General features: G+C 48.0%; 2 protein-coding genes across 3 annotated transcripts; one reads left to right on the forward strand and one right to left on the reverse strand.

Moving 5' to 3' along the window:
- Positions 1 to 325: 325 nt before the first annotated feature.
- CHADL (chondroadherin like) lies at positions 326 to 8303 on the forward strand. Its single transcript, XM_064285108.1, has 7 exons — positions 326 to 333; positions 2180 to 2357; positions 2916 to 4610; positions 5132 to 5298; positions 6943 to 7166; positions 7265 to 7280; positions 8075 to 8303. Exons 1-7 carry the CDS (start codon positions 326 to 328, stop codon positions 8301 to 8303), a joined length of 2517 nt encoding a protein of 838 aa, XP_064141178.1.
- A 5264-nt stretch (positions 8304 to 13567) lies between these two features.
- L3MBTL2 (L3MBTL histone methyl-lysine binding protein 2) lies at positions 13568 to 37276 on the reverse strand. 2 transcript variants are annotated; one of them, XM_064283461.1, is made up of 18 exons: positions 37147 to 37268; positions 35166 to 35248; positions 34022 to 34259; positions 32598 to 32731; positions 29782 to 29905; positions 28946 to 29025; positions 27338 to 27455; positions 26599 to 26733; positions 26227 to 26315; positions 20084 to 20315; positions 19597 to 19673; positions 19321 to 19425; positions 18482 to 18629; positions 18028 to 18110; positions 17463 to 17697; positions 16931 to 16996; positions 16194 to 16310; positions 13568 to 15813 (listed from the first exon to the last, which is right to left on the reverse strand). In XM_064283461.1, exons 2-18 carry the CDS (start codon positions 35166 to 35168, stop codon positions 15704 to 15706), a joined length of 2094 nt encoding a protein of 697 aa, XP_064139531.1. In that variant the 5' UTR covers positions 35169 to 35248; positions 37147 to 37268; the 3' UTR covers positions 13568 to 15703. The 2 variants fall into 2 exon arrangements, with proteins under 2 accessions (XP_064139531.1, XP_010597610.2); XM_010599308.3 differs by lacking the exon at positions 35166 to 35248 and having other exon boundaries at positions 37147 to 37276.
- Positions 37277 to 69564: the final 32288 nt, after the last annotated feature.

A 69564-nucleotide genomic window follows, 5' to 3' on the forward strand; every position in this document is an offset into this window, starting at 1 on the left:
CACAGGCGGGCTGGGTTCCTCGGGGACCCTCCCTGCCACCCAGCCAGGCATTTGTCAGCCTGGGCTAGGACCTCAGGCCTGGGCCTCCTTCCTGAGCAGGCGCCTGGACAGGAGGCCTGCAACTCCAGCCGCTGCTACCACCCCAACCCCGCCCCTCCTTCACCTCAGTCCTGGGAAGCCCTGGCTGCGACAATGCCTTCCATTCAGCCCTGTCCCTACTGCCAGCCCTGTGAGCCAGGAAGGAGGGCTCCGGCAGCTCCCAGGTGGGACCACTGCCAACCTTTCCCTTATGCTGCGCCTCAGGCTGGGCTGGCAGGCCAGCGGCATGGAGGGGTGAGTCCTGGGGCCCTGGGGGTGGAAGGGGTGCTGACGGCAGCTGAGTGGCCAAGGCGAGCCCCTGCCCCTCGCTGGGCCTCTGAGAGGCTGGTGAATGGGGCTCTGGGGCTTATCTGGGCCTGAGCTTCTCCTAGGTCTCCTGGGGTGGGTTTCTGAGGAGGACGCTGTATTGGAAGGTGGCCGCTCCTCTCGGCTCCCATGGACCAGTCCTCGGGCGGCTTGTCTGAGAACTCAGCAGCCGTCTGAGCCCTGGACGCTGTTGCTTCAGGGATCTATCTCCACAGTCCCCCTCCCTGGCTGGAGAAGGCTACCAGCCCAAGGCAGGGGACCCTGGGACAAAAAGGACACTCAAAAACAGAGTGACAATCAGGTGAGCTAAGATGGGGGAGGCTCAAGGGGTGAGAGCCCAGCCCAAGATCAGGAAAGGCTACTCAGAGACCATTCTGGGAACAGAAGGAAAAGCTGGAATGAGGCGTCGCAGGGAGCTCACCAGGAGGGAGTTCTGACAAAGCTGTGTGCATGGTGGCGGAACTGGGGGGTGACACTGAAGAATTAGAACTCAGGAAATAAGGAGTCAGGACTTTCCACCAAAGGCAGTAGGGAGATGCTGGAGGGTTTTTAGTTGCGGGTGCCATGGTCCCTTCTGTGTTTTGGAAAGGTCCCTTTGGTTTGGCTGATGGGTGGTAAGTGGAGCAGGAGAGCCACGGTGGCAGTGGTCACCCTGTAAGAAGTGATGGGCAGTGGCTGCAGTTGTGAGACAGAAGAGTCCAATGGGGGATGGATGGATGGGTGGATGGGTGTGTGGGTGGGTGGATGGATATGGGGGTGGATGGATGGATGTGTGGGTGGATGGATGGATAATTGGATGAAAGGGTGGATGGGTGGATAGACGGATGAATAGATGGGTGCATGGATGGATAGCTGGATGGGAGGGTGATGGCTGGATGTATGAGTGGATGGCTGGATGGACGGACGGACGGACGGACGGATGGATGGATGGATGGGCGGGCTGGTGGGTGGGCGGGCGGGTGGGTGGGTGGATGGATGGGTGGAGGGACGGATGAACAGATGAAGAGATGGATGATTGGATGGACACATGGATGGGTAGATGGGTGAATGGATGGGTGGTTGGATAGGTGGATGGATTAGCTCAAAGCACAGCCCGAACCCCTTCCCCTCAGTTCCCCATGTCCCAGTCCAGGCCAGCTGGATGGTACTAAGATGAAGGGAGAACACAGAGAAATAAATACAGAGGAGAGGAGAGGCCAGAGACACCCTGGTCACCCTGTCAGTGTAGCTCTGACTAGTCATTAAGGCTCTTCAAGGAGCTCAGGCCCCACAACATCTGTGTCCCGCGAGGCTGGTCTTTCAACTCCAGGCCTGGGACCTTCTTTCCACTGCCAGGCCCTGCCAGGCTGTCTCCTCAAGGTAGGTACCGTTATGCTCCCTGCCCCTAAGGAGCTGCGGCCCCATCTGTCTGGGGATGGCTGTTTCTCCCCAACCAACCTCACGCTAGGGGCCAGGACTGCCCCTGGACTGGGAGCCTCACCAGCCATGGCACATACCCTGAGCCCAGCCGCATTCCCACATTCAGCAATCCTCACTAAGCCACTTGACAAAGGGCTCCCCGGTGGCCTAGCTGAGCCTTGGTTTGCTCAAGTGTAAAACAGGGCTAATTAATAGAACTCCACTGCTTAGGGTCTGGTGACAAGCCTTCCCTGGCCAAAGGAGAAAGGCATCTGAGGGACTCTGGGGACAGGAGCAGCATTGTGGCTGTGGCTCCGTGAGTGGACAGTGTGGGGCCCCATCCCTGTGGACAACCAACCCTCCCTCCTTCTCCCAGACCCCAGAGCTCCACCTGCTTCTCCTTGGTGCTGTTGCTTCCACTGCTGCTGCTACAGGGCCCAACTTGGTGCACCGCTGCCCAGCGCTGCCCTCGGATCTGCGTCTGCGACAACTCCAGGCAACGTGTTGCCTGCCGGCACCAGAATGTCACTGAGGTGCCGGACACCATCCCCGAGGTGAGCAGGGCAGGGAGCGTGGGCTGGGGACAGCAGTGAGGGGGCAGTGGCAGGAGCCTGGGCTAGACCCTGGTGGCTGGGAGACCTTGTCTGGTCACTTCACCTGTCTGAGCCTCAGTCTTCACAGCTGTAAAATGGGTAATAATAATAATAACAGGGAGCTAATCTATTTAAAATCCTTACTGTGTGACTGGAAAAAGTAAATACTGAATTAATTACAGTCCCTGTGGTAGGGAACAGGGGATATATCAGGGTAAGAAATGGTCTCTGCCCTGTGGAGTCTTGGCCTGGTGGGGACAGAGAAGGTACCCAGGCATTGACAATCCATGTGCAAAGTATCATAGAGGGAAGGCCTAGGTGGCTGGGGAGGAAGGCTTCCTGGAGGAGGTGTTAGGGAAGCTGAGATCAGCAGGATGAATATAAATGAGCAAAAGGTGAAGGGTAGGGGAGTGTTCCAGGTGAGGGAACAGGTGTGCAAAGGCCTGGGGCTAATGAAGGACCCAGGTGTGGTCCCTGTGCCACTTAGCACCCCCTTGCCCTCCCCTCCCCGCCCCACAGCTGACCCAGCGCCTGGACCTCCAAGGCAACATGCTGAAGGTGATCCCCCCAGCTGCCTTCCAGGCCCTGCCCCACCTAACGCATCTGGACCTGCGGCGATGTCAGGTGGAACTGGTAGCTGAGGGTGCCTTCCGTGGCCTGGGCCGCCTGCTCCTCCTCAACCTGGCCTCCAACCGCCTGAGCACGCTGCCCCAGGAGGCGCTGGACGGTCTGGGCTCACTGCAGCGGCTGGAGCTGGAGGGGAACCTGCTGGAGGAGCTGCGGCCAGGGACGTTTGGGGCTCTAGGTGCGCTGGCCACACTGAACCTGGCCCACAATGCCCTGGTCTACCTGCCAGCCATGGTCTTCCAGGGGCTGCTGCAAGTCCACTGGCTGCAGCTGTCCCACAATGCACTCAGTGTGCTGGCCCCTGAGGCCCTGGCTGGGCTGCCCGCCCTGCGCCGCCTCAGCCTGCACCACAATGAGCTGCAGGCCCTGCCTGGGCCGGCACTGTCTCAGGCTCAGGGCCTGGCGCGACTGGAGCTGGGCCACAACCCGCTCACCTACGTGGGCGAGGAGGATGGCCTGGTGCTACCCAGCCTGCGGGAGCTGCTGCTGGACCACGGGGCGCTGCAGGCCCTGGGCCCAAGGGCCTTTGCCCACTGCCCACGACTGCGCACCCTGGACCTCCGCGGGAACCAGTTAGAGACGCTGCCCCCACTGCAGGGCCCAGGCCAGCTGCGCCGGCTGCGGCTGCAGGGGAACCCACTGTGGTGTGGCTGCCAGGCCCGGCCGCTGCTTGAGTGGCTGGCGCGGGCACCTGTGCGGGCAGATGGTGCATGCAGGGGACCCCGGCGGCTGCGCGGGGAGGCTCTGGACGCCCTTCGACCCTCGGTCCTGCGCTGCCTGGGAAATGGCTTGGAGGAGGAGGAGGAGGAGCTGGCGGCCGCCCGGCCCCGCGCTCCCACACGTGCCCCCCAGGAGCATGAGGGGGTGGCTCAGCCCTGCCCACGCGCCTGCACCTGCGCTTCCACATCCCGGCACAGCAGCTGTGAGGACCGCGGCCTGCGTGCTGTGCCCAGCGGCTTCCCCAACAACACCCAGCTCCTGGACCTTCGGAGGAACCACTTCCCCTCGGTCCCCCGAGCGGCCTTCCCTGGCCTGGGCCACCTGGTGTCCCTGTACCTGCAGCACTGCCACATTGCTGAACTGGAGGCAGGCGCCCTGGCGGGGCTGGGCCACCTGGTCTACCTCTACCTTTCTGACAACCAGCTCTCGGGCCTCAGCGCAGCTGCTCTCGAAGGAGCCCGCCACCTTGGGTACCTGTACCTGGAGCGCAACCGCTTTCTGCAGGTGCCAGGGGCTGCCCTGCATGCCCTGCCCAGCCTTTTCTCCCTGCACCTGCAGGACAATGCTGTGGAGCGCCTGGCTACTGGGGACCTGGCGGGGGTGCGGGCCCTGCGCTGGCTCTACCTGAGTGGGAACCGCATCACCCAAGTGTCCCCGGGGGCGCTGGGCCCAGCACAGGAGCTGGAGAAGCTGCACCTGGACAGGAACCAGCTGCGAGAGGTGCCCACCAGGGCCTTGGAGGGGCTGCCTGCTCTGGTGGAGCTGCAGCTCTCAGGGAACCCGCTCAGGGCCCTGCACGACGGGGCCTTCCAGCCTGTGGCCCGGTCCCTGCAGCTCCTCTTCCTGAACGGCAGCAGCCTAGAGCAGGTGGGCTGGGGGTGTGGGGTGCACCAGCCACATGCAGGGGCCACCACTTGACAGACACATGCAGCCCCCTTGGTTCCAGGCCTTGTGTTGGGCATGGGGACCCTGAGATAAGCCAGACCTGCCCCTGCCTGCAGAGAGCTCAAGTGTGAGCGACAGACTCTGCTGAACCCAGTGCTGCATGGCGAGAGGTCTGCCCGGGGTAGGGGGAGAGGTCTGTAGGGCACAGAAGGGGAGGAACTCAGTCCACGGGGTTGCTGCTGTTTGTTCGCATTGAGGGCAGGGCTGGAGTCCCCAGTGAGCTTTGCATTATGCTGGGAGGGAGGTGTTTCGGCAAAGCAGAAAGAGCCTGAACTGGGTGTCCAGGGGACTCTGGCATTGGACCAACCTGGGTTCCCACCCCAGTGCTGCCGCAGCCTCCCTGGTTACCTTGGGCTCTCCAGCTGCCTCTCCGCTGGGGAAGCACGGGGTGGGGCTGGCCTGGTGGAAGCTCCCACCCAGGCTATGAAACGTGCCTCCTGCAGGTTTCTCCAGGGGCCTTCGCGGGCCTGGGGCCCGGACTCCAGAGCCTGCACCTGCAGGAGAACCAGCTGCAGGCCCTGCCTGCCCTGCCGGCACTCACGGGGCTGGGGCTCATTGACCTCAGTGGCAACCCCTTCCGCTGCGACTGCCAGCTGCTCCCGTTACACAGGTGGGTGCCCCTGAGCTGGACCCCCAGCGCAGAGACCTTCACCGCCCCCTCCCCCGACCTCGCTGCTCTGTCACACCTCCACCAGCACCCTGGGGCACATGTCTGCTGCCCAGCCTAGCAGCTTGGGGACGGGGATCCTACCAAAGCCAGGGTCAGCTGCCCTTCTCTGAGCCTCGATTCCCTCATCTGTGAAGTGGGAATGAAATCTGCCCTGCCAAGTTGGGGGAGACCAGTGTTCACCTGGTATGGCAGGCACCCTACGTAACTTTCATCCACTGAGCGACAAAGAGCCCCAGTCAGGCCGCCCCGGCTCAGACCCTGGCTCTGTGATTTCATGGCGCTGACTTTGGGCAGGTCCCCTGCCGTCTCTGCGCCCGTTTCCTCACCTAGGAAAAGGGGGTGATTATAGGATCTCCCTCCTGATGGTGCCTGTAAGGAGTAAGTGCCGTTAGTTGCCACAGAGCTGACTCTGACTCGTGGAGACCCCGCGTGTAACAGAAGGAAACACCGCCTGGCCCTGCTCCATCTGCACCACTGTTGCTGTTTGAATCCATTGTGGTGGCCACTGTGTATTAGGAGTGCCTTCCACCCTAGGGGGCTCATCTGCCAGCATTAGGCTGGACAATATTCTTGTGACCCCTAAGGTTTTTGCTGGCTAATTTTAAGACGTAGGTTGCCAGTCGTTTCAGACGTAGGTTGCCAGTCCGTTTCAGACGTAGGTTGCCAGTCGTTTCAGACGTAGGTTGCCAGTCCGTTTCAGACGTAGGTTGCCAGTCGTTTCAGACGTAGGTTGCCAGTCCGTTTCAGACGTAGGTTGCCAGTCCGTTTCAGACGTAAGTTGCCAGTCGTTTCAGACGTAGGTTGCCAGTCCGTTTCAGACGTAGGTTGCCAGTCCGTTTCAGACGTAGGTTGCCAGTCGTTTCAGACGTAGGTTGCCAGTCCGTTTCAGACGTAGGTTGCCAGTCGTTTCGGACGTAGGTTGCCAGTCGTTTCGGACGTAGGTTGCCAGTCCGTTTCAGACGTAGGTTGCCAGTCGTTTCAGACGTAGGTTGCCAGTCCGTTTCAGACGTAGGTTGCCAGTCCGTTTCAGACGTAGGTTGCCAGTCGTTTCAGACGTAGGTTGCCAGTCGTTTCAGATGTAGGTTGCCAGTCCGTTTCAGACGTAGGTTGCCAGTCGTTTCGGACGTAGGTTGCCAGTCGTTTCGGACGTAGGTTGCCAGTCGTTTCGGACGTAGGTTGCCAGTCGTTTCGGACGTAGGTTGCCAGTCGTTTCAGACGTAGGTTGCCAGTTCTTCCTAATCTTAGTCTGGAAGTTCCACTGAAACTGACCCACCATGGGTGACCTGCTGGTATCTGAAATGCTGGTGCCATAGCTTCCAGCTTCGGATAATCCTAGCAACAGAGAAGCCACCACAGTGTGACAAACTGACAGGTGGTGGAAATTAGAATAAGCTAGCGAATATAACCGATTTGAGCAGTACTGGGTCCATTGTAAGCGCCCTGGAGCTGGTTATCACTATTACCATCCCCTTCTACAGAGATGAGGTCACATGGTTAGTGAGCTCTCACCTATTGGCCACGATGCCCCCAGGAAAGCTCTCAGCCATTTGGCACAGTGGGTCCCCAGCTCTCTTTCCTCCTCAGGTGGCTTGCTAGGCTGAACCTTCGAGTAGGAGCCACCTGTGCGGCGCCCCCCACTGCCCGTGGCCAGAGGGTGAAGGTTGCGGTGGCTGCCTTTGAAGCCTGCCCAGGCTGGGCTGCCAGGAAGGCCAAGCGGACGCCAGCATTCCTGCCCAGCGCCAGGAGACCCCCCACCAAGAGGAGACACCGGACAGCACATGAGGTTGGCAGTGGGGCTGGGGGGCTTGGTGGGTAGCAGGGGTCTGAACTCTGAATTCACGTGGTTCCAGACCTGGGCAGTGAGCCTGTTACATCCTCTCAGTGATGCCTGTCCCCCTCTCCTCAGCTCCTCCACCTCGGGGGTGGGCCCAGGTACTTTTGGGAGGAAATGCTATTTCATCCCAAGAAGCCCAGGTGGTGCAGTGGTTAAGCACTCAGCTGCTAACTGAGAAATTGGCAATTTGAACCCACCAGCTGCTGTGTGGGAGGAAGATGTGGCAGTCTGCTTCTGTAAAGATTACAGCCTTGGAAACCCTATGGGGCAGTTCTACTCTGTCCTATAGGGTCCCTATGAATTGACTCGATGTCAGTGGGTCTTTTTTTAATTTCCTTCTGTGAGGCAGTGGGCTTTAGAATAAGCCACGGCATAGTCGGGTTCTGACCATAAAATCAATCCCACCACTAAAGTGTGTTTGCTGGGTCACTGTTGAGTCAGCGGTGTCCTGTCCTGACCACAGAGACGTGCTGATCTGATGCCAAGGTTCAGGAGAGCTGAAGTGCAGGTGTTAGCTCCACCCACCCACGAGGTCTCAGCTGCAGGTTGGACTCCATCTGGGCTATCCCATCACCCCGACATACCCCTTCACAGCACGGGCCCTCAGTTGTAGCAACAAAACGAGTCTTGCCCACTGACCCGTCTCCCAACACATCAGACATAGGTGGGCAGGGTACAGGCTCCCCTCCACGTGGAAACCACTGCTGTGTGGGAAAGTCCTGTGGGAGGCTTGTCTGAAGTGGGGAGGCTGGTCCTTAGAGGGAAAACGAGACTAAAGAAGACTAGGAAGGTGGGGCAGGGCTCTGCCACCCACTCCGGACCTGCAGTTTGAAGATCTGGGATGTCTCAGGGGCCATTAGCTGAGGTTGCTTGTGGAAGCAGGCTGCCAACCCAAGCTGAGGGTGAGCAAGTTCTGCCCCAGACCCCAGACCTGGAACCAGCATTAAGGACAACAGCAACGCTCATCTGCGCTGACACTCGTGGCACCCACTTCCTGCCGGCCATTGTGCTAAGCAGCAGCATCCGTGCTCTCTGTACTTGCCCAGGGGAGCTCCTGCGGACACAGAGCTGGGTCAAGAGTGGAAGCTCTAATGAGTCTGCCTTCAGGTGAAGGATTTAAAAGGAAAGACCCCTCCCCACCTCACACACAGTATGATGGCTGCAGCAGAATTGGGTCAGCTCAAACCAAGTGATGCAGGCGCCCTTTCTGACATGGAGATATTCCAATGCCACGAGTTCCGAGTCTCCGTTTTAATGAACGTATGCAGTTTCCTCCCAGGAATACAAAGGAATTGAACTATATGGAGCCGGCTCTTGAGGGTCAGACAGGGCCTTGGGCCAGGTTGGGGCTCTGGGCCAGAGGCACTCACCCTGCTGAAGGCAGGATGCTAGGCCACAGCTACCTCACTCTGCCTTGAGACCCCAACATCTAGCTAGTGTCTGGCATATGGAAGATGCTAATAATGTTGAATGAATGAATGAATGCTTGCAGTAACATGGCAGACCAACCAAGGTTTAATCCCACTGTTGTCATTTAATAGTTCTAAGTTTAAACAAATTACTAAACTCACCTGTAAAATGAAGCCAGTATCTACTGTATTATGTTACTATAAAGATGAAATCAGCTATTTAAAGATATTTTTAATCTGTTGCTGTTGTAAGGTGCAGTCGAGTTGGTTCCAACTCACAGCGACCCTATGTAGAACAGGACAACACTGCCCTGTCCTGGGCCGTCCTCACAATCGTTGCTATGTTTGAGCCCATTGTTGCAGCCACTGTGTCAATCCATTTCCTTAAGGGTTTTTCTCTTTTTCACTGACCCTTTTTTTTTTCTACTTTACCAAGCATGATGTCCTTCTCCAGGGACTGGTCCCTCCTGATAACATGTCCAAAGTACATGAGATGAAGTCTCGCCATCCTGGCTTCCGAGGAGCACTCTGGCTGTATTTCTCCTGAGACAGACTTGTTCATTCTTCTGGCCGTCCATGGTATACTCAATATTCTTTGCCAACACCATAATTCAGAGCCATCAGTTCTTCTTCTGTCTTCCTTATTTGATGTCCAGCTTTCCCAAGTATATGAAGCAATTGAAAATACCATGGCTTGGGTCAGGCCAAGATGACTGAGATGTCCTCAAAGTGATATCTTTGCTTTTTAACACTTTAAAGAGGTCTTTGGCAGATTTGCCCAATGCAATATGTCGTTTGATTTTCCGAGTGCTACTTTCATGGGTATTGATTGTGGATCCAACCAAAATGAAATCCTTGACAATGTCCATCTTTTCTCCATTTATCATGATGTTGCTTATTGGTCCAGTTGTGAGGATTTTTGTTTATGCTGTAATCCATACTGAAGGCTGTAGTTTTTGATCTTCATCAGTAAGTGCTTCAAGCCCTCTTTGGTTTCAGCAAGCAAGGTTGTGTCATCTACATATTAACCCAAAACACCCAGTGCATATTGCAGGTTGTTAATGAGTCTTCCTCCAATCCTAATGCCATGATGCTGTGTTCTTCACATAGCCCAGCTTCTCGGATTATTTGCTTAGCATACAGGTTGAATACATGCGGTGAAAAGGATTAACCCTGATACATGCCTTGCCTGATATTTAACTGCGCAGTATCCCTTTGCTTTGTTCAAAGGACCGCCTCTTGTTCTATGTACAGGTTCCTCGTTAGCACAATTAAGTGTTCTCAATGTTACCCATAATTTGTTATGACCCACACAGCTGAATGCCTTTGCATAGTCACTAAAACACAGGTAAACATCTGATATTCTCTGCTTTCAGCCAGGATCCATCTGACCTCAGCAATGATATCCCTCGTTCCACTTCCTCTTCTAGATTTGGCTTGAATTTCTGGCAGTTCCCTGTTGATATTACTGCTGCAACTGTTTCTGAATTATCTTTAACAAAATTTTACTTGTGTGTGATAATAATAATAATGTTTGATAATTTCTGTATTCTGTTGGATCACCTTTGGAATGGGCACAAATATGGATTTCTTCCAGTTAGTTGGCCAGGTAGCTGTCTTCCAGATTTCTTGGCATAGACGAGTGAGTGCTCCTAGCATTGCATCCATTTGCTGAAACATCTCCATTAGTAGTCTGTCAATTCCTGGAGCCTTGTTTTTTGCCAGTGCCTTCAGTGCAGTTTGGAGGTCTTCTTCAGTACCATCAGTTCTTGATCATGCCACCTCCTGAAATGGTTGAACGTCAGCTGATTCTTTTTGGTACAGTGACTCTGTGTATTCCTTCCATCTTCTTTTTTTTTTTTTTAATTTTTTTTCTTCCATCTTCTTTTGATGCTTCCTGCCTTGTTCAATATTTTGCCCATAGAATCCTTCACTATTGCAACTCGAGGCCTGAATTTTTTCTTCAGTTCTTTCAGTTTGAGAAATGGCAAGTGTGTTCGTCCTTTTTGATTTTCTATCTCTAGGTCTTTGCACATTTCATTGTAATACTTCGTTTTCTCCAGATGCCCTTTGAAATCTTCTGTTCAACTCTTTTACTTCATCATTTCTTCTTTTTGCTTTAGCAAAAAGTTCCAGAGCAACTTTAAGTCTCTTCTGATATCCATCTTGGTCTTTTCTTTCTTTCCTGTCTTTTTAATAACCTCTTGCTTTCTTAATGTATGATGTTCTTGATGTCATTCCACAACTCACCTGGTCATTGGTCATTAGTGTTCAATGTGTCAAACCTATTCTTGAGTTGGTCTCTAAATTCAGGTAGGATATACACAAGGTCGTGCTTTGGCTCTCATGGACTTGTTTTACTTTTCTTCAGCTTCAGCTTGAACTCGCATATGAGCAATTGATGATCTGTTCTGCAGTCAGCCCTGGTCTTGTTCTGATACTCAACTTCTTCATTGTCTTTTTCCACAGATGTAGTTGATTTGATTCCTGTGTTTTCCATCTGGTGAGGTCCATGTGTATAGTCAATGTTTATGTTGTTGAGAATAGGTATTTGCAATGAATAAGTCCTACAAAACTTTGGTGTCATTTCTATTACCCAAGGCCATATTTTCCAACTTTTGATCATTCTTCTTGGTTTCCAGCTTTCACATTCTAATCACCAGTAATTATCAATGCATTTTGATTGCATGTTTGATCAATTTCAGACTGCAAAAGTTAATTAGAATAATAGTTGTATTAACTGGCCTTCCTTGTAGGTGTATTATCCTTATTGCTGACAGCTTTGTACTTCAGGATGGATTTTTTTTTTTTTAAATAATTTTTACTGTTCTTTAAGTGAAAGTTTACAAGTCAGTCTCTCACACAAAAACCCATATACACCTTACTATGCACTCCCAATTACTCTCCCCCTAATGAGACAGCCCGCTCTCTCTCTCCACTCTCTCGTGTCCTTTTTGCCAGCTTCTAACCCCCTCCACCCTCTCATCTTCCCTGCAGGCAGGAGATGCCAACATAGTCTCAAGTGTCCACCTGATCCAAGAAGCTCACTCTTCACCAGTATCCCTCTCCAACCCATTGTCCAGTCCAATCCCTGTCTGAAGAGTTGGCTTCGGGAATGGTTCCTGTCCTGGGGCAACAGAAGGTGTGGAGGCCATGACCACCAGGGTCCTTCCAGTCTCAGTCACACCATTAAGTCTGGTCTTTTCATGAGCATTTGTGGCCTGCATCCTACTGTTCTCCTGTTCCCTCAGGGGTTCTCTGTTGTGTTCCTTGTCAGAGCAGTCATCGGTTTTAGCCAGGGACCATCTAGTTCTTCTGGTCTCAGGATGATGTAGTCGCTGGTTCACGTGGCCTTTCTGTCTCTTGGGCTCGTTATCGCCTTGTGTCCTTGGTGTTCTTCATTCTCTTTTGATCCAGGTGGGTTGAGACCAATTGATGCATCTTAGATGGCTGCTTGCTAGCGTTTTAGACCCCAGATGCCACTCTTCAAAGTGGGATGCAGAATGTTTTCCTAATAGATTATGCCAGTTGACTTAGATGTCCCCTGAAACCATGGTCCCCAGACCCCTGCCCCTGCTACACTGGCCTTCAAAACATTGTTTATTCAGGAAACTGCTTTTGGTTTAGTCCAATTGTGCTGACCTCCCCTGTATTGTGTGTTGCCTTTCCCTTCACCTAAAGTAGTCCTTATCTACTAATTAGTGAATACCCCTCTCCCACCCCCTCCCTCCGCCCCCCGTAACCACAAAAGAATCTTCTCAGTTTAAACTATTTCTCAAGTTCTTGTAATAGTGGTCTTATACAATATTTGTCCTTTTGCAACAAATTTCACTCAGCATGATGCCTTCCAGGTTCCTCCATGTTATGAAATGTTTCACAGATTCAGGATGGATCTTGAAGTGTTCTTTTTGACAATGACTCTGATGGCATTCCTTCAATTTGTCATTCCTGGCATGTAGATCATATGATTGTCCAATTCAAAATGGCCAATACCAGTTCATCTCAACTCACTAAGGCCTAGAATATTGATCTGTATGTGTTCATTTTGACTTCTAATTTTCCTAGATTCAAACTTTGTACATTCCATGTTCCAATTATTAATGGACGTTTTCAGCTGTTTCTTCTCCTTTTGAGTCGTGCCATATCCCAAAATCTTGACTCCATCCACACCATTAAGGTCAACTTTCTTTAAGCAGGCAGCCCTCCCCCAGTCATATTTTGAGTGCCTTTTTTCCAACCTGAGGGGCTCATCTTCTGGCACAGTATCAATGTTCTGCTGCTATTCAGGTTTTCACTGGTCAATTTTTTCAGAAGTAGATCATCAGGTCCTTCTTCCTAGTCTGGAAGCTCAGCTGAAATCTGTCCACCCTGCCGTTATTTGAAATACTGGCGGCATAGCTTCCAGCGTCACAGCAACACACAAGTTCCCCCAGTATGAGAAACCGACCAACAAGTTTTTAATCTAGTGCCTGACATAGGAAGCTCTTGTTTTACAAACTTTTTTTTTTTGCTGTGCCCCTACAGCAGAGGGTCTAAATAAGAGATGAGGTGCAAGGGGCTCTTTGGAGTACATAGAGTTGACCCAATCAGTCACAGGGAGCCACTGCAGGTCCTTGTGCAGGGGATGCTGGAAACGAGTTTTCAGGATGTTTCCCAACTGGTGGCCCCATTGCTGTAAAACTGAGACTTTTGTTTTCACCCAAGCACAAGGTTCGTTCTGTGCCTTAGGTGAAAATGTCCACGAGGTCGGTACTTGGAACATCCGTGATACACCGACCTTTGGGCCCAAGCAAGATGGCAGTTACACTCCCTTATTTCAGTCACTGAGGCCCACTTCGTGCCAGGCCTGTGCTGGGCCCTAGGGACACAGAGAAGACACAGGCTCTACCTTTGGGGAACTCCTAGACTTGGGGTAGGGGAAGGGCAGAAATGTACATAAGGACAATATGGTATGTGGCAATGGAGCTGAAGAGACGACACCAATTAACGTTTATTCTTATTGTTCTACGCGCACTTCATAACTAATACCAAGTTGATACATCAAAACTCTATGCTGCAAGGTCAGAAAGCTGAGAGTAGACTTGAACAAGTAAGGATCTGTCTTGTACAACGAGAAGTTAGGAGGTCTGGGCAGGCCAGTCCAGGACTGGAGTGGCAGCCAAACACATCCTCCTGCTCTGCCATCCTTACCATGTGGCTCTTGTGCTCATGGCACCTCTGGGCATTGCTTCTTAATTCAGGAAAAAGGAACCAAGGGCCAAGAGGGCACATGAACCATTTACCCAGAAGCCCTTCAGTCAGAACTAGATCCCTTAATTGCAGGGAAACCTGGGAAGATGACTTTTTAGCTGGGCACATCACTAATCAAAAGCAGGGCTCTGAGCAGGTGGCAGAGCCAAAGTTCAAACCCAGGCTGTCTCCCTTCCAATATCCTGTCTCCAAAGAAGCTAATGCCAAGACAGTCACTGGCCGAGTCTTGTGGCTGGTGTGTGTGAGATGGGGGGTGGAGGGAGACAGCCCTGTCCACTGTGTTAACACCTGGTCACTGCTTGAGCTCTCTGGGCTACACCTGCAGGCCTCTTTCTGGGTCTATTTTCTGCACCATGTGGGGCTGCCTAGTCCTTTTGGCAAAGGAAACAGAATCCTGTTCTCTCTGAACCTGCCCAGGCTTGAGGGGCAGCAGGAAGGCCTGGAAGGCAGATGAAGCGGCTAACACAGCTCTCTGCTCTGAAGGATACAGGGACTCACTGCAGAGTAGGGCCACGTCTACCCAAGAACACATGAAAGGAGAGGGGTGAAGACTGACGCAGGCCTCACCTTAGGCTCCAGGAAGAGGACTTACTGAAGATGAGACTGACTGCAGAGAGGAGTTTCAGAAGACTGGGAAATATAATAGCACCTAGAACTTTGGGTGACACTAGGTGAACTTCCTGAATGTGGTTTCAGAGAGGAGCAGGGAGAACCAGAATCTAATAAGGAATTAGGAAAGACAGCGAGGGGAGAGGAGCCAGGAAGTGTGCCCTGTCAGTTCCCACCCTGTTCTCCCCCTCAGGAGGCACTGGTGAGGGAGGACAAGTGCTGCCTTGAGGCCTACCTCCATCAGTGGTGCTGACCACTCCCCTACTTCCAGACTCTCTTGCAGGGCTGCACCTGACCCCTGGTTAACAGGGAGAGGGAAGTAGAAATGACAAGTCCTTCCCCCGCTAGGTCACAAAGCAGGTTAGGCTCAGTGCTAATGGCCAAGTCTCCCTCGTGGCTGGACTCCACCCCCACCTGCACACAGGCCCCAGCTCACCTTCCAATCCTGCTGTCCTGGGGGCACCCTGCTAGCCTAAGCCTCCCACACCACTGTCACCACATCTGCCATACAGCACAGGGGCTGGTGTGGCGTTTCCCTCCAGAGACCCCTCCTAGCCCCACAACTGGAGGAAACGGGAGTCAGTGCTCAGGCCACCCCAGAAAGCAAGTCAAGACAGCCTCAGAGACCACTGCAACCCACTGCTTCTCTGCTGCCTGCTGGTGCTGGGTCTCTGCGTGGGGTGCCCAGGCCTCCCAGGGTGCCCGGAGGAGCAGAGCACCAACCAGGAGGCGAGAGAAACAATTCTGCTTGGCTAGCTCTGCAGGCGTTAGGCCAGGCTGCACCTATCACACCCCTCACTGTCAATCGGGCAACCTCCTCCCCTGAGAGCAGAGAGCTGCCCAGGCCTTTAGTTACACGCACAGCTCACTAGTTGTCCTGTCTTCTGGGGTGGCTGGTGTGGCTCCCAGGCCCTGGCAGTTCAGGCAATGGCGGGGGTGAGGGGAACTGACACAGGTGACAGCAGACAGCCCAGGCAGCTAGTGTTCAAGCTTCAGGAACTCTAGAGGCAGCTGCTCATAGACACGTTCGGGGCCTCAGGTGACCTAGTCACGTGGGCTTTGCCAAAGAGGAGGCCAGAGGGTGAGTCAAGGAACCCTGGCTGGTCCTTCAGGGCCTGACCCCCAGCATTAGGCAGAATGTCTCCAAAAAGGCTCAGCATCCAAACTCCAGTGGGGGAGAGGGTGGTGGCACTGGAGAAGCCCTGCATGGCTTCTAGTTGGCAGCCAGGTTGGCAGAGGGAGGTTAGTCGTCTGTCTCCTGCTTGATGTCCTCAATGGGGACAGGCAGCTCGGGACTTGCAGCCTTGTCGGGTGTGGCTGTGTCCAGGTGCTCCTCCTTCACCTGCGCAGTGACTGCTCCAAAAGAAGGGGGGCGGGGAGGAGAGAGTGAGTGCTGGGTAGTTCTGGGAGGCGGGGGGTCCTTGGGAATGGGACAGGGAGAGCCTTCACTCTCTGGCTCACTGTCCGTTGACAGGCAGCAGCAGAGAAGCTGCAGGGCCAGCCAGTCTGCCACCCACCCTGCCAAACACTGGTGTGGGGGCACAGGGAGTCAGAGACAGAGAAGGGCCAAGGAGCCTGAGTAGAGGCTCTGCTTAGAACTGGGTGGGGGGAGGGTGATGTGAGAAGGGCTGCTTGGTGCCCAGAAAATTCCCTTCAAACTGACTACTTTTCTTGCTCAGGTGGGGAAGGACAGGGGCCACCTCTGAGCACTGGAGCCGCCCCTCCTCGCTTACTCGCATCAGAAACGGGCTCGGACAAGATCTTCCCTGCGGCCTGCAAGTCGTCCTCCAGCAGGGGCTTCTTGGAGCCCTGTCTGAGGGGCCGGGTCTTGGCTGGCGGTATTCTTTTCCCTTTGAATAAAAATGGAATCAAACCCAGCATGAGGGTTGTACCCGAGGCCCAGAGGGCTGGCTGAGTGTCCTCCAGTGCCCAGGCAGAGCAGGGAGAGCGCCACTCTGACATTACCCCTTACTGGCTGTGTGCTCTTGGGAAGGAGGCTCAAGGGGCTCTCCCCAGCAGCGGATTATCAGCACCACCTCCCCAGCTACCTGCTGTTTCTTTACCTGTAAAGCCCCATCTGACTGCGGCAGGGCCTCCCTCTGCTGGGGCCCCACACTCACGTAATGGAACCCTGCCCAGGGACCTCCTTCTCCTCTGCATGGTGCCACGTCATGAGCATACCTGAGGCACCATTTTGCCTTTCCTGTGCTCTACCCCTCCCCAGGCTGCTGCCTGTCTCTTTCCCTAAGCATCCTGGTCAGTACCAGAGATGGAAGACCCCCTATGTTATGACCTGGGTCTCCAAAGACACAGGTGGGGACAAAGGGCAAGGGAGAGGAGAAGGGGAAGGACAAGGAGTGAGCTAAGGCAGTGGGACCCATCTCGGGCAGTCCTGGAGGGCTGGCCGCACCCCCATGCCCAGCTGTTCCCCAGGCCCACACCAGCCTGGATGCTTTGAAGCACCACTTACTTTTCTTCCCAAACTGTCTCTTTCTCTTCTTCGTGGCCTCTTTGGCCTTCAGAGGTGTGGTCAGCTCTGTTGTTGAAAGACGGGAAGAAAGAAACGAGAAGGGAGTTCTGAGAGGCCACAGGGGACAGGCAATATCCTGAGACCCTGCCCACCCCTCATGATGCCCTTACACACAAGACACCCCAAGAATGGAAGCCAGAGCTGGGCAACAAGACTGGGCTGGGGCAGGGAGAGGCTGCAGGACAGCAGTCCCTTCTTCGCACCCTTGTTACCAGGGCTGCTCAGAAGGCCTGGGTGGTTTACCTGGGTGCACAAGGCCATGAGCATATGACAGAGTGGGCAAGACCAAGAAAAGCGCTCTGCAGGCCAGAGGGAGAGCGAGACAGAGGAGTCAGGAGCAGGGGTGGGGAGCAGTCCATGAGACTTCACCATCTCATGCCAAACGACTCAGCTGGGGTGGGGTGGAGGGGAGGGGGTTGGTGGGAGGAAAGAAGGAAAGTGAAGAGCCCCTTGGGGCTGCGCAAGACCAGACCTGTGGCCACGGGGGGCTGGAGCTGGTAGCCGGTGAGCTCACACCAGCCAACGGGGTAGATGTCTGGGGACTCACAGTCCACCCACTGGTCATACTCGCTGTCCCAGCCATCAAAGTGGATGCTGAGCAGTCGATGGACTGCCCGCTTCACGGTGGCCACACAGATGAGCCGGGGCTCCATCAGGTCCACGGCCTCCAGCTTCATGCCCACCTTGAAGCCGTGGTTGGGGCAGTCCTGGGAGGGGGGAGGAGGCAGTTACGGAGCCAGCCAGCTCCTGGCCCCGCAGGTAGGCCTGGGCCATGGGGCCCTGGCACGATCGGTGGAGGCTGCACTGATAAGTGCTGCCAGGCAAGTTCCTTAGGACACTGTAGTTCTTCCCCAGGCACGAGCCTGTCTCCGTGGAAACCAGGAGGTGCAGGGCGCCCATGCCATACTTTGGGACCCCTCCCCTGGAAGGGGCTGATCTCAGCAGTAGAGACTCAAGAAAAGAGAAGGGGCTGGAACTATGCCCCTAACAGCAGCCCGTGCCGTTCCCGGCCACCCCGCTCCGCCCTGGCCCCTCACCATGTTAAAGAGTCTTGATGGGGCTGCTCTTGACTTGGTCTTTTCCAAGTAGGATTCCCAGTTGAAAGTCTGTGCCTCGTACCCTGGGAGAGCAGACAGTTCAGATGCTGAGCAAGAGGAGGGGAGTGGAAGGGACGGGGGGGAAGGACTTGCTGCCAAAGGGCCACCAAAGCCTGGTCAGGACTCGATCTGGAGTCCACCCAGCAGCCTCTTCCCTCATCCCCAGGCCTGTACCTACACCAGGACTGCAGTCCCTGGTGGGAGAGGTTGTTCGCTGCTCACCAAGCCATGTACTGACCAGAGGGCTGAGTCGGCCCTGGCAGCGTAAGGCCCGTAGTGGCTCTGTGTCACCTCTGAGAAAGCCTGGGAGTCCAAGGCCCGGGGGTCTGCTTGGCCAGGAGTCTGGGCCTGTGGTCTCACCCTGCCCCTTCCCACCGCTGGGCCCCTATCTTACCTTTAGGGGGTGTAAGCTCAATGTCATTTTTCTGGCAGAAGGTGGCTGGGAAGATGGCATGGGAGGAGGCGTGGTAGCAGAACCAGTCTGAGCCATCTGTGGAGGGCCCCCCATCCACACAGATCATCAGGTAGCCATCCAGGAGAACCTGCCGGGGGCGTGGGCAGTGAACAGCGGATCATGAACTGCACCCCCAGCCCAGGGCTGTGGTGGGGACACAATGGTGGGGACACAGATGGCTCCACCTGGACTGAGGGTGAGAGGCTTCCTGAGAACACCCTGAGCTGCTCCCTCAGAGCATTCAGCCACTTTGTGACCATGTGTTGGTGAGATGACGTCAAGCGCCATGCCCGTGCCCTATGTCCCCAGTGGTGAGTATACAGCCTAGTGTGGAGAGAATTTGCTGGACGAACAAATGAGCAGTGTCCTCCAGGAGGGCTGAGAGTGGTCACTTGCTCTCAGACTGCAGCAATCGCGGGGGTCTGAGCAGTCAGCCTGGCTGGGGCCCTCGGCTAGGCCAGCACTCAGAGACGGCATGCCGGCGGGAAGGCCCCAGTGAGGGGACAGAGTGGGGAATGTGACACAGGATCAGGCTTGAGCCAGGTGTTCAATAAGCACATGTTCAACATCCTCTGACCTGGCCTGAAGCACTCTGAGCAAGGAGGGGACAGACACCCTCCTCACCAACGGCAGGTGCTCCAGTTGCAGCCAGTGTTGGGGAAGGTGGACAGCCACTGCCACCTGGGCCCCAGCAGTCTGCCTACAGTGGACAGCAGAGCTCTGCCACCTACTCATCCCCTCAGGAAGCCCTGCTAAGGTGGAGGGCCAGCCGGGCTCACCTTGCAGATGGTTGCCACACAGATGTTGCCCAGATTCAGGGGGTCAATGGCCTCCAGCTTCATCCCCTCCTCAAACCAGCCACCTTCCGTATAGACAGCTCGTACCTTAGGAGAAAGGGGTGGGTGGGGAATCACTGGGCAGGCCAGAGGAGGGCAGAGGCTGCAGGCCTGGGATACTGCCGGTCTGGGAAGGAACAGTCCCAGAGGAGAGCCAATGTCCTCAGGCCTGGCACAGGCCTATGGCCAAGGGGAAAGTACCCAGGAGCTGTGCCTCACCTTCTTGAAGAGGTAAGGAACCGCATCACAGTAGATCTTCCGGAAGGTGGGATGGTGGGCCATGTCGCTGCGTCTCTCTTTTGGGGTGATGGGAGTGGAGGAGAGAAGGGAGCTGAAGGCAGCTAACAGGGCCAACTCCACATCTGCCCCAGGAACGAGGGGCTGCTTGGCAGTGCTCTAACCTGTACTGAAGCCCCTCCCCCGCCTGTGGCCAGCCAGTCCAGCCCAGAAAGCATCAAGAGCAGGGACTATTCAGCCCTCGGGCCTGGCTGCCCTGGAGACCCAGACTCTCCCCAAGTGATATGGGATAGGGACGGGTCCTGTGGTTTATACTGTTACAAGCCGGGTGACCTGGGCCAAGTCACTTAATCTCCCCGGGCCTCAGTATCCACACCTACCTCACGGCACTGCTGGGAGGTGCAGAGAAGGTGCCCCTACCCAGTCCCTAAGGCAAAGCCTTGGGTCACCAGCCTAAGGCTCTGCTAACCTGACATCTTGATGCCATGGCCCACGCGCCGTGACCAGCCCACTGGGTGGATCAGGGGGCTCCACATGTGGCACCAGAAGTCATCGTCACTGTCACCATCCTCATAGAGGAGCCGCAGGCGGCCCCCGATGACCGTGTCCACCACGGCCAGGCGAGTACGTGACACCTGGGACTTGTCCACCACCTCCAGCCGCATGCCCTGCCGGAAGGGGTACTTCATGTTCTCCGCCATCTGAAAAGACACCAGAATGCACGCTGCTGGTCAGGGGAACCCTCCTGCCTTTTGCAAGTCTCTGGATGACAGGAATGGGCTTGTGGGATCATCCCAAAGACTAAGGCAGGAACTGGCAGTGAGCCCTCTCATCCCCCCCAGTTCAACCTGGCCTCGTTCCTTGGGATGACATAGAGGGCAAAATGGCAGAACTGATAACATGGGTGTGACTTCCCATCACCAAAATGCCATTAAGTTGATTTGACAGCAATTACAAAACCCATTTCAGACTAAGGAAACTGAGGTGACTCCAAGAGGGTCATGTGACTTGCCCAGAGTCACAGACTCATGAGAACCAGAGCTGGGCCTCCAGCTGGTTCCTGGTGTCCAGCCTGGTGCTGTTTCATGGGGCTCTGCCCTCTGCCCTCAAGGGCACCTTACACCCCCTGGGCCTCCCAGCCGCCTCTGCTGATGGTACAAACAAAACTCATGTCCTTGGCCCCACACGCCTCCACCTGTCTGATTCCAGCTCAGACCCAATGGGCCTCAGCTCTGGACAGCCGTCACAGTACCTCAGTAGCAATTTGGGCAGGACGTGGGGGAGGGGCCGGAAGAGTCTCTTTGTTTGCTGACTTCAGGGACTGGGCCTGGCAAGCTCTGGGGCGGCTTTTCCAGCCCCAGCGTGCTGCTGACTGGGAGAGCCAGTCCCCCGCCTGGGAACTGTGGTGAACAGGTTACTGTTTAAGCCTGGGCACGCCAGGAGGGGGAGCTCTCAGAGATCAAAGTAGCCGTCCTAAACCAGACAGGAGGACCCCTGGTGGCACAGTGCTTAAAAGCTCTGCTGCTGACATAAAGGCTGGTGGCTCCAACATACAGCCGTTCCACAGGAGAAATGACCTGGTGATCTGCTCCCGTAAAGGTTTTAGCCTAGGAAACTCTGTGGGGCAGTTCCACTCTGTCACACGGGGTCGCTGTGAGTTGGAATCTACTCACCAGCACATAACAACAACAAAACCAGACAGATTCTTTAGCTGCCGCTCAAGGGCTGGAATGCATCCTGACACCAGGGCCCTGTCCCCGTGTAATGGCACCTCACTTAAGAGACACGGCACGGGGTGAGGCCTGGCCAGGGCCCCTCTGGGCCATCTCATCCACCTGGCCCTTCCTGGCTGCATTCCCTTCCTCTGTGTCCCTCAGCCCGCAATTGTGCATATTTGTTTATGGTTACACACCAGGACTAGAGCACTGTACAGGCAGAAACTGGCTTTGATTCACATCTGCATCCTCAGCCCCAAGCACAGAACTAGGCACAGTCGGTGCTCGGTCAGTGGCTTTTTCCTGAACAAAGAGCGAATATGTGCACGCAGCCCTGACCTTGGCTGATGACTTACTCATTCATGCCAAACATCCTACTCGGCACTTACTATATTGCAGGCACCGAAGTGCACGTTTGGGTCAGAGCTACCTCCACAACCCCACCCCCTTCCTCCCTCTGTACCCCAGACCTTCAGAGGGGGCTGGCAAGTCAGACTTCATGTACTTCCATGGGCAAGGCCTGTCCTACTGACGCTGTGGTTATCACATCAAAACGTCAAGTCCCTGCTCCTCCCAGTGACCTTTCAGCAACCCCGTCTGGAACAATTCCTGTCCTCCTGATCTCACAGTGCCCTCCCGTTCTCTGCTGCATGTCATCTTCTTCTCCCGACAGGCCGGACAATCTTCTGCTTCTGTATCCCCTCCAGCATGCTCCGCACTTGCTGGCTGACTGGTTCTCCCAACCAGAGAGAAGCTCCTTTCCATTTTGGCAGAATAGAAGCCTCCTGGGTACCTGGTGGCCTGCACCATCCACAATCACCTGCCTCGTCTAAGACAAGGGCCAGTTCAGAAAGAGTTCACCATCATCTGCAATCACCAAACTTATCACGTGTACAAGGCGCTAAGAAAAAGCTTCCAATTTTGTTGGCGAGAGGATATGAAAAAAGAATTAACAACATCTGTAGAGATAAACAGCAAAGAAGAACACCTATAAGTTCAAATAAGTTTGGGGCAAGAAGCCAGGAGTGCTTCCGTGAGGTGTTCCAGACCATTCCTCGTTGAGGGGCAGTTCTGCACTAAGGCCGCCCATGGTGTGTGCAGCCTGTTCACCTGGCGTCTGGTGCCTTGAGTGACAGGGCCCCAGTTTCCATTCCATTCTTATTCCCCATTGGTGGCTTCCATACCACCACGCCTGCCCACCAAGGTTCCACTCAAATGCCCTTTTCTCCAGGAAGCCTTCATTGATAACTGCTGGGCCTTTGAAGCCATAATGGCAGGTTCATGTGATTCCTGCCCAGGGCAAAGAGGATCACACGCCTCTGCATCCCTGACTCACATGCGGCCCAGGTACCTAGGAGCGCCCCACACCGAGCCTGGGACACAGAGGTGGGCAAAAACACGTTTCCACTGTCTGCCCTTTTGGTTCCTTTCAGTTGTTACTATGTGCATGCATGGCTTTTTAAGTTAAAAAATGAGTATTTCAAATTAAAATAAAAGACCACACAGATGATTTCAGACGCACCATGGTTCAGAACCAAGGCTGTTTTGTAACTATTCAAGCGTAGGCTTTCCTTCCTCTGCTACACAGAGATTCCTGGATGGCAGGGTCTGTATTCTTTGTATCTCCCAAAGTGCCACACAGTAAGCACTATACAAACAGAGAGAGGCAGGAATAGGAGGAAATGAATGTGTGGGTAACTGTCTCCATAAACAACTGCCTCCTTTGTCCTGGGACCAGAAGAACTGGACGGTGCCCAGCTACCACTACTGAACCTTTTGACCAAAGATTCTACAGAATCCTGATCGAAAGGGCCAAAATGCAGAACAGAATTACAAAATCTCATGGAATCTAGACCTCTGGAGCCATGAAGGCTAGAAGAACCCCTGAAATTACTGCTCTGAGATAATCTTTAAACCATAAACCAAAAATATCCCCTGGAGTCTTCTTAAAATCAAACAATAATTTAGCTTAACTAGTAAAGAATATCTGCCTTGTACATTTATTAAGCATGGTCCTTTAAGATCTACATGGGATCAAACTGACAAGAGCAACTCGAAAGATTAGCTGAGAAACTTAGGGGGACCAAAGATAGAAGGAAAATACTAGCCCAAAGGACTAAAGGACCATATGAACCAGAGACTCCTCCAGCCTGAGACCAGAAGAACTAGATGGTGCCCAGCTATCACCAATGACCACCCTGATAGGGAACACAACATAGAGTCCCAGACTGAGCAGCTGAAAAATGTAGACCAGAACTCAAATTCACAAAAAAAGACCAGACTTTAATGGTCTGACAGCGACAGGAGGAATCCCTGAACTATGGTCCCTGGATGCTCTGTTAACCTAGAACTGAAACCACTCCCAAAGCCCATTCTTCAAAGATTAGACAGGCCTATAAAACAAAAAATTATACACGTGACAAACATGCTTCTTAGTTCAATCAAATATAAGAGACCAGATGGGCAGCTCCTGTCCAAAAGCAGAATAAGAAGGCAGGAAGGGGCAGGAGCTGGTCAAATGGACAGAGGGAACCCAGGCTGGAAAGGGGGAGTATGCGATCACATTGGGATTGCAACCAATGTCACAAAACAATATATGTATAAATTTTTGAATGAGAAATGAACTTGGGCTGTAAACTTTTACCTAAAGCACAATTAAAAAAAAAAACACCAACTTAGGGGGCAGTGAGTACATGTTAATGGGGGAGGAACTACTCAGAAAAGGACGAGAATGGTTGCACAATTCAAAGAATGTAATCAATGTCACTGAATTCTACACAGAGAAACTGCTGAATTAGGGTGTGTTCTGCTGGGTATAGTCTCAACAACAAAAAGTAAATAATATATATTAAAAGAAATACGTACTATACAATAAGTACTTAATAAAATTCACTGAATGAACACTGCTAAGTAATGCCATGAGCAAAGGCAAGGATCTGGGAGAGTGTAAAGCAGACAGCAACACAGTCGATGTGGCTGGAAGGGGAGGAGTTTGACATGAGGCTGGAACAGCGGATGGTGGCCACACGGTGGCAGAGTTTGATTCATCTGCAGACATGTGAAGGCACTGAGGACTGTCCCGCAAGGGAGTCTTAGAAAAACAAAACGAAACAACGAACTCCAATTAGTAGGGTGAAGAATGGATTAAAACAGCAGAGGGAAGTGAATCTAGACAGAGCTTATGTCCTGCACAAAAAATTACTCAAAATGGATCACAGACCTAAATGTAAGATACATAACTATACAACTTCTAGTAGATAACTCGGGAAAATCTAGGTGACCTTGGGTTTGGTGATGACTTTTAAATACAACACCAAAAGCACATTCCATAGAAGAAAAAAAATTGACGAGCTGGACTTCCTTAAAATTAAGAGCTTGCGAAAGATACTGTTGAGAATGAAAAGACAACCACAGACCGAGAGAGAAAACACATGCAAAATAGTATCAGATAAAGGACTTGTATCCAAGCTATACAAAGAACTTTTAAAACTCAAAAAGAAAACAAACAAGTAAACTACAAAATGGTCAAAAGATCTGAACAGAAACTTCACCAAAGATACGAGTACAGCAAGTAAGCACATGAAAAGTGCTCAGCATCGTATGTCCTTAGAGAATTGCAAATCAAAACCATAATGATACCACTATACGCCGCTTATCAGAGTGGCTAAAATCCAAAACACAACACCAAAAGCAGGCAAGGCTGTGGAGCAGCAGGAACTCTCCTTTGACGGGGCGGGGGGGGGGAGGGTGGGGGGGGTGGGGGGTAGGGGGGTCGGGGGGTGGGGTGGGAAATGCAAAATGATACAGCCACTGGGGAAGACAGCCTGGCAGGTCCTCCCTCACAAATCCAAACGGAAGCCAACTATATGGTCCTAAAGTTGTGCTCCCAGGTATTTACCTAAAGAGATGGAAACATACATCCGCGTAAAAACCTGCGCACCAATGTTTACAATGGCTTTATTCATAAGTGCCCAAAACTGGGAGCAACCAAGATGTCCTTCAATAGACGAAAGGATAAACAAACTGTGGTACATCTAATTAAAAAAAACCAAAAACAACCATGACCCATTGCACTGAGTTGATTCCAACTCATAGTGACCCTGTAGGACAGAGTAGAATCATCCATAGGGTTTCCAAGGAGCAGCTGGTGGATTCAAACTGCTGACCTTTTGGCTAACAGCCAAGTTCTTAACCACTGTGCCGCCAGGGCTCTAAGGCTCCATGGTACATTCATATAATTAATGGAATCTTATTCAGTGATAAAAAGAAATGAGCAATCAAGCCGCAAAAAGCCACGGAGGACCTTAAATGCATGCTGCTAAGTGGAAGGAGACAGTCTGAGAAAGTTATGTATCACAGGATTCTAACATATGCCATTCTAGACAAAACAAAACTGCAGACAGCGAAAAGGTGGCTGACTGCCAGGGGAGGGATGACTAGGTGGAGCACAGGGCGTTTTTAGGGCAGGATGCTGTAATGATGGACACATGACACTAAGCGTTTGTCAGAACCCCTAGGACTGCACAACACAGAGTGAACCCTAATGTGAACTATGAACCTTAATAATCGTAAACCAGTGTTGGTTCATCACCCGTAACCAATGCACCACAGGAATGCAGGATGTTAACAGAAGTGATGAGCAGGGGGTAGGGGCGCATATGGGAGCCCTGTACTTTCTGCACAATTTTTCTGTAAAACTAACCAAAAGCCAAGCCTGTTGCTGTTAATTCCAACTCATGGCAACCCCAGATGCAACAGAGTAGAACTGCTCCATAGGGTTTTCTTGGCCATAATCTTTAAAACTGTCTGAAAAATAAAGTCTATTTAAAAAAAAAAAAAAAAATCAGAGGGGTAGGAAGGAGACCAGTTAGGAGACCCACAGGGCTCACTGCCAGACCTTGATATGGAAATCCACCGGGAGGGTCCTGGAGCCCACCAACCGTTTCATGAGGTAGCCCTTCCAGTCGGTGAACTTGGCATGGATGGCTACAGAGACAGAAGCACAATCCTGGTTACAGACTGACCCACTCCCACTGATGGGGCCAGAGCCAACCCATCAGGAAAGAGGACTGAACAACCTATTTCTGCCTCTTGAGGCCAGCAGACCTCCTCATCAAGCTGGACTCCACAACCTGGATCTGCCACGGGGTCTCTTGGCAGGGAAGGGAAGGAAGCAAGCAGGTTCTCTTCTGGTCTAACATAAGACAGAGGGCCCCTTCTACACAGGGCTATACAGAGACCAGGACAGGGACCGGCCTCATCAACTCACTCCGCGGGGGCACCAGGATCTTGCTGTTGATGGCACACCAGCCAATGGGGTGGACATCCACAGTTCCCAGGTTGCACCAGAAGTCATGGCTGGCGTCATTTTCAAAGCCTTCATACCGGAGAAGCACCCGATACCCTAAAAGGAAGGAAAGGGCACCAGTGTGGGCAGGTGGGATGGGGAACAGCATACTCTTAGGTGTTCCCTCTCCTCTAGCCTACACTGGGCTTTCTACCACCCATTCCAAGAACCCCTTCCAGGCAACTGGGTCCCTGTTCTCCACAACAGTCACAGCCAAAACAAAGCCATGACACTTATTCGAAAAGCATTACGGCATAGTGGGGAAACCCTGGTGGTGTAGAGGTTAAGAGCTATGGCTGCCAACCGAAAGGTCAGCAGTTCGAATCCATCAGGCACGCCTTGGAAACTCTATGGGGGAGTTCTACTCTGTCCTATAGGGTCGCTATGAGTCAGAATTGACTCATCAGCAATGGGATGGTGTAGTGGTGAGAAACAACTGTTAAGAGACCGAAGAGTCCTGGAATAAACTTTAAAAGGGGGAGTTCCTAAGCTTGCCAAGCTTTTTTCCCTGCCAAGGGTAGGAGAATCCCAAGGAAGGGGGCAGAAACTCCTGTGGGTGTTTTGCTTTAAGCCAACTTCTGCCTACCCCACTGCCCACCCCTGACTAGAGGTGTTACTCTGGAGACAAGCCCCCAACCCTGCCCAGCTCAGAGGTGCTCACCCGCTGTCTGGATGACAGAGGCGATCCAGTACACCCGGCTGGGTAGCACGGCGTCACTGTTGAGCACCTCCACCTTCATCCCCTTCATCACGTCCTCCCACTGGTCATAGAGGGGGACCTGTGGGGGACGAGAGATTCACCGTGGGGGAAGCTGCCTGGGCCGGCTGTGAAAACAGATGACTGCCCAAACTAGTGAATCATGGCTTCCTCTGCCTGTGCGCCCTACCTTTTCATATCACCCCAGGGTGCCGGTTAGGGGCTGGGGTCAGAGAGCCCTGAGTTCTGATCTTTACAGGACCAGCGGCTATCTGTGTGAACCTGGACAAATGACAAACTCGGTGAGCCTCAATCGCTTCACTGCCCATGTAATTATAATAGCAACACCACCTCACGCTTCCTAGTGCTTACCATGTGCTGGGCACTGCCCTCGGCACAAACCTCATCTCCTCGGTCCTCAGGCCTGTGCGGTAAGCATTACTGCCCCCTCGCTTTACAGCTGTCACCAAGCCACCCTTCACGGAACTGTCTACCCACACACTATTCCTGGCACACTCTTTCTCTACCTCTATTCAAATGCCACCCTATGGCAGTGGGCTCTTTAGGGGTTGCCTCCCCAATATTTAAACCCCACGTTGTTGCCAATGGCACCTGGATTCTCCTTTGTGGAATTCACCTTTTTGTCATGCTCAGCCCTGGCTTAAGTCAGTCGGGTATCCCATCCCATCCCCCTGGTGACAGAGGTTGGTTCGCCACAGAACCTAAAACCAGTCTCACCATGGCAAGCACATGGAACTGGGTTCTTTGCAGAACACATTGAATCTTCTGTGTTAAATGCAGTATAACTCCCCTGAATGAGAATGCCTGGACCCCTAGGAATTCAGGGCAAAAAGGTTTTTCCACTAGGCAAGTTGTGTACCTTCATTAGCAAGTCAAAGAAGAGCCAGGTAAGAGCTGTTATGTACCAGCCCTCCCTGAGTTCAGTACCAGTTCAGAGAGGAGTGGCTAGGGGGCTGGCTTCCTGGGTTCAGACCTCCTCCTAGCCTTCCTGGGGTTTAAGAAACTGATTTGAAAGACTAAGCCAGAGCACTGCTATCGCAGGGTCCAGCTGCTAGATATTAAATCCTTCCACTCAGAGTTCAGCCCTCCCTGGCCTCACCCTTCTGTGTTTCTCAGTGCTAGGGGCTCAGGGAGACCTTTGCAGAAGTGGGCTCCAGGAGGTATCCGCATCTTTCTGTCAGGGACCAAGGGGCCCAGGCCAGTATAGAAGTCCCAGGCTTTCAGGGAAAATACTCAAAATGGGGAGAAGGAGGAAAAAGGGGACTCCTGCGTTGGAAGGACCCTTAGAGATCAACTAGCACGAAAGTTCCATGATGCAAATTAAGCAAAGGAGGGGTCTCAGAGCAGCAGCAGAAAGCCCTTGGTAAGTGTTTGCTGGAGGACTTTTGGAAAAGGTGGGCCAGAAAGGTGAAATGGAGCTGGTGGCTTCTCCACCCAGACCCCCTGCTGCTCAGCTTGGAGCTTCCTCCTAAAGAGGGCAGGTGAGGACCAGAACCAGCAGCTCCCACCAGGTTCCCTGGGGACTCCCACCCCTCACCTCCAGGGACTCACGTGTTTAAAGCAGCTGACAGGAGCGGCCTTGTAACTGTGATCCTTCAGGAACTTCCCCCAGTCGAAACCCAAGACCAGCGCTGCAGAGCAGGGAGAGGAGAGCGGAGGCTGTGGCGGCCTCACCCCCCGCAGCTTGCTCCTCCCAAGTCCACTCGAGGCTGCGCTCCCCACAGCCCCTCACAGCTCCCGTACCTGCCCCACCAGCAGCCATCAGGACCAGTGAGCACTGAATCTAAACACTGCCAGAAGCCGAGGAGAAGGAAAACATCCAGAGTGAAGTTTCCCACCCTTTAACCCCCAAGGAAAGAGGGAAACTCAAAGCCCCTTGAGCTTAAATTCCTCGGGCCTTCCCTGACCTCCCACTGGCCACACCCAGTCTGACCTAGTAGGAGGGGCTCAATTCAGAACCATTACCAGCCTGAGGACTGAATGCTTCAGGCTTACACTTAATTGGCTTAGAAATTGCTACACACACTCAGATATCCCTTTTCTTTTTCCACCCCGCCTCTCCCCAGCCCCTCTTCAAGCCACATCTGGGCCTCTGCTGCCCCAGGGAAATAGAAGTCACAGGACTAGAAAAGAAACAAAAGAAGCAATTCCAGGCTTTTGAATCATCCAGGGAAGGGGCCCCGGCAATTTGAGGGTTATTGAAGGGGTCTTCTGGGGTAATTTCCTCAATCCCCACCAGGCGAGGAAGCTGCGATCCACACTAGGCTGGGTAGGATACTTTCTAGACCCTATGCTGGCCATGTTTCCATTCCTTGCTTTTGAGGAAAGCTACCCCAGTCCTGCCCCCCTGCCCCCAGCTTCCTGAGCACCGTCCTCTGCTGTCTTACCGTCTTGTCCGGTTGGCGTCCCATCTGCTAGCTGTCCCGTCCCTTGGGAGTGGAGGAAGGCTCCGATCTTGGCTGACCAAGCAGCCTTGTGCAGGACTTTGGCTTTCTTGGTGGGTGGTTTTCCCTGGAGGGAAGAGGAGAGGACAGCCTAGTGGCTGAGAATGTGGCTCTGGGTTTGGACTGCCTAAGTTTAAATCCTGGGCTTGCTCAAGTTACTTAACCTCTATGGGGCTTCAGTTTCTTCATTTGTAAACTTAAAAAAAAAAAAAAATCGATTCTGACTCATAGTGACCCTACAGGACAGAGCAGAACTGCCCCATTTGGTTTCCAAGGAGTGGCTGGTGGATTCGAACTGGTGATCTTCTGGTTAGCAGCCGAGCTCTTAAACACTGCACCAGGGCTTCACACATTTGTAAACTAGGATGATGAAACTAACAATACTTGGCTCAGAGGGTGGTTACTATAACGTAAGCATGCAGTGAGTGATCTAGCCAGTGAGTGATCTAGAGAAGGATGGGGTCAGTGGAGCAGCAGAGCAGAGAGACCGTCTTTTAAGCCTTCTCTGACTCCCAGAAGCTCTCCTGAGTGGCTTCAACTCTCACTTACCACCCTCGACCAGTGCACCTACAGATCCAAGCAGAGAACGAGCTTCAGAGGGATCCATGAACTCCGTGCACTGGCAGGCAACGTTTTGTACGTACAAGAACATTCTTGAGCGGGGGTTCACAGCTAGTGTCACAAGTTCAAAGGGGTCCACTCCCCAAGTGGAGCGCTACTCATTGGGCCTGTACCTTATAATTTAAGCGCTGATCAGAAAGGCCAGGAAATTTATTACAGCGATTGTTGCTGGGTGCCATCAAGTCAATTCGGACTCACAGCAACCCGATGCGACAGAGCAGAACTGCAATCTTTACAGGAGCAGATTCCCAGCTCTTCAAGCTACTTGGTGGGTATGAACTGCCAACCTTTCGGGTAGCAGCTGAGTGCTTAACTGTTACACCACCGGATTTGTTGTTGTGTGCCATTGAGTCCATTCCGACTCACGGCGGCCCTTAGGACGGCAGAACTGCCCCACAGGGTTTCCAAGGCTTTAGAGGAGCAAATCGCCAGGTTTTTTCTCCTGCGAGTCGCTGTTGGGTTTGAACTGCTGACCTTTTGATTAGCGGCCAAGTGCTTAATCATTGTGCCACGAGGACTCCTACCACTAGAATACAAAAAAAAAAAAAAAAGAAAAAACCCCAAAACCAAACCCATTCCTGATGAGTCGATGCTGATTCATAGCAACCCTATAGGCTAGTACAGCAGAAATACAAGTTTAAGTCCCAGACAAACCTGGGTCAAAACCTGGCTTGACAACTTTTAGTTGTGTACCCATGAGCCAGTGACCAGAATTCTTGAGCCTTTACAACGGAAGGCCTTTAAAAAATAATCTATTTTGGAGATGATTTGACAAACTGAATGCGAGTGTCAGGCCCTTAGCAAGAATCCCAAAACGTAGTTACCATCATTATCATTAGCTGAGGACACTGTACACTATTATGCTTTTTTCTTGGTCTCGACAAAAATCTGTACAATGAGGACAAGAGTAATTGTCTCACAAAAGCTATCTCACAAGCGAGATAAAGCACGTGAGGGGCTAAGCAGCAGACCTGGCACCCAGCAACCTCCTATGGATGTCACACCAGTGGTTCTCAAGTTCCCCTGTACATTAGGCTCCCTGGGGAGCCCTGTAGGTTCCTTATCCCCAGGCTGCACTCCACCACAACTAAATCAGAACCTTTGCTAGTAGGACCCAAGCATCAATATTTTTTAAACTTTCCAGGTGATTTCTGGACATGCTGTCAGGAGGGATCAGTCCCTGGAGAAGGACATCATGCTTGGCAAAGTACAGGGTCAGTGGAAAAGAAGAAGACCCTCAACAAGATGGACCGACACAGTGGCTGCAACAATGGGCTCAAGTATAACAATAATTGTAAGGATGGCGCAGGACCGGGCAGTGTTTTGTTCTGTGGTACATAGGGTGGCTGAGTTGGAACTGACTCGATAGCACCTAACAACAACAACAACAGGTGATTCCACTGGGCAGCCAAATTTGAGACCCAGTGTTATAGATGTTCGCCATGGTGACCACTAAACAACACAGGGCTGGGTATTGGAGATGTGGGCTCCAGCCTGTCCTGTGGTTCTCTGCCCACAGAGCCACTCTAGGTAAGTCATTCTACCTCTGTGGACCTCAGTGCACTTATCAACAAACGCACGGGTTAGAAACTGGCAAGTGTTACGTTATATATATACTTCACAACAACAACGAGACAGATAAAAAATAAATGTGTGGGTTACACACTGCTTCTCTAAGAATTCTCCCATCTCTGAGAGTTCTGTCAATGTCAATAATTAAAGATTGGCAAGCATTTCTAGGTGGCTGCCTATGATGTGGTGCCTGACATAAGGCATCAACTTCCTAAACACACCAAGGCCGCAGAACCTCCTGCCTGCTTCCTGCTTCCTGTCAGAGTATTGATAGAAGTGTTGGGCAAAGTCAAGGACATCAGACTTCCCCAAGGTACTTCATTAAACCAGACTGGGAAGGTGGGGGATGGAGGGTAGCTCCAGGAATCTACATTTAAACAAGCCCCATAAATGGATTCCTCTGCCTTCCGAAGTCTGGACCTACTAGGAAGCTTCCAGCCTCAGATGGCCAGAAGCAAGGTCCTTACCAAGTCCCTCTTAGCCTCCTGCCTTCAGTAAGTTGGCCGTTCCTATTTCAGGCGCAACCACCCCTCCCCAGAAGTGTCTCCCAAGTGACTGCCTCTCACCTGTAATCGAGCCAAGATACTGGCTTTCTTGGAGTTGGAGGAGTAGCTCCTGGAGCAGGAGACACTGCAGAACCTCTTGGTCTTGGAGAAGAAGGCTTCTCTTGTGCCCACAATACCACACATCTCACAGACAGCTGGAAGAGAACTCAGCACGTGACTCACTCCATAGGGTCACCTCTAATCACACAAAATGATGGGCCTTTCAAACCTGGGGCATCGCATTAACCAGGTGAGCCCAAGTCCCCACTGAGGCGCATGGAACTGGAGGCGGTTCTGGTGTGCACATGTGAATCTGTTCTGCCCAAGAGAAGCTGCCTGGCACCCCTTGGCTATGTGCATCAATAGTAGGGCAGAAGAAAGCCAGGAGGACCACTGGGGAAACAGGAGAAGGGTGGAAGGTTTGCGAGAGAGGAACATGTGAAGAAAAAGAAATATAGGGAGAGAAAGGTGCATAGTCACTTACTCTCTGTGGGTCTATTTTCTCATCGAGAAAGTAAGGAGACTGAACCTGATCAGTGTCTCAACCCTGACTTCAAGTTAGAATGACCTAGGGAGCTCGTGAAAATGCCCAAGCCAGAGATTCCAGTCAACTGGTCTGTGGTGGGAACTGGCACTTGTATTTTGTCAAAAGCTCAGATTCTGATGTGCAACCAGGTTGGAGAATCCCTGGACTAGATGGTCTCTAATGGTTCCTTTTGGCTCTAAAGTTCTAAGATTCTAAAAAAAGGGCTGAAATAAGACGGAAGGGAGAAAGACAAAAGAAAGGGAAGAGAGGAAGAGACGGCAGAAAGTATAGAAACAAATGACATTCAACTGGCAGAGTACCCTTCTGAAGAGTTGGAGTACCAAGGAATGGGAGTGTCATCGGAGACCATCTCACCTGCCCCTTTTCACAGGCAGACCCACACGGGAGGCTCTGGCACAGGCATTCGGCAGCTGCCCAAGCCTCACAACTGGCTTCCGGATGATCCATGGGGATTCTTCTTTGCGCCCGCCACTCCTCTTACCCAGAAGTCACTTTATTCTGTAGTCCCCTCCCCCTTCACTTCCGACCCACAAGCTATTTCTGGTTCCTTCCCAGAGCGTAATCAGAACACTTTCAGGTTTGTGTACTCAATATCCAGACTTAGAAATCCACCAGCTATTCACACAAATCAATGTCAAAGCAGCAGCATGTTGACGGCTGGCACCTAATATGTGCTGAGTAAATACCAGTTGTATGAAAGGATGAAAGAAACCACAGCTTGAAATCAGACTGCAGCAGAGGACAGGGCCCTTGTGGCTACTCAGGGTGCTTCTCTCTGACAGCAATTTAGACATCTGAGCCCTTGACATCAGATCAAAGAGCTCACATGCCTTGCAGCCCCCTCTTCCTCCAGGACCTCCTGACTCCTCCCCATCTCCAGGGCACACTCTGAACGCACCTGGTTCAGAACCACTGCCTTCCAAAGAGCGGGGAGTCCCAGAGCTGAGCAAATGCAGGGGGGAAGTGGGCAGCTCCCCAGCTTCCCGATCCTCGTTTTCTGCTTCACTTGACTCCTCCAGATAGGAGCTGCTCTCACTGCCCACACTGCTGTTGTAAGCCCGGAAACTGTCATAGCCGCCAAAAAGCTCCAAGTCATCTTCCTCTTCTTCCTCCATTGGTTCTGAAGATGGGGTCTCCTAGTGGAAGAATGACACAAACCAGGCAGGAGGAATCCAAGTTGGCTCAGTGCATGCGGAGGGAGGCCGTGGATTTGTTATCAGCCCCCTACCTAGTTCTTTGTCAAATCAACACTTTTAGGCACCTTTTCGCACACACCAGGATCATTACTCTTGTTTGTACAATATTTCTCCACCACAACTCAACAGAAGAGCTTTATAAAAACAACAAAAAAAAGACAAACCTATTGCCGTCAAGTCGATTCCGACTCATAGTGACCCTATAGGACAGAGTAGAACTGCCCCATAGGATTTCCAATGCTGTAATCTTTACAGGAGCAGATTCCTACATCTTTCTCCTACAGAGTGGCTGGTGGGTTTAAACTGCCAACCTTTCAGAGAGCAGCCAAGTGCTTAACCACTGCACCAGGGCTCCTATGAAGTGCATTATACCCAAAAACCAAACCAAACCCATTGCCGTCGAGTCGATTCCGACTCACAGCGACCCTTTAGGACAGAGTAGAACTGCCCCATAGAGTTTCCAAGGAGCACCTGGTGGATTCGAACTGCCAACCCTTTGGTTAGCAGCCGTAGCACTTAACCACTACGCCACCAGGGATTCCATGAAGTGCATTACAGGATAGAAAATACAAGTTAGGAATTCACTGAGTTCATTCTGTGGATTTACAAATGATGATATTTTAACAGAGTTCAAATAGAAAACAACACTATGAAAATACCCTCTGGCAGATGCCTCCTGAAGACTCTGGGATGGAAGGCATACAGTAGGAACTCGTTCTTCCCCTTCAGCATAGGTACACCAAAAGAATCTCAGCTCAAATACAGTTTAAGTGAGGGGACCCAGACTGTACACGAGGAGGCAGGAGGCAAATGACACACAGAGAGCTATGGCGCAGTGGTACTTACCATAGTTTTGGATCTAGCTCTGATCCTAACTAGCTGTGGGTCCTTGGGCAAGTCACTTAACCTCCGAGCCTCAGTTTTCTCAACTATAAAATAAGAAAAATATTTGGCTCAGGAGTATCTGAGAGGTAATGAGATACTGTAGACGGATCTACCTAGCAGCTAGTAGAAAAGGTACAGCAAGGTGAAGAGTCCGTGCATTGGGCCAGTGCTCAAGTGCTCAGCTGCTAACCAAAAGTTCAGCGGTTCGAACCCACCAGAGGCTCTGGGGAAAAAAAGACCTGGTGATCTGCTCCCGTAGGAAGCCCCATGGGGCAGTTCTCTGTAATACTTGGGGCCACTATGAGTCAGAATTGACTTGAAAGCACACAACAACAATAACACCACCACTGCTTACTAGCCATATGACCAGCAGCAAGTCAGTCTCTCAGTTTTGGGGTCTGCAAAATGAGGATAATAAAACCTATTTCATAAGATTTGCAGAACAAGGAGTTAATAATACAGGTAAAGCACTCAGAACAGTGACCTGCACTTAGCAAACACTCAATAAATGTTGGCAACTATCATTACCTTTTATGTTAAAAAACATTTTGACAAGGTTAATTTTATAGAGTTTCCTTGGTTTTGAAAAGACGCTTTTTAACTCCAGCAAGTCTGGAAAATAAAATACAAATTGAACAGTTCAAAGTATGGGCTCTCAATCAGATTTGCCTGGGTGTTCCGGCTCTACCAATTATTAAATGTGATTTTGTGCAAGATATTTGACCTTGCTACCCTCAGTTTTGGAGGATTGGTAGCACAGTGCTTAAGAGCTGCAGCTGCTCACCAAAACACTGGCAGTTCTAATCCACCAGTGGCTCCTTGGAAAACCCATAGGGCAGTTCTACTCTTGTCTGTAGGGTCACAACGAGTTGGAATTTACTTGACAGCAATGGGTACAGGTACCCTCAGTTTCTTCATCAGTGCAAGCGAGATAAAACGCCTTCTTTAGAGGGCTGTGGTGAGGATGAGATAAATTATGTAGAAGCTAGGTCTGCTTCCAGCAGTAACAGAACTAAACTGTGAGCTATTACTATTCTCCACTTCAGTACCTCTACATTGTCGCGTTTTTGAGCTATTCTACTTTCTGTTTACAACTACACGTGTAAATGTGGTAGAAAACTGCATTCAAATGTAGAGTGCCCAGAAGCCAAATGATTAAAGGTGGGTGGGTTACAGGTGGAAACCCTGGTGGTGTAGTGGTTAAGTGTTACTGCTAAACAAAGGTCGGCAGTTCAAACCCACCAGGGGCTACTTGGAAACTTTATGGGGCAGTTCTACTCTGTCCTGTAGGCTCTCTATGAGTTGGAATCGACTCGACGGCAGTGGCTTTGGTTTGGGTTACAGGTTGTAGGAGAGTGGAAAAAGCATAACAGGTAGAGTCTGGGAGCCTGACTGCATGCCTAACAGATTTCCTTCACAGTTCAGCTGTGTGACCTTCCTGGGGAGTCGCACCGCCTCCGTAAGCCTCAGGTGCTGTAACCTTAAGAACGAAACAGTAACACTGGATTGTTGCGAGTATACCCGGGAGATAATGCACGTGACCGTCCTAGGCACTGAGTAAGCGTTCTTTAACCTTTAGCCTCCCTTCACTTCACACCACGATGTGACAAGTTTCACAATCCCTAAAGAATACGACCACGACCACGAGACGGGGAGAACAAAGAAGATTCAGAAGAGCTCCGATCCGGGGTCTAACGCCCCATCTCCTAGGCCAGGGAGGCTACTCCTTTCTCAACCACTCGCCCGACGTCCAGCCCAGCCGCGGGGAAGCAAAAGGCAAGGGCAATCGCTCGCGGCCCTGGCTCAGCCCAGCTGCCTAAGTGCATCCATCCTTCCAACCTCCACCCTCAAGGCGTCGCTAAAAAGCCTAAAGAAGGGTTCGCCAGGCGAAGGAGCGCTCGGGGTTTCCATGCCCATTTGCGCTAAGCCCTCTCCCTCTCACCTCGATGCCCCGGGGTTTCTCCATGAGCCCTAACACCATTTCTTCAACCGTCACCAGGTGTAAGAAGCCATATTGGCCTCGCCGCTCGCCCCAAGCGCACTCATTGGCCGCCTCCCTGAGCAACGGGCCAATCACGCTGCAGGAAGGCGGAAAAGCCGGTTCCGCGCTCGCTCGGCGCCTCCACCCACTGCGGGCGGGGAAGCCGCGGGCGGTTGTGGGACTTATAGTTCCCCAGAGGGTTACGCCTGTAAAGGCGTTGCCATAGTGACGTGAACGTCGCCCGGCCCCGGCTTCGAGGTCACTGGCGCTGACTGTTTAAACTCCACGCCAGTCTCTTTCCCCAAGCCTGGCCCTATTCTTCATTAAACAGTTCTTAAGCACCTACACAGGCACTGTGTCAGGCGCGGAGGATAACCCCGTGGGACTTCGCAGTCTATCCAGAGAGAAATGTGAGGTGCTCTTGGGCTGAATGCCTGGCAGCCCTCCTCATTTCCCATTCAGGCAGAAGCTGGAATAATTTCATGCCCAATGCATAAATGCTCCGCGTGTTCAAATTTCTCCAACATTCGTCTTCCACCAACATTTCCTGAATAAAGCCCGAGGCTCGCAGCCTCATCCCTTTTGGATTTCCCACAAACCCCCTACACAAGGGGAGTTCTAGGCGCTGTTGTGGCGCTTTAAGAGCATCATCTCGATCCCATAGGCATCCAATCACCGTTTCAAAGATGAGGCATCGAAGGCTCTCCGGGTTTAGATACTTTCCACGGTTAGGCAGAATTAAAGATTTACTATGAAGTGTTTCCCTATCTCGTGCTGTAAGGAGCCCTGATGGCAAAGGGGTTAAGAGTCGGCTGCTAACCGGAAAGGTGGTCAGTTGGAGGTTCGAACCCACCAGCCACTTTGCTGGGAGAAAGATGTGGAAGGTCGCTTCTTGAAAGATTACTGCCCTGGAAACCTGATTGGACGGTTCTACTCTGCCCTATGGGGTCACTAGGAGTCGGAATCGACTCAACCACAACAGGTTTGGGTTTGGGATGCTACGTTGTGTCCTGATTGAGACTCTAAATGTAGTAAGTGGAGGCTGGATATATGTAAAACAACAATTTATTCTACACACTGTGTAAAAGGTAAAGTGGTCTTTTTTTTAAATAAAGTTTTGTTTTTCATTAAAAAAATTAAATGTTCTAGGGTAAAAAATCACAAAGTTTAGTAGAACAAAAAGGTTTTATTCGGCACATATTCAAAGAGGTAAAAGTGGGAAATGGACAAGCGTGGTTCCAGCGCCAATGACTGCCCGTCTAAGGAATATTACAGAATAAGCAAAAGTGGGGAAACAGACAAACATGCTTCCAGAGCGTGTCTGAGTCCAAGGAGTGTTATAATCAGTATATATTAACATTACAAATGGGCCAAACCACTGAAAGCTTCATCTTTTCACAGATTCGCTAAAAACTGCCAAATTGCCATGATTCTACGTTTTGAATAGTCTTTCTTAATAATCGTTGGTACAGGTTTCAGTAACGACAGGAGGGCCCTCACTGATCCAACAAATCTTATTATTTGCTAAATGCTAATAGAAAAAAGATAAGAGTGGAAGGTATGTGGGTCTTTTGCGCACTGTTTATTTGTTTATTTGAAAAGTTCCCTAAAAGATGTTTCCTAAGATTGTCCTAGCTAATATCTTTATACCACAGGGCCCAGTTGATGTGTCCTTGTGAGTCCAGCTCCAGCTGGGTCACATTTTAGGACAGGGAATAATGGCTCCAATATTATCTCCTAAATCATTTCCTTTGATCAGAGATTGGCGATAATACATTGATGATCAATACCTGGACTCAATATTCTTAGATGGAGGCTCTTTAAATTAATGGTGCTGGATTTCCACTGAATACCGTCACCAGGATCTGAAGAGCAATGTTCTCATCAATCTCATTGCCAAAATGAGCAGATTCAATGTACACCAACATTTTAGCCCGAGGCCTTCTTTTGCCTTTTAGATGTGTAAGACAATAGAAGGTAAATTTTATTATGCCTAATACTACCAAGACACAGAGTAAGAATATTATTATTCTTGCAATAGTGATCTAACCCATGTACTTACTCCTGATGGTAACCAACTGAGGCGGGAAACCGCAGGATGGCAAGTGAGGTGGGCAGCTCCGCCCAGTTGGCATTGTCCCTCACTGATGGCCCCAGTGCATCAACTATCTGATGACCTCAGCATCATTACAGGGACTGTCCACTAATCCTGATGGGCCATGCAGGGACTGTCCACTAATCCTGATGGGCCATGCCCCTAGACACACCCTGAACACACCTGAAGAAGAGCCCACCCCTACCCTGTCTCCTTTCCGTATATAGACCCCTGCGCTTGCCAACTGAGGAGCCATCTTGGCAATGCAGGTCCCAGTGTGCTCCTTTGCTTGGCCAGCCAAATCAAGTTTTCTTCTTTTGCTTTCACCTGACTCGTGTCTCTGAGTCTCACCCAGCGAGACCTGGAGGTCCAGTAACACAACCAAATAAATGTGGTGTTTATAAGGGCATTACAACATGTAACAAAGTAGCATGTTGTCCAGTCTACATATATCCTGTTCTACTTCTGTGTTATTTATTCAAATGGAACAAGAGGTATTTGCTACAGCACAGGCTACACTTTCTTGGGCTAATAAAAAATCTAAGAGCTAATCTGTTACCTCATGTCACCGTGACTTAATGAGGTCAGAGACTGCCATTGTGCTTCCATTCCACTTGGCAACTTCGTCTGCTGTTGGTCCCATGATAATTGATAAACTTCTTAAAGTTTCCTCCAATTCAACTATAGTGTAAGTAGGAACTAAAGCTATCAACCCTACCCTGAGTGTTGGACAAGTGGGTTTTCTCCTGACTCTCGTTTTACAATGTGTAACGATTTAACATCACTTTTCCAATATTTACTAGCATCATTACTATGAATATCTAAAGGTAATCCTAAAATTCCCAAAGTGCATTGCCCACGCATTCGCCAGGAATCTAAACAAGACATTGACCATATAAATTCACCGTCAGTTGGAAAGGATCATCGAAACTAGCGTAGTTGGATCCACCACACAAAAACATATATCCATAAGGAGCACACAAAATTTGTCTAGAGAAAACAGAAGATACAGAAAAATTTACATGTGACAACCAAGTTTCCATTAGAGAATACATGATTATCAAGACAATAAAGGGTGGACCTCTCCTGCTGGAGGTCTCCAGTTAATCTATTTAAAACATTCTAAGCAGTTTTTCCTGAGAGCAAGCTGCCCCTCCTATTAACAAGCATGGGTTACTTTCTCAGAGGCAGAAGACAAAATGGAGTCTGGGCCATGAGGTCCATCTTCTCTGAGAACTTGGTTTATTTAAGATACATAAATTTCTGCATAGTAAGGGGGTGACAGTTTGATTACAAACATTAGGTGTTTCATACAGCATTGTCTTGAAGACTAATTACTGATTTACCATCAAAGTCCCAGGTTCAAAAGGACACCCAAAGGCAGTAGCCTGTGTGGGTTATCTCAACCTACATGAAAGCCAGAAATCTGGATTCCAGGAGAATTACAACTCTTTTGCCAGATATCAAGGATGGCTTTCATATCTATATTCCCCAGATTTAGGAATATATTTTTGTGGATATCCAGTTTTGTATATTCACAAAAATATCTTGTGGATATATTTTTGTGACGTCTTTTCCTGGTTTAGGTATCAGGGTTATGCTAGCTTCACAGAGTTCAGTAGTGTTCCTTCTTCTTCTATGTTTTTGAAGAGATTGAGTAGGATTCATGCCATCTCTTCTCTGAATGTTTGGTAGAATTCTCCAGTGTAGCCATCTGGTCCTGGGATTTTTTTTTTTTTTTGGCAGTTTTTTGATAGCATCTTCAATCTCTTCTTTTGTAATGGGTCTGTCTAAATTTTCTACCTCTGTGTTAGTTTCAGTAGGTGGCGTGTTTCTAGGAATTTGTCCACTTAATGTGGGTTTTCAAATTTATTGGAGTATAATTTTTCATAGAAATCTGTAATGATCTTCTTTATCTCTCTCTGTTGGTCGGTTGTAATGTCACCAGTTTCATTTCTTAATTTGGTTATTTGCCTCCTTTGATTTTTTACTTTTTTTAATCCAGCCAGTGGTTTGTCTGTTTTTTTGATACTTTTAAAGAACCAACTTCTAGTTTTGTTGATTCTATTGTTTTTCTTGATTTCTGCCCTGATCTTTATTATTTCCTTTTTGGTTTCTTTTGCTCTTCCTTTTCTATTTGTTTAAGTTGTCATTTTAAGTTAATTATTTTGGATCTTTCTTCTTTTTTAATGTAGGCATTTATTGCTATGAATTTCCCTGTGAGTACTCCCTTTGCTGTGTCCCAAAGGTTTGATATGTTATGCTTTCATTTTTGTTTGATTCTAGGAAATCCTTGATTTTTTTTTTCCCCTTCAATCCCTTCTCCCCACCTGTAAACCCAACATGCTGTCAACAAGTAATGTTGGTTGTTCTACCTCCAAAACAGATCCTATATCCCTTCACTCCTACCACCTGAATCTAATACCTGACCACTACAACAGCCCTCCAACTGCTCTCCCTGTTTTGAATCTTGCCCTTCAATTCACACAGCAACCAGGTGATCTTTTAAAACCATAAATCAGATTATGTCAGTCTCTTGCTTAAAACCCTCTAATGGCTGCCTCGTGCATTTTGAATAAAATCCAAACTTTCCACAAGACCCTAAAAGACTTGGTCTTAGCTTTCTATCCGACATCTTCTTATACTACGCTCTCTACCCTTCACTATGTCCAGCCACTCTCCCCTTCTTCCCGTTTCTTGAGAACCGTGCTTGAGACTGCCTCAGGGCCTTTGTACTTGCTATTCCATCTGTGTGGAATACTGTTTCCACAGCTCTTTTCAGGGCTGGCTCATTTTAAGATCTCAGCTGAAAGTCACCTCCTCAGGGGCCTGCTTATCTGAAGTGGTGGCTCCCTCGCCTCACTCTGTATCCCATTTCCCATCTCAGCTTCATAGCACTTGTTCTTGTCTGAAGTTACGTTGTTCCTTTGTTTACTTGTTTATTGCTTAGCTCCCACCGCTAAAACTTAAACCTCTTGAGGTCAGGGGTTTCATCTTGTTCTCTACTGTATTTCCAGAGCCAAAAACAGAGCCTAGCATGCAGTAGGTACTCAGTGACCAAAGGGTTAGAAAATAAGACTTCAAGGAGTACACAGGCTGCTTCTTGAAGATACAGCACTGGATTGGGTAGCTTGCTACTCCGAGCATTGTGAACTCTTTATTATTATTATTATTATTATTTTTACCATGAAGAGACCTTCTCTGGGTCTCATTTTCCTCACCTGGAAAGAGGTAAGCTGGATTAAGTTAACCTCATTCAGCTTGAAAAATTTACCATTTCAGAGCATAGTAAACAACTCAAGATTCAACATCAGAGGTATTAAGCAGACAGAGTCTAGGTTTTAATCTGTAAGATGGAAATTATAGCTCTAACTCATTGGGTTGTTGTGAGAATTAGAAATAATAAATGTGCAGTACCTGGCACTTATAAGTATAGATGCTGGAATGGCAGCAACTAGAATAGTAAGCCAGCTGTTAGGGGTTGAATCGTGCCCCCACCAAAAGATATGTTGAAGTCCTAACCCCTGAACCTTTGAAAGTGATCTTGTTTAGAAATAGAGTCTTGGTGTTACTGGGTGGAAGCCCCAGGTTCTTACTCGGCATGACCTGTACTGGCCAATAAACGAGAGACCAAGGTAGGAGAACAGGAAAAGTACCTTTATTTCCTTGTACAAGGAAATGGAGTCAGTGGGAGCTGCTACTGCCAAGACTGCTTGCCAAGGGCAGGCAAGCAGGTTACTTTTAAAGGGGTTTACAAGTACGGAGTTCATATAAGTTACGTCAGCAACATTCTTAATCATACGAAGCAGGTGCCATGGGGTTTACATGTAACCTCCAAGCAAAAGCAGGATTCAAATGCAAAGCTGGGGGAAAGAGGGGCAAAGGAAATGATTTTTCAATACAACACTGTAGGGGAGGAAGGCAGGAAAAGAACACAGCACTATGCGGGCTCTGTCTCATTAGTAGATGTTCTCAGTTAACAGGAGATCATACTGTAGTAGGGTGGGTTCTAACCCAGTCTGAGTAGTGTCCTGTAAAAAAAGAAGAGACAACCACATGAAGATGCACCTACAAGCCTGAGGCTACCGGAAACTGGGAGAGACACAAAAGGATCTTCCCCTAGAGATTTCAGAGGTAGCACAGCTTGACAGAAGCGCTGATTTGGATTTCTGGCCACCGGCACTGAGACACTACATTTATTTTCTTATAAGCCACCTAGTTTGTGGTATTTTTTTTCCAGCAGCCCTGGGAAACTAATACACTAGCCAAGAGTGACCTTTACCTTAAATTGCTTAATCTTTTATAATTATTATTTTAAAAGGACAGCCCTGAGTCTCACACAGAAAATCTGCTTGTGACAAATCATCTCATTCATCAAATATTTATTTTGTGCCTACTCTGTGCCAGGCTCTTGATAGGCTTTGTGGAAACAGAGGTGAGCACCTGTCTTAGTTATCTAGTACTGCTGTAACAGAAATGTAAGTAGGTGGCTTTACCAAAGAGAAATGTATTCTCTCACAGTCTAGGAATTCATGGCTCCAGCTCCAGGGGAAGGCTTTCTCTTTCTGTTGGCTCTGGGGAAGGTCATTGTCATCAACCTTCCCCTGGTCTAGGAGCTTCTCAGCACAGGGACCCCAGGTCCAAAGGACGCACTCCCCTCCTGGTTCTTTATTCTTGGTAGTAGGAGGTCCCCCTGTCTCTCCGCTCACTTCTTTTATATCTCAAAAAAGATTGACTCAAAATACAACCTAATGTTGTAGATTGAGTCCTGCCTTATTAACACAACTGCCTCTAATCCTGCCTCTTTAACATCATAAAACCAAACCCATTGCCTTTGAGTCTCTTTTGACTCACAGCAACCCTACAGGACATGGTAGAGCTGCCCTGCAAAGTTTCCAAGGAGTGGCTGATGGGCTTGAACTGCGACCTTTTGGTTAGAAGCCAACCTCTTAACCACTGCATCACCAGGGCTCCCATTAACATCATAGCAGTAGGATTTACAACATGTAGGAAAATCACATCAGATGACAAAATGGTGGACAATCACACAATACTGGGAATCTAGGCCTAGCCAAGTTGACAAATTTTGGGGGACACAATTCAATCCATAGCAGTATCTCAGTTCTAATGGAGCTTACTGCCTCCTGCGGGGAGGACAGTGAAAAAACAACAAACATCTCCTCACCGCTGAGAAGGTACTTAAGGTGCTGTGATGGAAGAAAATGCAAGCTGGGTCTGGAGGGGGGGACATGTGGGTGGAGTGGGGGAGGACTACTACTTAGGAAACAAACCTTGACTTATAGGATGGGAAGGAGCCAGTTAGGAAAAGGGGAGCTAGGTAAGATCATTCTAAGCAGAGGCACAGAATTTAGGAAGTCAAATGGAGAACAGCCCTAGCTAGAAGGAGAATGCAATGGAAAACCCTTAAGCGTTGGAACCAGGGGAGTGAATTGATTTGATGTATGTTTTGAAAGCTCACCCTTTGGCTGCTGTTTGGAGAATGGTTTGGAGGTGGGAAAAGAAAAGAAGAGAGATCAGGTAGAAGACTCTTCTAATGATCTGGGTGAAGGATTATGGTAGCTTGGACTTGGGCAGAGTCTGAAGCATGCAAGAAAATGGGAGAATTGGAGAAATATTTTGGAGGCAGTAATTAACTGTATACAAAGCCCTGGTGGCACAGTGGCTGAGTGCTCAGGTGCTAACCAAAAGGTTGGTAGTTCAAGCCTACCCAGCTACTCTGCAGGAGAAAGACCTGCTGATCTGCTCCCGTGAAGATTACAGCCTAGAAAACCCTATGGGGCAGTTCTACTCCGTAACATGGGAGGTCCCTATGAATCGAAAATCAACTGAACGGCACCCAACAATAACAATTAATTGTATCTGGTGGATTTGGAAGAGGGAGGAATCCAGAATGGCGCCTGAGGTTTAAGGCCTGAACAACTGGGTGGATGATAGCACCGTGTTCTATAACGGTAAGAACTAGAGGAGAAATGAATGTGTTTGGATGGGTGAATGGAGGGAATGAAGAGCTCTGCTTAGTTTGAGACGCTCAGCAGACAATGGAGAAGTGGGCAAGAAGGTAGTTGGAGCTCAGAGGAGAGCCCTGAGCTGAAGATCTAAATCCTGCAATTGTTGGCGTCTTTCCTTTTATATCGGATGAGATTCCCTAAATCTCTCTTTGTGATGTACTGTGTTTCCTATCTCCATGCATACATCATCAGCAGTACAAGGGAACAGAAACCCTGCTTTCCAGTTTCAAGCATTTCAGCTAAAGAGTTGGGAGCACCAGGCTGCAGAGGAAGGAAGGAAGCAGAGTGGGGAATCCAGGACAAGAACAGTTGGCATTAGTTGAAATGGCTGTTAATTAAGAATACAGGGGAAACATCTCATTAAAAACACAGGTTGCTAAGCAACAGTGGCCACCGTGGAACAAACAGTTCTGCTACGGAGCCCCTGGGCCTGGGTCTCAGGCTGCAGCAAATGCACCCTTTTTGGCTGGTCTGAGCCATCCCTCTACACATGGGCCTCATATATTCCACTCTTTTTAAGGCCTTCCCTCCATGAATCACTGTTCCTCTCTCTGGGACCACTGATCTCTTGCCTTCTGGTGGATCATTCCCAACAGCAACACAAATGCTCTTGTGACATCCATACTATACAAATAAATCTCTTGAACCTACCTCCTCTCTCCCGTCTCATTGTGCCATTTCTTTCCCCCACACCCTCCAAAACCTCCAACCCCCTTGAAAGACTCAAAAGACACAGGCTACCTCTATTTCTGCTTTTCCTTGCTCCCCCATCTAACCCCACATGCCACTGCAACTACTTCTGTCATGTTCACTTACAGCCTCTCTGCTGTGAAATCCAATGGCCGGTCCTCTCTCTCTCTCCCAGCAGCATTTCACATCACTGACTATTCCATTCTTCCTGAAATGCTGTCCTTTCTTGGCTCCCTCTAGATTTTCCTCCTACCTCTCTGGCCAGCCTTCTTGCCTTTGCAGCCCTTCCTGTTCATCCTGACCTCAAAGTATTGGCATTTTCTGGGGCTCTGTCTTTGGCCCTCTTCTCTTCTTTTTATTTCTCACCTAAAGTGATGTCTCTCATTCTTATGCTGTAAATACCAAGTCTCCAGGAATTGACAAAATATCAACTGAGAGGTTTCAACAAATGGGTGCAGGGCTGGAAGTGCTCACTCGTCTGTGCCAAGAAATTTGGAAGACGGCTACCTGGCCAACCGATTGGAAGAGATACATATTTATGCCTATTCCCAAGAAAGGTGATCCAACTGCATGCGGAAACTATCAAACAATATCATTACTACTGCATGCAAGCAAAATTTTGCTGAAGATCATTCAAAAGTAGCGGCAGCATTATATCAACAAGGAACTACCGGAAATTCAGGCCGGATTCAGAAGGGATGTCATTGCTGATGTCAGATGGGTCCTGGCTGAAAGCAGAGAATACCAGAAAGATGTTTACCTGTGTTTTATTGACTATGTAAAGGCATTCGACTGTGTGGACCATAACAAATTATGAACATTGCAAAGAATGGTAATTCCAGGACACTTAATTGTGCTCATGAGGAACCTGTACATAGATGAAGAGGCAGTTATTTGGACACGACAAGGGGATACTGCGTGGTTTAAAGTCAAGGAAGGTGTGTGTCAGGGTTGTATCCTTTCACCATACCTATTCAATCTGTATGCTGAGCAAATAATCCGAGAAGCTGGACTATATGAAGAACAGGGCATCAGAATTAGAGGAAGACTCATTAACAACCCACGTTATACAGACGACACAAACTTGCTTGCTGAAAGTGAAGAGGACTTGGAGCACTTACTGACGAAGACCAAAGACCACAGCCTTCAGCATAGATTATACCTCAGCATAAAGGGAACAAAAATCCTCATAACTGGACCAATAAGCAACATCATGATAAATGCAAAAAAGATTGAGGTTGTCAAGGATTTCATTTCACTGAGATGCACAATCAATACCCATGGAAGCAAAAGTCAAGAAGTCAAAAGACTCATTGCATTGGGCAAACTGACTGCAAAAATCTCTTTAAAGTGTTGAAAAGCAAGGATGTCACCTTGAGGACTAAAGTGTGCCTGACCCAAGGCATGGTATTTTCAATCGCATCTTATTCATGTGAAAGCTGGACAGTAAATAAAGAAGACCAAAAAAGAATTGACGCCTTTGAATTTTGGTGTTGGTGAAGAATATTGAATATACCATGGACTGCCAAAAGACAAATGAATCTTACTTGGAAGAAGTATAACCAGAATACTCCTCGGAAGCAAGGATAGCGAGGCTACATCTTCCATACTTTGGACATGTTGTCAGGAGGGATCAGTCCCTGGAGAAGGACATCATGCTTGGTAAAGTTGGGGGTCAGCGAAAAAGAGGAAGACCCTCAAGGAGAGGGATTGACACAGTAGCTACAACAATGGGCTCAAGCATCACAACGACTGTGAACGTGGCACAGGACTGGGCAGTGTTTCGTTCTGTAGTACGTAGGGTCACTATGAGTCAGAACTGACTCGATGGCACCCAACAACAACAACAGCAGTCTTTATGGCAGGAGTTCTGGTTGTACAATGGTCAAGTGCTGGGCTGCTAACCAAAAGGTTGGCCGTTGAAACTCAATGGCTTCATGGAAGAAAGACCTGGTGATCTGCTTCCATAAAGATTACAGCTAAGAAAACCCTATAGGGCAGCTCTACTCTGTCACGTGGGGTCGGTATGAGTCAGAATCGGCTGGACGGCACCTAACAACAACAACAACGACAACAGTTTTTACGGAAGCAGATCGCCAGGTCTTTCTCCCTCGGAGACGCCGGGTAGGTGGATTAGAATGTCCAACCTTTCAGTTAGCAGGTGAGTGTTTAACCATTGCACCACCAGGGCTCATTTAGTTGGCTACCAAACCCCCAGAAACCTTCTTGATTGCTTCCTCTCCATCCCTCACTTTTCAAACCATCAGCAAATCCTTTTAATTCTCCAAAACCTACCTCAAATATTCACACTTTCTAGCCCCACTGTTGTTGCCACTTAAAAAACAGAACACCACACCCATTGCCATTCCGACTCACAGCGACCCTGTAAGAGTAGAACCGCCCCATAAGGTTTCTAAGTCTATAATCTTTAGGAAAGCAGACTGCCACATCTTTCCCCTGCAGAGAGGCTCTTGGGTTGGCACCAGAAACCTCTGGGCTGGGCACTTAAACACTACATCACCAGGGCTCCTATTATTGGCACTAACCAAAAACAAAAAAAAACTCAAACCCATTGCCATAGAGTTAATTCCGGCCCATAGGGCCATCTTAAATCCAGACCATCACTCCTCCTCTGGGTCCCACTGAAGTTGCCTAGCTGGTCTCCACTCTTACGCCATCCTATTAATTCTCTACGCAGCAGTCGTTTCGCAAGCATTAATTGGCTCGCCTAAATTCTCCTGCATCCGTGATTTGCAGGCTGGGTGCTCTTTTCCCTATACCCACTTCTGTCTGGCCTCCCCTCGATTATTTAAAAAGCCCTTGGGCAGGACGTACCAAGTTGAGGGCAGAGAGTTAGGGAAAGGCCAGGGTGAAGTATTCATTCAAGTAACTTACTGCCTGCTTACAGTGCGCTGGGCACCGTGGATGAGACTGAACGGGAGAATCGCAGAGTTTCTGCTCCCATGAAGCCTCTTTTGCAATATGATCAAAAGGAAAGACTGACGCTTTCCGACCCCACAACGGACCAGGCACGGCGTTAACTGCTTTGCGGCCGTGACTCTGAGCAGGCATCAGTGGACCTCATCTGCAAAATGGGGCCGATAACGGGCAGCTCTCAGTCCTCCAGGGCGTCCCGGAAGCGCAGGTCCCTGGGGCCCCCGCGGGAGAAGGGAGGCGAAGTCTTCAGTCCCCGCCCAACTCCGGGGCGGGGCGGGGCCGTGGTCACGCGGTCCGACGGTCACGTGGTCGGCGCGCGCGCGCCGGTGCCGACCGCCAAGCGCCAACCGCCGGCCGTGCCGCGCAGCCCGCCCCGCGTTCGCCCCTGCGCGCGCCCGCCCGGCGCCCCGGGCTGGAAGGCTGCACCTCTGCGCGTGCGCGCCGGCCTGACCCGGCAAGAGATCGGTGCCGCACGCTGGGACTGCAGGTCCGCCGCGTCCAGTTTGGGGGGTCAGTGCCCACCGTGTAGCAGGGAGGCGCTGGGGCACAAGGGGAGCCCAAGGTTCTGGAGAACTCTAGAGCGGAGCGCTGGCAGGGTTAGGATCCCCGCGTTGGGTGACCCCCCAGGTGGGGGAGGGGCCAGGGGACCCTACTTCTTACACCCTGAGGGGAGGGGGCTGCTCTCGGTCGGAGGAGTTAGCACCGTGCCTGGTCTCGAGCGAACCCCCAGGACATGCTGGGCTTGTTGCACCCGCGGTGCGGCGGGAGGACCCGAAAGGGAAGGATTCCTGGGGCCAACGAAGGCTAACTGTCATCTTTAAGCACCTTGGCTGGACAGGTGCAGTTACCTCCCCGTCCTTCCCGAAATGGCAGCCGAGACGCACAGGAGACAAGGAATTTCACTCTTTGTCCACTGCGCTAGACAGAGGAAAAAGTGTGCTTGAACCTCGCTTTGAAAATTGGGTAGGGTTTGGATAGGTGGGGGGATAACTGAGCTCCGCGCGGCCCTAATTAACAGGAAGACTTGGGGAAGACATTTGATCTTTATAGGCCATGCTTTCCTCCTCTGTAAAAGTGGCTGAACCCAGGAAAACTAATATGTAAGTCAACCAGAAAAACCAAACACATTCCCATCGAGTGGATTCCAACTCATAGTGACTCGGTAGGACACGGTAGAACTGCCCCCTAGGGTTTCCAAGGAGCGGCTGGCTGGTGGATTTGAACTGCTGACCTTTTGGTTAGCGGAGGAACTCTTACCCACTGAGCCATCAGGACTCCCTAATATGTAAGTAGGGATTTTCAATTTATAAAGCACGTTCGACTATGTTGTCATATGTAATTCCTCACAACTAAGTCACCCAGTAAGTGTTTTTACTAGACCGTTTTACAGATGAAAAAATCATGTCCTAGAGGTTTAGATAAGGCAGTAGTGACAAAGCATTAAAAAATTACTATGGAATAAATAAAATATTTTTCAAGATACCAAGCTGCCTTGGGTAAGCATAAAGCTCTCTCGCAAAATCAACATCCTGTGAATTAATCAGCTGAGTACCTAGTTACTAGTTTTAAGACACATTAATTTTACTGGATCTGTTTGCCCTTCCTCGACCACCACCAACCCTATCCCAGCAACCCAGATCGCCATTAACAGCACCTTTTTTAAATTAGGTAAAGTTTCTTACTAGTTTTGGGCTGGACCAAGGTTGGGGAGTGCTTTAGGCAAAGTCAAAACTGGGAGGTAGTTGAATGGGGCTGATTGAATTTTGAAAACTCCAACCGAGTGTTTTGGGTTTCTAAGTAACAGTTATTCTTAGGGCATTGGTGGTAATAATTTTCTGTACTTCCTATTGACAGGTCTACCTCCTAGCAAATTATTGGAAGGAACATGAGAAATGTAAGTAGGGATTTTGAAGTATTAGTTAAAAGAACCAAACCTGTTTATTTATAGAATACCCACTGCTGTGGAGTCGATTCCAACTCATAGGACCCTATAGAACAGAGTAGAACTGCCCCATAGGGTTTCCAAGGAGCACCTGGTGGATTTGAACTGCCTACCTTTTGGTTAGCAGCCATAGCTCTTAACCACTGTGCCACCAGGGTTTCCCATTTATGGAGTAAAGGTAGTTAATTTGGTGATAACATTTTCTGGAAATATAAAGTTAATCACCAGGTACTTGTCAAATGCCTCTTTTTTTGTGTGTGTGTGAGCATCTTTTTTTTTTTTTTTTAATTTTATTGTACTTTAAGTGAAAGTTTACAAATCAAGTCAGTCTCTCACTTATAAACTTACACACACCTTACTACATACTCCCAGTTACTCTCCCCCTAATGAGACAGCCTGCTCCCTCCTTCCAGTCTCTCTTTTCGTGACCATTTTGCCAGCTTCTAACCCCCTCTACCCTCCCATCTCTCCTCCAGACAGGAGATGCCAACACAGTCTCAAGTGTCCACCTGATGCAAGTAGCTCACTCCTCATCAGCATCTTTCTCCAACCCACTGTCCAGTCCAATCCATGTCTGATGAGTTGTCTTTGGGAATCGTTCCTGTCCTGGGCCTACAGAAGGTTTGGGGGCCACAACCCCCGGGGTCCTTCTAGTTTCAGTCAGACCATTAAGCCTGGTCTTTTCATGAGAGTATTTGGGGTCTGCATCCCACTGCTCTCCTGCTCCCTCAGGGGTTCTCTGTTGTGCTCCCTGTCAGGGCAGTCATCGGTTGTGGCCGGGCACCATCTAGTTCCTCTGGCCTCAGGATGATGTAAGTCTCTAGTTCATGTGGCCCTTTCTGTCTCTTGGGCTCGTAATTACCTTGTGTCCTTGGTGTTCTTCATTCTCCTTTGATCCAGGTGGGTTGAGACTCATTGATGCATCCTAGATGGCTGCTTGCTAGTGTTTAAGACCCCAGGCACCACACTTCAAAGTGGGATTCAAATGCCCATTTTTGAGGAATATATTTATTAATAAGGAGCAGTGGTGGTGCAGTAGTTAAGTGCTTGGTCCACAGTTCGAACCCATCAGCTGCTCTGCAGGAGAAATATGTGGCAGTTTTCTCCCATAAAGAAACCCTGTGGTTTTTCTCCCTAGGGAAACCCCATGGGGCAGTTCTACTCTGTCCCACAGGGTAGCTATGAGTCAGAGTCGACTCAACAGCAGGGATGTTTATATATATTAATGCGTCCAGAGAGATCTACCCAAGAGGTCTACACAAACACAGCAAATACACCAAAAGGTGCTTTTTTTTCCGCCTAGTCCTTGTAGGACTGTGAGAATTGACTTGATGGCACCTAACAATAGGACTGTGAAAGGGATGTCTGTGATGTGTGCCGGAGCCCTGGTGGTGCTGTGGGTAACCATCTGGCTACTAACCAAAAGGTTGGCAGTTGGAATCTACCAGCCTCTCCTTGGAAACCCTGTGGGGCAGTTCTCTCTCCTGTAGTGTTGCTATGAGTCGGAATCAACTCGAGGGCAGTGGGTTACGTGTTTGGGGGGATGTGTGCCAGCTGTTAAGTATTTTCATTTATTCTGTAACCTCATTTGTCCTCACAGTAAAAGTCAGGAGGCGCTCCTACTTACCCTTTTTAGAAATGAGGAAACTGGAACTTTGGAAATTAAGTGAACCAGTTCTGTAGGAGCTGGAAAAACTTACGCTTTTCATTACACTGTACTGTTTTCATGTTGCTGATCCAGGTTCAGAGTCAAAAATATGTAACGAGCCTCTACTTAGGCCAGGTGCTTTTGAATGTTTTATTTAATCTTCTTGACAACCCACCGGGCTTTCTGCTCATTTGAACTGATCACTCGAAATCAGTTAGCAGGTATTTTTTTAAAAACTAGCTCACTCCCTCATACAGAAGAGGGAGATAAACATTAGTAAATCCATGTCCATGGCGATGTGATAAGCCCCCCTCCCTAAGTCCGATGTGGTGCTGGGGGATAGCGGCAATAGCAATTCCTTTAATACAATCCTGATATCTCAAAAAGAAGGGGCAGTGGTGGTTCAGCAGTGGCTCAGTGGTAGAATTCTCTCTTTCCACGTAGGAGACCCAAGTTTGATTCCTGGCCAGTACACCTCATGTGTAGCCAGCACCCGTCATCAGTGGAGGCTTGCATGTTGTTATAATGCTGAACAGGTTTCAGTAGAGTTTTCAGACTAAGACAGACTAGGAAGAAAGGCCTGGTGTTCTGCTTTCGAAAACTACCCAATGAAAACCCTGTGGATGACAATGGTCTGATCTCATTGTGCATGGGGTCACCATGAATTGGGGCCAGTCCCATGGGGGCTAACAACAGCAACATCTCAAAAGAGTGGTGCAAACAAAAATGGGGGTCTTTTTTTTTTTAATTAATTTTTATTGTGCTTTAAGTGAAAGTTTACAAATCAGGTCAGTCTCTCATACAAAAATTTACATACACTTTGCCATACACTCCTTATTGCTCTCCGTCTAACGAGATAGCACAGTTCTTCCCTCCACTCTCTCTCCTCGTGTCCATTCGGGTAGCTTCTGGCCCCCTCTGCCCTGTCATCTCCCCTCCACACAGGAGATGCCAGCATAGTCTCATGTGTCCACTTGATCCAAGAAGCTCTTTCTTCACCAGTGTCATTTTCCATCCCCTACTCCAGTCCAATCCCTGTCTGAAGTTCAGTCCAATCCCTGTCTGAAGAGTTAGCTTTGGGAATGGTTCCTGTCTTGGGCTAACAGAAGGTCTGGGGACCTTGGCCTCCAGGGTCCCTCCAGTCAAAAATGTGGGTCTTATATAACAAATTGAATTGGAAGAGCATCGTTTGCTTTCACTGATGGTAATTAAATCTGAAAAGGTACACATTTTATCAGAGGAAACCAGTGATACACGCACACAGTATTGATTAACGGGACAAGTCATTCATCAGGCACATGAATCGGTGGAGTGTTACTTATGAAGAGAATATTTGGTAGAAATTCCAACATGGCCAGTGGGAGAGGTGATTCTAAGATTTTTAAAAGACCTTCAGATGCTTAAGTCTTGGATGAGGGAAACAGTGACAGAGGCAGCCTTCAGTCTTAACCCTTCTCCAACTCATAGTGATTAAAAAAAAAAAAATCCAATTAGGCAATTTGTTTTGGTTTTGCCTTTAGTGGAAAAGACAATTTTATAGAGATGGAAAGCGGATCGGTAGTTGCCTGGGCCTGGGGGCGGCACTGGAGGTTGACTACCCATGAGCGGGATGGATCTTTTTGGGGTGATGGGAATTGCCTAGAACTGAATTGTGGTGATGGTTGCACAAGTGTAAATTTACTAAAAAATAATTGAATTGTACATATAAAATGGGTGAATTTTATGGTATGTAAATTATACCTCAATAAAACTGTTAAAAATAAGATCCCTTTTTGGCTCCCCGTCATTTAGACTAGTTGTGGTGAAATGAGTTCCTTTATGTGCCCTTTTGCCTTGGTTCTTTGGAAAAATAGCTTGAGAAATTTTTCGCTTAAGCCCTTAGGAGTCACCTTTGCCCTACTCTCTACCCTGGAGAGTTTGTTATTTTTGTCAGGGTTGATTGACATTTCTTGGTTGAACTGTAAACAACTTGATTTTTTGTCTGGCCCTGGGCTGCAGCCTGCTCTGTGTTTGGTATGCACCTTGTAGGGATTGGTTAATAGACTATGCAGATGAGGTGAGTTGTAGCCTACTATGCAAAGGAGTTTCTTGCCTACCAAGAGGGGATTGATTAGTTCATTGCCCTGGTGGGAGTGGCATGCCTTGAAATTGACAAGGAGTTTGTATATTTAAGCAGCCAGCCCACAGAAGGCTTTAAGAGACAAAAAGAAGCAGGAAGAAGCAGAAAGAAGAAAGAAGCAGAGAGAGAGGAGGCGAGGAACCTCCTAAAAGAGCAGTAACCTGGGTCAAGTGCAGTAACACTGAAGACAGAGAGAGGCCTGGAAGGGGCCCAGCGGCAGAGTCAGTGGTGACAGATGGCAGGGCAGAGAGGAGCCTCTCCTGAGGGGACTGAGAGGAGCTGAGAGAGCCTTCCTTCACTGAGGAAGGGAGACTGCCTACCTGCCTCCTGATCCCGAGTTGTACCCTGTTGCTTCCTTAATAAACCAATTAGCTGTAAGTATGGTCTGTGAGCTCTGTGTGGCCATTGCAATGGATTATCGAACCCAGCAGAAGAGTAGAGAGAGTCGCAGGAGGATGGCTGGTGTCAGAATTGGTTAAAAAAAAAAAAAAAGGTTGGAGAGTGGAGTTATGTTTGATCTCCATCCCAGGAATTGTCCTGGATTTACATTGCTCCCCTGAAGTTAGACAGGTCTTGATCTTACTGTTACTGCTACTCCCACCATTTTACACCAGTGACGGCCTCGCATGTTCAGAAGCTGTCCACCCCTTCTGCCTCTTGGCACACCAGCCCGTACCCTGTCTGTGAGCCCTTTGGAGCTGGTTGCAGATCTTGGATAAAGACTCTGTCATCTCCATGCCTTTGTATATGCGGCTCCTCACCTGGGCTCTCTTTCCTACCCTTGTCTACTTGGGAGCTAAACTCTGCCTTCAAGACTAAACTTGAGCATCTCCTCCTCCAGGAAGCTATCCCTGACTTCCAAGCAAAATCAAGTGTCATTGCTGTTATTTTTAGTTTACATGTCTGGTACTCTCACCAAGCTGTGACCCTCTAACCCTGATCTTTTCATGTCTAGAGCCCTGATCATACAGTGTTTGTTGAAAAAATGCACATGTTGTCAGGATCGTCCTTCAGAGTCTACTGTATACACAATACCGTTTTATGAGGAACGCGCCATCCATCTGTGTATCTACCCAGCCTTCAACCCAGCCACCCATTCAGCCTTCCATCTGCTCACAAGCATTTAGTGCCAAAGTGCTGATCCTTGTGGGTACAAACATGAATAAGGCAAGATGCTGGTCCTCAAGGATCACCCAGTCTAGTGCAGAAGACAGCAGTGCCGAGCAGGCGATTACATGTTGTAGCCCTGCACAGTCTTCACAGTGTGATCTCGGGTAGGTTACTTGGTCTCTTCTCGTGTCAGTGGCCTCATACATAAAATGGAGATGGTATGAGTACCCGCCTCATAAGTACGTTGTGAGAGTTAGATGGGTTATCGCAGGAAAAGTGCTTAAAACAGGGCCCGACACAGAGGATGTGCTCAGTAAATGTTAGCACGCATTGCCCCCTGGGTGTTACAGTAAAGGTCAAGGAATGCTTCCCGAAGAAGGAAACACCTGAACTGAGTTGTGAAGAATGAGTGGAGATTATACTGAAGCACGTTGAGTGCAGCTTCAGAGACATTGTAGGAAGATTATCGGCTTTATTGTTGATTAGGAAAAATATGAAGGCCAACAGCCTTAAAGTACCTGTGCACACAGGGGCAAAGATTAAGGAATTTTACCTTGTTGGAAGGGGCTTTAGTGGCTCATTGTAGAATTCTCACCTTCCGTGTGAGAGACCCATGTTAGATTCCTGGCCAACGTACTTCGTGTGCAGCCCCACCAATCTGTCATTGGAGGCTTGTGTATTGCCATGATGCTGAACAGATTTCAGCAGAGCTTCTAGGTTAAGATGGACTAGGAAGAAAGGCCTGGCAGCCTACTTCAGAAAAATCAACCAGTGAAAACTCTGTGGATCACAGTGGTCCTATCCACAACTGATCGTGGGACGGCACTGGACAACATCTCATTCTGTTGTGCGTGGGATCGCCAGGGGTTAGAGGCTGGCTTGGTGGCAGCTGACAACGACACCTTCTCGGGGGTGCTCATTTTTCTCATTTGCTTCACCTTCAGTTTCCTGAGAAATGCTATTGAAAAACGTGTCTGCAGACTAGAGGCTTCTGGGTTGAATTCGGGCTGCATGAGTGTTTTGTTTGGCCTGTACAGTGTTTACAAAAAAATTCCTTTGAAGTAACACTTAAAATTTTGCAGAACACCTAGATTTCTAGTTCTCTTAAAAAGCTAGGAGATATGTTGACTTTGGACTTACATATTCATGTGATGGGCAGCAGTCGGCCAGAACTGATGGTCCTGTTCCCTCTCCAGTTTGCCAGTCTTCACTGTTTGTAAAAGGCATGCAGATGTTCTCACATCTGGCCACCAAGGGCGTGCAGGTGTGTGGCTGCGCATTTGGACAAAGCTCTTCCGTCCACATTGTGTTTGTTTGTCACCAAAGTTTGTTTTGGATGCCTGTCTCCTTACTTTGTGATCTAGAATGGACAATCCAGGGCAAGAGATTCCTATATAGAGATTCCTAAGCAAGCTCTGCCATATTTATTCCGAAGTCCGACCCTTCTCCTCTCCAGGCTTTGGGCATGTGTAAAAAACACTGTGTATCATTAGAAGACCCAGATCTATTTTTAATCTTTGTTATCAATTTTGGTATATGTATTTTTTATTTTCAAACAATACATAAAAATATATAAAATAGAAAGTTAGACTCCTTCATGTATCCTCCTCCTGTCACCCCGTACCCACTGTGAACAGTCTGCTATATTTTTTTTTTGCACTTTTTAAAAATGACCAATTATTGAGTACTCACTCTGTGCCAGGCACTTAGCTGAGCGCTTTACATAAATCATTTCTTTTGATCCTTGCAACAACCCAATGATGTTATTATCATTCCCATTTTACAGATGAAGAAACTGAGCCTTAGGTTAAATAACATGTTCAGAATCACACAGTGAGTATGTTGTGGAATCTTTCTGATTCCAAAGCCTCCTCCTAACCACCCCACGGTAAGGCCTCCCTGACAAGACCACTGATTAGCAACTAAAGATACTCACCTGAGTAGGTATAGTCATAAAGGAATCCTCCTCGTGCCTTGCTATCCATTTATCAGATGGTTCTTGAGTGCCTGCCAAGGTGGGGAGGGGGGCACAACAGTGACCACAGTGCTTGCTCTGAGAAAGTTCCCAGATGGATATGACATGCTCACGAAGTGGTAAATGAAGTATTACAATTATGTACAATGTACAATGTTCACAGAGAAAGGAGAGAGCAATTCTGCTTGGGTGATAGGAAATGGAGGTGTGAATATGAGAGAAATTTCAGCTGCACCTTGATGGATGAGTAATTGTTTAACAGATACGTGAGGGGATAGGACACTTCAGGCAGAGGAAACTGCACGGGAAAAGCAGGGTAAGATGGAACAATCACTTATCCAGGGAACTGAACATAATGCTGGTGTAGTCATTCAGAACTATGGCTGCTAACCAAAAGGTCGGCAGTTTGAATCCACGAGGCACTCCTTGGAAATCCTATGGGGCAGTTCTACTTTGTCGTATAAGGTTCTTATGAGTCAGAATTGACTCAACGGCAATGGGTTTGTTTTTTTGGTTTATAGGCTAGGAAGTGGGAAATGGCTGGATAGGTGGGCGGGCAGGGTCCCAATTATAAAGGGCCTTGTATGTCATTCTAAGACATTTGTATTTTAATCTGTTGGCAGTGGGGGCCATTTTGGTGTTTATGAAAAGGAAGTGACAGGATTTACGTTTTAGGTAGAGAAATTCTGCAGCTAGCAGATGACGGCCTGGAGTACATGGAAACTGGAGGCGGGGAGGCCAGGAAAAGAACTATTAAAATTAATCCGTTGAAATTAATGTGGAAATGTCATGTCATAAAGATGATGACAGCTAGCATCCACTGAGCCCGCTGTGCAACCAGACACGGGGAAGAGCTTTGCATGCGCCATCTTATTTACCTTTCACAGTAGCCCTTTGAACTAAGTGTTGTTATTCATATGTACAGGTGAGAAAGCTGTGACCAAGCCAGTATTAAAAATCTATGTCTCTCTGAATCTAAAGCCTTCTAGTGCTACACTGCAAACTGAAACACCAGTGACTAGCACTAGGCAGAATATTCAAATCTTTTTACAGCAGAACTTCCTTATAAAGTATAAGTTTTGTTGACTCTCCATCTAAAAATGTCTCAAATCTGTCCTCTTCCGTATCCTACCACCCCAGACCAAAAAAAAAAAAAAGGCACCATCATTTCTTGCCTGAAATTCTGTAGTAGCCTCCTAACTAGTTTCCCTACTTCCTCTCTTACCACTCCAAAACCAAAATAGCCTGAGTGATCTCTTTAAAATGTAAGTCAAATCATGCCATGTTCCTTAAAATTCTCCCCTAGCTCCTCCTTATTCTTAAAATCTAATTCCTATGCCCACTACCACCACTTCTATTCAATATCATACCCGAAGTTCTAGCCAGAGCAATAAGGCAAGAAAAAGAAATAAATAAATAAAATTGGAACAGATGAAGTAAAACTCTCTATTTGCAGATGACATGATCTTATATGTAGAAAATCCCAAAGAGCCCACAGGAAAGTTCCCAGAACTAGTAGAAGAGTTCAGCAAAGATACAGGGTAAAAGATCAACACACAAAAATCAGTAGGGTTTCTATACACCAGAAATGAGAAAACTGAAAAGGAAATCAAGAAAATAATCCCATTTAGAATAGCACCTAAAAGAATAAAATACCTAGAAATAAACCTAACTAGGGATCTAAAGGACTTGTACAATGAAAACTATAAAACACTGCTGAGGGAGACTAAAGGATACCTAAATAAATGGAAAGACATTCCGTGATCATGGATTGGAAGGCTTAATATTGTGAAAATGTCAATACTACCTAAAGTGATCTATAGATTCAATGAAACCCTGATCAAAAAAATTCCAACACCCTTTTTCACAGAAGTGGAAAAACAAATCTTCAACTTTATATGAAAAGGCAAGAGGCCCTGAATAGCCAAAGTAGTTGTGAAGAAGAACAAATTAAGAAGCCTCACACTTCCTGATTTCAAAACATACTATGCAGGTACAGTAATCAAAACAGTCTGGTACTGGTTTAGTGATAGACAGAGAGAAATGGAATAGAATCGAGAGTCCAGAAATCCATATATCTATGGTTAATGGATTTTCAACAAGGGTGCTAAGTCTATTCAATGGAGAAGGAATAGTTTCTTCATCATATGGTGCTGAGAAAAGTGGATTTCCACATGCAGAAAAATGAAGCAGAATCTATACCTCATACCATACCCAAAAAGTAACTTTAAATGGATCAAGGACCTACATATAAAATCTAAAACCATGAAATTCCTGGAAGAAAGTATAGGGGTGAAGGTGTGGGACCTAGTTTTTTAAAATACATTATCAAATATAACAACAAATACGTGAGCAGTAGAAGACAGAATAGGTAATTGAGACCTTATGAAAATTAAATACTTGTGTTCATCAGTGAACTTTATCAAAAGAGTAAAAAGACAACCTACAGATTGGGAAAAACTCAGGAATCATATATCTCATAAAGGTCTAATATCCAAAATATATATAAAACTTATACAACTTAACAACAAAAGGACCAATAACCCAATTTAAAAATGGGCAAAAGGCTTGAACAGACATTCCACCAAAGAGGATATTCAAGCAGACAATAGGACCATAAGCACGTGATAAGATGCTCCACGTCAGTAGCCAGTAGAGAGATGCAAATCAAAACTATAATAATATGCACACCTATGTTCATTGCAGCATTATTCACAATAGCAAAAAGAAGGAAACAACCTAAGTGCCCATCAGTGGATGAATGGATAAACAAATTCTGGTTCCTCCATGCAGTGGAATACTGTGCAACCATAAGGAATGATGAGGAGGCCCTGAAATATAACATGGATGAATCTGGAGGACATTATGCTGAGTGAAATAAGTCAATCACAGAAGGACAAATACTGTGTGGCCCCACTATTGTAAACTGACTCAATGGCACCTAACAACAGCAACTGTTCTAAGAAGTCAAGAATAGATATACACACAGAAAGCAATGTTCTTTGATGGTTACAAGGAATGGGAGGGGGAGGAAGGGGGAATCACCTTACACGTGTTATTTTTGGTGATGGGAAAAGCAGTACCAAATACAGGTGAAGTGTGCACAACTTGACAAAGGCAAATGAAGTCACTAAGAAGTACACAAAAGAAAGGGACAATTTTGGTAAATGCTATAACATACATAATTTTACAACAATAGTAATAACAACCAAAAAAATGTGTGTGGTTACATAGGTAGATATGTATGCATATAATGTGTATAGGAAGGTATATATGAGTAAATGCACGTACATGTATAGGTGTATCTGTAGGCATGTATGTATACACATTTGTGTGTGCTGCATATGTATCCATATATATAATAAAGCGCAAAGGGGACACAATTATGGACATGTCCAAACAACTTGATGGATTGGTATACTGGGTTAAAAGGCTTAGGACCATAGCCTCATGGGACAGCTTAGTCAATCGGCACAGCTAGTTCATAAAGATAATATTCTACATCCTAGTTTGTGGAGTAGAGTCTGGGGTCTTAAAAGGTTGCAAGCAGCTACCTAAGATAAAACTATTAGTCTGTGCTAGTTTGGAGCAAAATTTATCAAGATTTGTTTTATGGCCAAGCCTATGGTCTCTCTTGGCGAATGGTCATGTGAACCTGAAAGTGATAAGTCATTTACAGTTGTTGTGTGTACAGTTCTACATAGATCAAGTGAGTGAATGATACTGTCCAACTCTATTTCCTTACTGATTTTTAGTGCGTTTGTTCTACTCATTACTCCAACTGTGAAAGTGTATTTGTTTATTCCTAAGGTTGTCTAAGGTTGTTGTTAATTTTTACCTCCCCTATTTTGAAGTTGAGGAAGACCCTCAAAGAGATAGATTAACACAGTGGCTGCAACAGTGGGCTCAAACATAGCAACACTTGTGAGGATGGCACAGGACTGGACAACATTTCATTCTGTTACACATGGTGTCACTATGAGTCAGAACTGATTTGATGGCACCTAACAAAAAAACAACTATTTTAAATATCTGTTATTAGATACATACACATATATGATTGTTATATTCTCTTGATAAATTCACCATTTTATCTGTATGAAATTACCATCTTTGTCTCTGGTAATAATCTTTGTTTTGAAGTCTACTTTGATTTTAATATAAGCATATCACTTCTCTGATGCTTAGTTAAGCTACATGGTATATATTTTTTAATCTTTTTGTTCTTAATCTATCTGTATCTTTTATTTAAAATGGGTCTCTGTAAGTAGTATATAGTTGGGTCTTGCTATTTTATCCAGTCTTACAGTCTTTGCCTTTTAATTGATTGCTCCATTTACATTTAATGTAATTATTGGTGTATGCTAATATACCAATAATATATAATATATACCAGTAATACCACCTGAATTTAGAGACCATCTCAAGACTAGATTTGATGTGTTGAACACTGATGACCAAAGACCAGAGAGTTGTAGAATGACGTCAAGGACATTATCCATGAAGAAAGCAAGAAGTCATTAAAAAGACAGGAGAGAAAGAAAAGACCAGAATGGATGTCAAAAGAGACCCTGAAACTTCCTCTTGAACATTGAGTAGCTAAAGTAAAAGGGAGAAATGACAAAGTAAAAGAACTAAACAGAAGATTTCAAAGGGTGGCTACAGAAGACAAAGTAAAGTATTATAATGACGTGTGCAAAGAACTGGACATAGGAAATCAAAAGGGAAGAACCACGCTTGGAATTTCTCAAGCTGAAAGAGCTGAAGAAAAAATTCAAGCCTTGAGTTGCAATAGTGAAGAATTCTATGGACGACATACTGAACAATGCAAGAGGTATCAAAGAAGATGGAAAGAATACACGGAGTCATTATACCAAAAAGAATTGGCTGATGTTCAGCCATTTCAAGAGGTAGCATATGGTCAGGAACCAATGGTGCTGAAGGAAGAAATCCAAGCTGCACTGAAGGCATTGGCAAAAAACAAGCCTCCACGAATTGACCGAATACCAACTGAGATGCAGATGGATGCAGCGCTGGAGTGCCCACTCATCTTTGCCAGGAGATTTGGAAGACAGCTACCTGGCCAACTGACTGGAACAGATACATATCTATGCCTATTCCCAAGAAAAGCGATCCAACTGAAGGCAAAAATTGTCGAACAATAACATTAATATCACACGCGAGTAAAATTTTGCTGAAGATCATTCAAAAGTGGCTACAGCAGTATATCGACAAAAAACGGCCAGAAATTCAGGCCAGATTCAGAAGAGGATGTGGAGCCAGGGATATCATTGCTGATGTCAGATGGATCCTGGCTGAAAGCAGAGAATGCCAGAAAGATGTTTCCCTGTGTTTTATCGACTACGTAAAGGCATTCCACTGTGTGGACCATAACAAATTATGAAGATTGCAAAGAATGGCAATTCTAGAACACTTAATTATGCTCATGAGAACCTGTATTTAGATCAAGAGGCAGTTGTTCGAACAGAACAAGGGGATACTGTGTGGTTTAAAGTCAGGAAAGGTGTGTGTCAGGGTTCTATCTTTTCACCGTACCTATTCAGTCTGTATGCTGAGCAAATAATCCCAGAAGCTGGACTGTGTGAAGAAGAACAGGGCCTCAGGATTGGAGGAAGAGTCATTAACAACCTGCGTTATGCAGATGACACAACCTTGCTTGCTGAAAGTGAAGAGGACTTGAAGCACTAACTGATGAAGATCAAAGACCACAGCCTTCAGTATAGATTACACCTCAACAAAGAAAACAGAAATCATCACGACGGGACCAATAAACAGGGTTATGATAAACGAAGAGGAGATTGAGGTTGTCAAGGATTTCATTTTACTTGGATCCACAATCAGCACCCATGAAAGCATCGGTCAAGAAATCAAAAGACGCATTGCATTGGGCAAATTGACTGCAAAAATCTCTTTAAAGTGTTGAAAAGCAAGGATGTCACCTTGAGGACTAAGGTGCGGCTGACCCAAGCCATGGTGTTTTCAATCACATCATATGCATGTGAATGCTGGACAATGAATAAGGAAGACTGAAGAAGAGTTGACGCCTCTCAAATGTGGTGTTGGTGAAGAATATTGAATATACCATGGGCTGCCAAAAGAACGAACAAATCTGTCTTGGAAGAAGTAAAACCAGAATGCTGCTTAGAAGCAAGAATGGTGAGACTGCATCTCACATACTTTGGACATGTTGTCAGGAGGGATCAGTCCTTGGAGAAGGACATCATGCTTGGTAAAGTAGAGGGTCAGTGAAAAAGAGGAAGGCCCTCAATGAGATGGATTGACACAGTGGCCACAACAATGGGTTCAAGCATAGCAACAACAGTGAGGATGGTACAGGACCTGGCAGTGTTTTGTTCTGTTTTGTATGGGGTCGCTATGAGTTAGAACTGACTTGACAACACCTAATAACAACAGTAACATGAGGCAGTTGAAAGTACCATGGCTTGGGTCAGGCCCACCTTAGTCCTCAAGGTGACACTTCTGCTTTTTAACACTTTAAAGAGGTCTTTTGCAGTAGATTTGTCCAATGCAAAACACTTGAGGCTAAAACCAAACACCAAACCCATTGCCATTGACTGGATTTTGACTCATAGCAAGCCTGTAGGACAGTAGAATTGCTCCATAGAGCTATAAATCTTTATGGAAGCAGACTGGGTTTGAATCACCTATCTTTTGGTTAGCAGGCGAGCACTTAACCACTGTGCCACTAGGGCTCCCTCACGTGTGGGTAGTGGCTGTGTATTGAACAGCACAAATATAAAACATTTATATCATCACAAGGTTCTCTTGTGCAGTGCTGGTCTAGGTAGTGAAATGAGATGATGTGTATAAACCACAGTGCCTGGCCTAGAGTTCAGTAAATGGTTGCTGGGATTGATGGCAGTAGTGACTGGGGAGGGAGGCTAGAGAAAGTGTGGCCTCTGGCCAGGAGGAAGTTTGTCTAGTTGAGGTAAGAAGAGACATGGCTTCATCAATCAACACACACTGAAGTCATAGCTGAGTGGAGGGGCCTGTGTGAGTCGAAAGAGTTCTTCTAGTCACTCAGAAGCACAAGGAGGGCAGAGAACATGTGCTAAAGAGCGGGGTGGGGGAGGCTCCATGGAGAGTGAAACTTGAGCTGAGTCTTTCTGTAGTTCCTCAAGAAAGAAGTGAGCTAGACGTCTTTCCTCTCTCCTCTTCCCTTGTTGCTCCTTCTAACAGATCCTCGGGATTTTTCCTGGAATTCAGCAGTTGCGAGGGGAAATTAGGGCCCGAGGTTCTGACTCCCCTTGATGCCCTTGGAGATATTCTGTGCATGCCCTCTAGCCAGGTGAGGAGAATGAAACAGGATTGATCAGAGGAGCAGCAGAGTTTGTCTGGAGCTGTTTGTGCAAGAATTCTCCTGTTTCCATGGCAACTGCTTGACAAGGCTGACCATGATTGTTCATACAAGAATTTTCAGTTGTTTATAGAATACAACAGGAAAAAAAAATCACAGGGCTATTTAGAAGAAACAAATTGAAGATGGATGTACATATGTGCATATGGGGGTATAGTGTTTTGCAACAGAAACAATGGGGGCCAAGAGTTTCTTCTTTCTTTAATTTAGTCATTCACCCATCCATTTATTCAACATTTGTTTAGCAGCTACTCTGTGCCAAGCACTACACTCTGTACCGTCGGCTATGGAGAGACACTGAAATGAAAAACTGAAAAAAAATTGGAAATCAAAACTTAAAGTACAATACATTTGCAATTGCTAAAAAAAAAAAAAAATTCTTAGGTGTCATTATGGACTGAAGTGTGTTCCCCCAAAAAGATATACAGGTAGGCCCCGACTTACGATAGGGTTCCATTCCAGTGACTCTATCATAAGTTGGTACTGATGTAAGTCAAATACCTTGCATTTATCTTCAAAAAGAACATTTCAAGGTCTATCCTGAAGTACGATGCTGTCAGTGATAGGATAATATTCATATGCCTACAAGGAAGACCAATTAATAAGACTATTATTCAAATTTATGCACCAACCACTAAGGCCAAAGATGAAGAAATCGGAGATTTTTACCAACTTCTGCAGTCTGAAATCGATCAAACATGCAATCAGGATGCTTTGATAATTATCGGCGGTCGGAATGTGATAGTTGGAAACAAAGAAGGATTGGCAGTTGGAAAATATGGCATTGGTGATAGAAACAATGCCAGAGATCAAATGATAGAATTTTGCAAGACTAGTGACTTTTTGCAAATATGTTTTTTCAGCAACATAAATGGTGACTATATACATGGACCTCACCTGATGGAATACACAAGAATCAAATTGAGAAAGAGAGGATGGAAAAGCTCAATATCATCAGTCAGAACAAAGCCAGGTGCCAACTGTGGAACAGACCATCAATTCCTCACATGCAAGTCAAGTTGAAGCTGAAGAAAATAGAATAAGCCCACAAGACAGGAAGTACAACCTTGAGTATATCCTACCTGAGTTTAGAGACTGTCTTAAGAATAGTTTTGATGCACTGAACACTAATGACCCAAGACCAGATGAATTGTGGAATGACATCAAGGTCATCATACGTGAAAAGAGCAAGATGTTATTAAAAAGACAGGAAAGAAAGAAAAGAGCAAAATGGATGTCAGAAGAGACTCTGAAACTTGCTCTTGAGCATCGAGTAGCTAAAGCAAAAGGAAGAAATGATAAAGTAAAAGAGCTGAACAGAAGATTTCAAAGGGTGACTTGAGAACACAAAATTAAGTATTATAATGACGTACAAAAACCTGAAGTTAGAAAACCAAAAGGGAAGAATACGCTCGGCATTTCTCAAGCTGAAAGAAGTGAAGAAAAAATTCAAGCCTCAAGTTGTAATAGTGAAGAATTTTATGGGCAAAATACTGAATGACACAGGAAACATCAAAAGGAATATACAGAGTCACTGCACCAAAAAGAATTGGTCCATGTTCAGTCAATTCAGAAGGTAGCTATGATCAAGAACCGTTGGTACTGAAGGAAGAAGTCCAGACTGCACTGAAGGCAGTTGAGATGTTTCACAGCAAACAGATACAGCGCTGGAAGTGCTCACTCCCTCTATGCCAAGAAATTTGGAAGACAGCTACCTGGTCAACTGATTGGAAGAGATCCATATTTATACCTATTCTAAAGAAAGGTGATCCAACCTAATGCAGAAATTATCAAACAATATCATTAATATCACATGCAAGTAAATTTTGCTGAAGATCGTTCAAAAGCAATTGCAGCAGTACATCGACTGGGAGCAGCCAGAAATTCAGGACGAATTCAGAAGAGGACGTGGAACCAGGGATATCATTGCTGATGTCAGATGGATCCTGGCTGAAAGCAGAGAATACCAGAAGGATGTTTACCTGCATTTTATTGACTATGCAAAGGCATTTGACTGTGTGGATCATAACAAATTATGGATAACCTTGTGAAGAATGGGAATTCTGGAACATTTAGTTGTGCTTGTGAGGAACCTGTACATAGGTCAAGAGACAGTTGTTTGAACAGAACAAGGGGATACTGTGTGGTTTAAAGTCAGGAAAGGTGTGTGTCAGGGTTATATCCTTTCACCATACTTAATCTGTATACTGAGCGAATAATCCCAAGAAGCTGGACTATATGAAGAAAATCAGGGCATTAGAATTGGAGGAGGATTCATTAGTAACCTGTTATGCAGATGACACAACCTTGCTTGCTAAAAGTGAAGAGGATTTGAAGCACTTCTTGAAGAAGATCAAAGACCACAGCCTTCAGTATGGATTACACCTGAACATAAAGAAAACAGAATCCTCACAAATGGACTAATAAGCAACATCATGATAAATAGAGAAAAGATTAAAGTTCTGAAAGATTTCATTTTGCTTGGATCCACAATCAACGCCAATGGAAACAGCAGTCGAGAAATCAGATGACACATTGCATTGAGCAAATCTGCTGCAAGAGATCTCTTTAAAGTGTTAGAAAGCAAAGATGGCTTAGGTGCACCTGACCCGAGCCATGGTGTTTTCGGTCACCTCATAGGCATGTGAAAGTTGGACAATGAATAAGGAAGACTGAAGAATTGATGTCTTTGATTTGTGGTGTTGGCAAAGAATATTGAATATACCATGGACTGCTAAAAGAATGAACAGATCTGTCTTGGAAGAAGTACAACCAGAATGCTCCTTAGAAGCAAGGATGAAGAGACTATGTCTTACATACTTTGGAGATGTTGTCAAGAGACATCAGTCCCTGGAGAAGGACATCATGCTTGGTAGAGAGTCAGCAAAAAAGAGGAAGAACGTAAATGAGATGGCTGCAACAACGGGTTCAAGCATAACAACGATCAAGAGGATGGCGCAAGATCTAGCAATGTTTCATTCTACTTGTACATAAGGTCGCTATGAGTCGGAACCAGCTTTGTGGCAGCTACCAACAACAACAACAGTTACGCATGTAGAAATATCCACCATCAAACCTATGTCTGCATATGGGTGTGTTTGATTACACCTTCCCACACGTCTTGGTATACCTATCTACCTAGGTATCCATTCATATATTAGTATTTGTTAATACTATCATTGCAGGAGTGTCTATGCTACAGTAATTACTGTTGTTGTCCTTTGTTCTTGCATTGCTCTTAGTGTCCTTCCATGCCTTGGTCATATTTTACTGACTTCCCTCATATTGTGATTACCTTCCCATTCACCAATATTAACATGTGTCTTCTATTTGGTAATTTTCCTTCCCTGACCCTCCCATCCCTGGTAACTATCAAAGAATTTTTTTTCCTGTGTGTAATCCTTTTCTTGTTTGTTTATAATAGTGGTCTCATACAATGCTTGTCCTCTTGTGATTGAGTTATTTCACATAGCATAATGACCTCCAAATTCATCCACCTCGTGAGGTGTTTCATGGATTCATCATTATTCATTGTTGTTTGATAGTATTCCATGGGATGTATGTATGTGCCACAGTTCATTAATCCATTCATCTGTGGATGGGCACTTAGGGTGGTTTCTGTCTTTTTGCTATTGTGAATAATGCTGCAGTGAACATGGGTGTGCAAATGTCTATTCCTGTCACAGCTCTTCTTTAGGATATATACCTAGGAGTGGGATTTCTGGGTCATATGGTATTTCTATATCTAGCTTTTTTTTTTTTTTGAATAATTTTTATTGTGCCTTAAGTGGAAGTTTACAAATCAAGTCAGTCTCACATATAAACTTATATACACCTTACTACATACTTCCATTTACTCTCCCCCTAATGAGTCAGCCCGCTCCCTCCCTCCAGTCTCTCCTTTCGTGACCCTTTTGTCGGTTTCTAACCCTCTCTACCTTCCCATCTCCCCTCCAGACAGGAGATGCCAACACAGTCTCAAGTGTCCACCTGATACAAGTAGCTCACTCCTCATCAGCATCTCTCTCCAACCCATTGTCCAGTCTCTTTCATGTCTGATGAGTTGTCTTCGGGAATGGTTCCTGTCCTGGGCCAGGAGAAGGTTTGGGGACCATGACCGCCGGGATTCTTCTAGTCTCAGTCAGACCATTAAGTCTGGTCTTTTTATGAGAATTTGGGGTCTGCATCCCACTGCTCTCCTGTTCCCCCAGGGGTTTTCTGTTGTGCTCTCTGTCAGGGCAGTCATCGGGTTGTGGCCGGGCACCATCTAGTTCTTCTGGTCTCGGGATGATGTAAGTCTCTAGTTCATGTGGCCCTGTCTCTTGGGCTCATAATTATCTTGTGACCTTGGTGTTCTTCATTCTCTTTTGATCCAGGTGGGTTGAGACCAATTGATGCATCTTAGATGGCTGCTTGTTAGCATTTAAGACCCCAG

This window comes from Loxodonta africana, chromosome 4, assembly GCF_030014295.1.
Source record: "Loxodonta africana isolate mLoxAfr1 chromosome 4, mLoxAfr1.hap2, whole genome shotgun sequence".
Classification (NCBI taxonomy): Eukaryota; Metazoa; Chordata; class Mammalia; order Proboscidea; family Elephantidae; genus Loxodonta; species Loxodonta africana.

What these genes read in the sequence shown, in the direction of transcription:
- CHADL (XM_064285108.1), top strand. An exon ending in ACGGCAGCAGCCTAGAGCAG is followed by an intron (nt 4,611 to 5,131) that starts GTGGGCTGGGGG and finishes TGCCTCCTGCAG; the next exon opens with GTTTCTCCAGGGGCCTTCGC. An exon ending in CAGCTGCTCCCGTTACACAG is followed by an intron (nt 5,299 to 6,942) that starts GTGGGTGCCCCT and finishes TTTCCTCCTCAG; the next exon opens with GTGGCTTGCTAGGCTGAACC.
- L3MBTL2 (XM_010599308.3), bottom strand. Translation starts at nt 37,185, where the DNA reads ATGGTGTTAGGGCTCATGGAGAAACCCCGGGGCATCGAG. An exon ending in AGAAACCCCGGGGCATCGAG is followed by an intron (nt 34,260 to 37,146) that starts GTGAGAGGGAGA and finishes TTCTTCCACTAG; the next exon opens with GAGACCCCATCTTCAGAACC. An exon ending in CCATGGCATCAAGATGTCAG is followed by an intron (nt 19,674 to 20,083) that starts GTTAGCAGAGCC and finishes TCACCCCAAAAG; the next exon opens with AGAGACGCAGCGACATGGCC.